This window comes from Triturus cristatus, chromosome 8 (genome assembly GCF_964204655.1).
Source record: "Triturus cristatus chromosome 8, aTriCri1.1, whole genome shotgun sequence".
Classification (NCBI taxonomy): Eukaryota; Metazoa; Chordata; class Amphibia; order Caudata; family Salamandridae; genus Triturus; species Triturus cristatus.
The window spans coordinates 96,778,284-96,850,372 of NC_140591.1; positions in this window are offsets into that span (position 1 = coordinate 96,778,284).

Genomic DNA, 72,089 nt, shown 5'->3' on the forward strand with positions numbered 1-72,089 from the left:
ATAGGATTGTGATATTTACATAATAATAATCCATTTAAAAAGAGTCGTAAATGTGTTACATGGGTAGATGATCTATTACTTTGCCTTCGAAAATGTAAATGTATATGGTTGTAGAATGTAAATTGAATTACTATATTGTTATAACCTACCCTGTTGGTACATTCCTCCGCACCCCTCCTCCTCTGTCCTCTTGGTTCCATCTCAGAACCCTCTGGTGAAGGCTGCCTTGGAATGTTGACAGGCAGTGCTTCTGACAGAGTGAGCTTCGTACAAGCTGAAGGTACAAAGATTTATACTTGCAAATAAAGAACATTTCTCCTACCTCCTGCGTTGGTAATGACTTCATTTTGGCGACGAGATAGGGATGCTGTGACAGGGACAGCGCTGTACCTTCCCCTGTTGATGTTTGTCTTGCCAGTCGGCTGGAAGAGCGTTTTCAGGGCTGGTTCCGGATTACTTTGGGTTCCTCTCAGGACCTTTCAGACTGTATTTCTTACTCCTCTGGGTGGTGAGTTTACCATTTAGCATTGTTGCGCTAGCGTCTATGAACTGGATTGAGCTGTCTCTCCGCCGGAGGTGACTTTGCATCTGGGGTTTCGCTGTGTTGTTCAGATTTAATAAAACATTGAGGCTTTTGGTCCTTTCATCGCAGCTTCAGGCAGCCGGGTTAGTATCATTTCCGATGCCGGTGTAGCTGTTAATGGCGATTCATTGGAAACCTGTAGGGGGGCCTCCTCATTGAACTTCCAGTAACCCCGGTCGATTTCCCATCCACATGGACGCTAGGGGTTTTTCAAAGCTGTGCATTTCTCAGCGGAATTCTATAAGGGAAGTTCGGAGCCACTACCTTAGTGTTGTATTCACGCAGGGGAGCTGCACACCTCTGTCACCTCAGCCCTGTTGTTGAAGGGCTCCGGCATTAAAGGCAGTCAGCGGCGCTGTGGGAATTCCTTCACGGCGGCATTTATCCTCACCAGGGGTGTACGCTCGCTAAGAGAGCAGTTAAATTTCACCAAAGCGGGCTCCTGGTTTTCCGTCAATCAGCGGTGCTGGTGGAATCTCCTCACGGCGGCTTTCATTCACAGCGTGGTGTGCACTCGTAGAGGGACCAGTTCAATTTCCTCCAAAAGCGGCAGGAACCAGCGGCATTTCACAGCGACTCTAAGCTCCAGGCGTTAGCGACAGCTTTCTGGCGATAGCGGCCGGTTTTCCTGTCGCCTTGCATGCCAGCGATAATTATCGCTAATGGTATGCAAGGTATGCGTTCCAACTAAAAGCGACTGAAAACAGTCGCTAACACAACTTCCCCCTATTAGCAACGCAGGCAAAGCGATAAAAAAAGGCGCGCTAAGCGCGAATATCGCTAGTATTTAACACCTGCTAAAAACATGACTTACCTGTTTCTTCAATGGGAGGTGGATTGTCAGGCTAAGTCCACCATGGCGTTAATGCGTGAATATCGCTGGATTTCCAGCGATATTCAGGCATTTCGCTGCTATCGCTGGATATTTTCTCACAGTGGAGATAAACGTTGCTAATAGCGTGTTATCTCCGCAAAAATATCCAGCGATATGCGGCGATAAAAACAAACGCGCTGAGCGCGTTTTGCGATAATTATCGCAAGTTGTTGCTAATATCCCCCAATGTGTTTTCAAGACGATATTTTAATTTATGGCTCAAGTGAAGTTGAACACAATTCTAATGTTTGTTTGGTGCTCAACAAATTTAGAGAAGTTGGGTTTACAACAAAAGAAAGCAAGTGTAAATTAGGTGTTACATCTGTTGACTATTTAGGGCACACAATCTCAGAGGAGGGCATTAAACATAAGATTGACTTGGAAGCTGTGAGAAGAGCTCCTACTCCCACAAGCAAAGAGGAAATGCTGTCATTTTTAGGTTTGGCAGAATATATGGTCAAATATATTAGGAATGTTTCCATATTGTCTCAACCTCTAAGTGATCTGCTAAAGAAGAATTCCACATTTGTTTGGGGCAAAGAACAAGATGAGGCGTTTGAGAGTGTAAAAGAAGCAATCATTTCAGCCCCATTTAAAGGCAATTTAAAAAAGGACACAATAATATCCACGGATGCAAGCAGTAGTGGTATAGGGGCCACTCTTTCCCAAAGGTTTGACAACAAGGTGAAGGTGGCGGCCTTTGCCTCCATAACTCTTAAAGCGGCTGAATCCAATTATTCTACAGTGGAAAAGGAGGCTTTGGCTGTTTTTTGGGCAATAAAACACTTCAGATTCTATGTTTGGGGTTTGCCATTCGAATAATGCACTGATCACAAACCTTTGTTGTCTTTGTTCACAAAAAAGGATATGGAGAACATGACCCCTCGTATTGCTAAATAGTTATTGGGCCTTCAAGGATTCAATTTCAAAATGATTTATTTACCTGGGCCAAAGAACAAGGTAGCTGACTTTCTATCAAGGGCTCCTGTTGAGTATGAAGAGGATACAACCATGTCCAAAGAAGCTGTTCTGGAGATTACTCTACCTGCTGTAGCACACATTCAATGGGACTCCCACATTGAGCAAGATGATATCATTAAGAAAGTCAAAATGTATGTAATCAAGGGGTGGCCCAGCAAATGCAATGTCCTACCTGGAGAGGTTCAGCCCTATTGGAATGTAAGAGATGATTTGTCAGTTGTGGGGAAGTTTCTTCTCAAGTCAGGCAAGATAGTTCTGCCAGGAGGGTTAAGGAACCACATAATCGAGCTTACACATGAAGGGCACTTGGGGAGAAGTCTCAGCAAGGCAAGGTTAAGATCAGAATCTTGGTTTCCCCATATGGATCAGTTGATGGAAGAGAAGGTGTGCAACTGAAATGCTTGCAGCCTGAGTGATAAATCCAATGTACTAGGCACATACCCCTTATACCAGTTGAAGTCCCCAAGGTTCCATGGGATAAGCTGCGTCTCAACATTGCAGGTCCCATGCATGCTAGGGGACCTCAGGTGTGGTACATTTTGGTTCTCATTTACTATTATTCAAATTGGATCACACACAAATTTGTGAATAGGATCAACACGAAATCTCTCATTGGTTTTTTAAGTGAAGTGTTTTCAATGGAGAGTATTCTCTCCACCATAGTTACAGATAATGGTGTACAGTTTGTGTCGGAGGAAATAAAGGAGTTTCTTAAAGACATGTCTATTTCGCACATACGCACACCTTTGTATTGTCCCAAGGCAAATGGGAAGGTAGAAAGCTAATCGAATGTTAAAAGAGTGCATTCAATTAGCAGTCAGTTCTGGTAAGTCTATGGAGGCAGCTATTAGAGACGTGCTATGGTCATACCATACCACACCCAATTTTACCACAGGTCACTCACCTTTTGAATTATTGAGGGGAAGGAAGGCGTGCTCTAAGTTGTCTCCCAGCTGGTTGTCCTAGAAAGAAGTTGTTGTTGTCAACCCGGAAAAGTTCAGTAAAAGGGTGGAATCCAAACAAAAGAAATACAAAGAGATGTATGACAAGAAATGGGGTACCAAGAACCGGTCACTCAAGCAAGGGCAAAGGGTTTATATCAGGAAACCCTATGGTGTTAGTAGCAAAGGCGACAAATGTTATGCTCCAAAGAAAATCAAAGAGATAAAAAAGAATGTTGTTATTTTTGAAAATGGTAAAATATGGAGCATGGATCGCGTTGCCATATGCCTGGACAGAGCATATCACAGTGAGGTTAAGGATTCCCCCACACATGGTACCCTGTCGGAAGAGGTTCAGGGGAGAAGAGAGGAAAGATCCAAGAGCTCTCCTTGCTGGCACAAAGATTATAGAATCGTGTGATGATTACTGCTCCAATTTTGGTATCTCATGTTATTTGGTCTTCTGCGCAAGACCACTGTTTAATGTTATGACATGTTGTCTTCACTCTTTCTTTCCTGGCTCCTCCTTCCCCGCACTGCTCCGTTTCCTTCCTCTCTCTTCTCATTTTTTCCCTCTCCTCTCCTCCCTTCGGCCATCCGCTCTCTCTCTCCTCCCGCCTCACCCTCTTCTTTCTCTTCACTCCTCCGCTCCTTTCTTCTCTCTATCCTCCTTCTCCCTTTTCTCCTGCTCCTCCTTCTTTTAGGGAGGGAGATGTATTATAACCCACCCTGTTGGTACATTCCTCTGCACCCCTCCTCCTCTGTCCTCATGGTTCCATCTCAGAACCCCCAGGTGAAGGCTGCCTTGGAATGTTGACAGGAGGTGCTTCTGACAGAGTGAGCCTCGTACAGGCAAGCTGAAGGTACAGAGATTTATACTTGCAAATAAAGAAAATTTCTCCTGCCTCCTGCGTTGGTAATTACTTCATATATTAATATATTATAGTGTAATTCCTATTGATATTTGTGTTAACAATTTTGAATGAATGTGCTGAGAAAATGAATTTAAATGTGTAATAGAAACGTGCACATAATGTAACCCATGCATATGTTAACTTAGATCGACTTGTGGACAGGAATTTCATTATGCTTGAAGTTCACATTTTCAGCTAACACTTGAATTTACGTTTCATTCTTTACTGTAGACATGTGACATGCATGTGTGTTCCCACTGCAGGTGGACAAGGCTTCCTAATTGAGAGAAAGGGTGTGAGATCCATGGCTGATGGGTCATCAAATATTACAGGAGGCACGTTGTAATAAGAGTGAAGTTTATTTCTTAGGAGGAGAATCTCATCCATCTCCCAACAGCATCCCTGAGCAACTGCTGATTCCCTTTGAACAACAACATTCCAGTCACTGTGATGACATCTATGCAATGCCAGTGACTACATTCCATTGCCACTGAGAAAAGACCTCAGTATCCGCAGCCCAGACACCACAAAGGCTCATTGTTCTTAGTAGATAGTAAGGTATAGGAAGAAGTAGTTGGCAAGATGAATTGTGATAATGAGCTGGGAAGCAAGTTCTCATGGGAGAAGACGATGAGGCCAAGGACATGTGATGGCACCGGGTGCAACAACCTTAGTGCACACCCTCAAATCCCCCCATGACCTCTTTCAATGATTCACTGACCAAAGGATTTAGGTGATAAAAACAGTAATGCACTGACCTAGCTATATAAAATACATATCTGTAATTTGCATTTTTGCAGCAGACACATTGACCCTCTGTGCTATTTTATTTACAGCAGAATTCAGATGGTCATGAAGCATCGTCAATTGTATCGTTTGATTTCCAGAGTGGCAACTCCTACTTAAAGTGCTCTTTGCTGAAAGAGTCACTTGAGCTCCGTTGTGATTTTGAGGGACACGTTTCATAAATACCAGTTTGCTGTGCATGTATCTCCCAAGAAAGGCATACTTGTACTGGTGCCCTTATATGGGAAATATTTTGATACATTTGTGGCATTCGTTAACTGGGGCATTCTGTTGCTGACTGTATGCTGTAGAGGTCTCTACTTTACAAGATTTTGTTGCAATGGCCAAGGTTGCCTTGGCATACCATGAGCCTCATAAATCCCACAAGCCGCTAGAGCATCAACTGTATATTTGTTGATTCAATGTGCTCTCTTTATGTCCTTCCATATTTAATTCATAATTTGTGATTTAAATTAGCTGTCCTCATTGTGATTTCCACATAATTCCACTGCACACCATGCCACATAATTCCACTACATATAACTGCACTCGGATACCATGCAATTCCACAACAAACAATTCCACTGCAACAAACATAATTCCACTCCAGACCCACATAAGTGCAATCCACACAATATAATTCAGCATCATGCCACCCCTTTCCACTCCACTATATGCCACTCCATGCTACACAATGCCATTCCATGTAAATCCACATGATTCCACTATACGCCACAAAATTACACACTAATAAAACAACCACACATAATTCAACTTCACTCCATGCCACAAAATTCCAATTCATATAATACCACTCTGGTACATAATCCCACTCCACTCCAAAACATATACTCCACACAACACAATTCAACTCCACATAATTTCACTACACATAATTATATTCCAACCTACATTTCATGCAACATATTTACACTGCACATATATCCACTCAATTGCAAACCACATACACTCCATTGAGAAAATTAAACCACCCATCATGCCACATAATTCCACACATTTAATATTACTCCACACTATGCCACATAATGCCACTACAAACCATACTACTTAATTCCACACAACACCAGACAATCCAATGCCACACAATTCTGCATCACACAACATTATTACACTCCACATAATACCACTCAGCGCCACATAATTACAATCTACTCAATACAACATAAATACACCCTACATAAATGCTCTCTATGCCCCATACCATCAATTCACATAACTGCACTCCATACCATGACACTGTTGGAGGGTGGTTTTTACCACATAATTCAGCGCAGAAATGTGCTATCTAAAATAACAAGACACACGTGTGAGATGCAGGAACTGAGTCAAGAGTGGCACCTTTTATTCAAACAATTTAACCAACAAATGTCAAAGACACATCATTAATCAAAAGTAACACTATGCAGTCTAGCAAATAACAAGTGTCAAAGACACATTGCAGATCATGAGCAAAATCATGCATTCTAATAAGTTTAAAATCACGGTAATGCAAAGAAAAAGAGAGAGAGAGAGAATGAACATCAAATTACAATGAAGCATTACAACCTCAGTGCAAAATGCTATATAAAAACGGTTAACCGGGAGCATCATCGCGTCGTGACACAAAGGTTCACTGTACAAGGAGGTCAACGAACTGGAGAGTAAGCAGTCCTTTTTATACATTTGAAATGAGGAACCGTTGACAACAAGATCTAATTTTGGCAGGTGCTTGACTGCAGAACATAACAAAAGTTTTAACTTTTTATCAAAAACACTTTGCGTCGGGGCTCTACGTGGCGCGCTTGCAAGATGTACGCAAGCGAGTGAAGCTCCCGCCGCCCGGTGCTGTTCTCCTGCCTTTCTCCGTCTGGCTGGGCTTCTTTCAGGCACTGGACGCCGCCGGTAGCGGGGCCCGGGTTTCCTGCTGCCACACAGCGAGAGCTAGCCGGCGCAGCCACTAACTACACCGGCCTCGCAGTAAGAAAGTTGGTGCCGGCGAGCGCAGTGCATGGGCGGTGAGCCGCAGCCGGCTGCAGTGAGAAATTTAGCCCACGGCTCACCACGAGGAGCCCAGGCCGTGCTGACTGGAGCGCTGGCGGTGGCGGTTGTGTTGCGCCGTCGGACCTTTACTGATGTGGTGCCCTGAACCAGCGGCAACTGTGGGAGGCGAACCTGCCACACTGTGAACTGCAGGGGATGCCCTGACCTCACGCGACGCCCTGGATACAGCGGTGAGGGCGAAGAAGGTGTGGAGGCAGTTGCGATCTGCTGGTGGCGCCACGGAGCGCACACATTGAAGGCGTAGCGGAGCGGCGGGCCCCCTGCAGACACTCTGGGGTGCTGCTGCAATCTTGGCATGACACTAGAGGTGCCCAGGTGAGAGGTTTGCCTGAGCACTTGGCGGAGATCCCCCGGAGGGGTTCCGCAGGCCTGACAGCTGCGGTGAGGTGACCGGGGAGGTGAGGCGGACCTCCCTACATGCCATGGTAGAGTGGTGGGCCTGACACTGGACAACGAGGTGGTCCTCACAGGGGTGGATTCCCCTGAGATCTACTGCGAAGGCGCGGGGGCCTGCAGTCTGGGAGGCGATCAGTGGACGGCCTGGCACCGGACTATGAGGTGAGCGGCGATGGCGGAGGGGGAGGCCACCCGGCGCTGGCGTGAGGGGAGCACCTGGGCTCCTTACATATGCCGGAGGTGCTGACGCACGGTGGTGGCACCTGGAACCCTTTACATGCAACGTGGCACCGAGGGAGCAGGAGAGACACGGACTGACCTACGGGGGCTGGCGGTGGCGCATGCCGCATGAAGTGCCCTGGCATAACTGGAGTTGGGGTGCCGTCTGGGACGTGTCGCCGCCTGTGCCGCGCCTGTAGCACCGGGGTGGTGCCCAGCAGTCGGTGATTGCGCAGGAACAGCTGCCGGAGGTAGAGGCGGCGGATATCCATCAGCCCTACTTAACGAGGGACGTCGGCGTCCAGATGAAAGAGGGGTGTCCAACGGGGGACCCTGGTACATCGGGGGAGTGACGTGTGACGGCCCTGGGTGTCCTCGAAACCCGTGAGTAACAGGAAGCTGGTACCTCCTGGTCGGTGGCTGCAGTCCCTGCGGGAGGACCTTGGCCTTCCCTCTCCTTCCTTCATCCTTGCCGCATTGGCGGAGGGTCTGTGGTGTCAACTCTCTCCTGCTGTGGTGGACTGGGGGTCCGGGCCCGGGCCGCCTGCCTGGTGCCGGGGCTACCAGCGGATGCCTACGGCACAGCAACTGGTCATGGGCCGGCTACAAAACGTGTCAAAGGAGGGCCGGGCACCGGCGGAGGGCCCGGGCCCCATGCCGGGATGCCGCGGCAATAGCGTGGAGCCTCAGGTGGCGGCGCTTGCGACAAAGCTGGACACAGTGCTAGCTGCGGTGGAGCTAATTGGCTCTACCCTGGAGCGGACAAAGGCTTCCCTAGAGTCCCGGATTGATAAAGTCACGGTGGACTTCACCCTTCTTCATGCGGACCACCGCAAGTTGGCGGACACGTTGGCACAACAACGCCAAACACTCCAGGACGTCCAACCAGTGGTGAACAATCACACTGCAGCCTTGCAGGACCTGATAGACCGCGTCCACACCCAGGAAGATCGTGTCGAGGATGCTGAAGGGCGCTCCCGGCGCAGCAATATCAGAGTGGTGGGATTACCAGAGGGCGAGGAGGGACGAAATCCAGAACAGTATGTTGAGAGGTGGCTTCGAGACCTGCTCACTCCAGGGGTACTCTCTCTGCAGTTCGTGGTGGAGCGGGCCAACAGGGTCCCGGCGCAAAAGCCCAAGCCGGGGTTCTCGGCCCCGTCCCTTTCTGTTCAAACTTCTCAATTACCGGGACAGGGATGTGGTGCTTCGCGAGACAAGGAAGTTGGGCGCAATCACAGTGGGAAGTTGGCAGGTGATGCTCTTCCCGGATTACACAGCGGTGGTGCAGAAGCGGAGGAGCAGCTACCTGGCGGTGAAGTGCCAATTGCGTGACCTGGAGATCCCCTACTCTCTGCCGTACCCGTCACGCCTCAGAGTGGTCACAAAGGAGGGGACTCGCTTCTTCGATGCCCCGTCGGATGTCTGGGACTGGCTAGTGGAGAAGGGGCAGTGTAGGGGACAGAAGCCTCTGGATCCGGGACTTGGCAGCCAGCGGGGGAGGAGGTCAAGGCTGCGGCGGCAGAGGGGGTCCCGTAGAGATGCAGTGTTGGGCCTGGGGGTGGCACCTAGCCCGGAGAGGATGCGCCTTGAACGCCAAGGAGCACTGGAAGCGGTGGCAACCCTTGGGTCTACGAGCAGTGTGGTACTGTAAATTTCGTAACCATGTTGGTAGCATGGTCCTACCCTGCCAATTCTGGTATCAGCGAACCGCAAATGACTAATGCAGTATGTATGAGTGTTTTCGTCATGTTTCACAGATGAATTCACCGTGTATACGATACTACATGTCGAACCCTCGGGTTCCATTTTAAAAGGGTAACCATTTTGTGGTTGCCCTCACATAGGCTGCGCATTGAGGCCATGCCCAGGCCTAAAGGACACGCAATCTTTCTTTTGTTTCTGTGTGACCTATGCAAACTGACTCCGCTGCCCGAGGTCAGTCCTGCCCGGCCGGTTCCTTTTACTGCGGCCTTATGGGATTAGCATCAGGGCCCAACACATCATAAAGTCGTGTATCCCACGCGACTCCTGACTAATCCCTTTCACACCTGACTCTGTTTCCTACTTTATGGCTTGTTTTACGAGTAGGAGGTGTCCGTTTTATTGGGGTCTGCTGATATCTGATGAGGGTTCTGAGCCTCGCTGGGTAAATAATTATGTGCTGACCGAGCTGAAATGTGGGATTATCATCATGACTGTGCTCTTTCTTTGAAGCGAAAATATGTGAACGACCACTTGTAAAATAGGGGCGGTGTTGTCCAGAGCGTAATATTCTGTATACAAGAAAAGACTGGTTTTTGGTTGGGAGCAGTCTCCTGAGAACATACACCGTGTTGTACTTCTCGGATACCTGTGATTGGTCTGCAGCCAATAAATACGATCTTTGACTTCACCTAGAAGACTCTGTGTTTCTGTGGTCCGAAACAGGAAGAACTCGAAGTCTTCGGGTGTGTCCCCTGGCACCGCTGGGTTGGTTCTGAAAAACCCAGTACTTCAGTTGGCGCCCAATGTGGGGCGATTTCAGCGGTACTGGTCCAAGCCAGAGGTTTGTGAGGAGCTTCGTGTGAAAATTCTGGAGGAAGGCCGCCACTTCATCGACCCCTGCATGTCGACGTGGTCCGAAAGTCTTTGCTGCGAGGTTCTCCGCGTCCCAACGGCTACAAAGGACTGCTGCCCTGACTATCGCCCTGTTTTGGACCCTTGATTTGGTAGAGCGAAACGATTTAACGAGTCTTCCGGTGACGTCATCAATACCTCAGTTAAGTATAAGTGGAGCGTCTCCCAATCCTTAGTTTGGTTTGGTATCCCTTTGGGATCGCTTTGATTTGGAACTTGCAAGTGCCAAAGCCGAAGGACTCGTGTATTCACGAGACTATCGTATTCGATAATCCTTTGAAGTTTGAAACTAGACTAGTGAGCGACGATGCCTGGTTCTAGTATATTTGGAAATTTGTTTTGTTTGGGTTGTAATAGGGACTCCCGATTAGAGGATTCGTGTCCGGTTCCACCAATTGGAACTCCAACGTATGAGCTTTATGTGAAACATGGCGTGGGCCCCATTGCGTATAATGAAGTATGGATCCGATACACCAGGAAGGATGGTGTTTTAAAATGGCCCCAAAATGGTAGTTTCGACACAGAAATCCTAGATAACTTAGAAGTTAAATTATTTAAAAAGAAAGCCCGGCCGGCGATGTTTGATTCTTTCCGCCTATGGCAAAAGGAAGCCAAGCAGAAAGAAATCAAATTAGCCAAGAAAAATAAAAGAGAGAAAGTTATGTCGATAATGCAAGCAGCCTTGCAGTTTAAAGATAATGAAGAAGAGCAAATGAATGAGCAGCTGCACAGGCAACGTAAATTAGTGATTGATAAATGCTACCCAGTTTTGCCGCCCCTTCAGCAAGATGCGTCAGAAGAAAAAGAGAAAGATCCCCTAATGTCACATTTGCTGAGTTCGCCACCCCCGTATGCGCAGAGTGCTACAGCGCCTCCGCAGCCATTAAATGTACGGCCTCTAGTTAATTTGCCGCAAGCTTTCCCGCAGCCGCCAGCTCCTCCTCATCCGGCTCCTATGCCTACGGCGCAGCCCTCTCAAAGGCCGCCGGTTTCGCTGCCTATCTCTTCTGCGCTTCCTGCGACTTTACCTACTACATCAGCTGCCTCCCTCGGCGCTCTTCCTGATACGACCCCTGTACCTGTATCTGCACCCGTTTTTCTTCCCTCTGTCTTTCCCCCTGTTCTTGCCTCAACTTCTCCTTCTACACGACAACGAATAGCTAGTGCGGTCACTAGTTTTATATCGCCTCTCTTTGGGTCATCTAGTACGACCCCTGGTTCACAACGTACGCAGTTGCGTAGTCAGCTGCCAGGTTCTGAAGAGAAAGAAGTATTAGACCGCATGGCATATAAGTGGATTGTTTTTCCTTCAAGATATGATGTAGAGTCTGTTGTAAATGTTTTTCATCAATGGGAAGCACCAAAACAGAGATACGTTTTCGAGAAAATGTGTGTATTCCTCTGTGAGGAATTGGAAGATCATGGTTTGGACTTAAGCCCGCAGGAATTGTGTCATGTATGGTTTGAATTTGGAAAAGGTACGATTGTGGGTCCCGATGTTGAGAAAGCAGTTGCGACATTATTGTCTTTTAGGATCGAGGGTCCTTCTCAGTCACTGTTTGAACGTGACTCTTCTGATAGGAAGGTTAGACAATACCCTATGAGAGAAGTCCCTCCGGTATGGAAGGACGCGGTTGCGGCTAATGCCGCTAACGGTATTGCTGCTATGCCAGCTCATTTCCAACGTGTTTGGGTACATGTTCCTTGGAAGCGATCAGAAGTTTTAGCCCTTAAGCAGACATTGCCTGACCCCCGTAAAAACCCCGCAGGATATTATAAGGAGTTATCACAGACTGCAGAATCGTGTGTCATGAAATTAGCTGACATAGATATGTGGTTCGGGAATGTCGTTCCGCAGCCTTTATGGGGGTTGATTCGTAATGCAGATCATGCTGCAGAACTAGGTGGCACATGGGCTAATATCACTGCTACAGACACTAGACAAGTTGGTGGTGCGAAACCTGAGCCCTTAGTAGCAGAACTCCCTGGTAGAATTATTACCTACATGAAGACTTTAATGCCAGCGATGCGTGTGAATTGGGATAAATTATCCGCATGCAAACAAAAGAAAGACGAAACAGTGTCTGATTTCTTCACCGGGTTTGAAGAAACATTTATCGACCACAGTGGTCAAGACATGAGTACGGAAGGTGGTCAACGGTTATTTGTTGATAAATTTGTGCATAATTTGCTTCCCGAGTTGTGTAAGAAATTAAAAGATTCAGAGAGTTCTTGGGCTGTTTCCTCATCAGCGCAAATACTGGCTACTGCACAGTATTACGAAAATAGGGATAAAGATGAGAAGGATAGAGCAGACAAGAAAACAAAAGAATTAAAGACGAAGGTTCTTTTACAGCAGGCTTACCCGCCACGTGGAGATCAGAATAACTATAAACAAGGTCAGAGTAACTATCAACAACCCCAACAGTTTCAGAGTAACTCGCAAAGGTTCGGGTATTCCCAACCGCGTGTTCCTGTGGGTCCCAATCAGTGTTCGTATTGCAAACAAGAAGGTCATTTTAAGTATAGTTGTCCTATATTGTTGCAGCGCACGAATAATGCTTATGGCGCGAGAGGTAGAGGTGGTCAGCAAGCTCCTAGAGGTAGAGGGCGTGGGAATGTTCCCCAGAACGTGCGTCCTCTTCCGCCTCAAAATACGATGAACAGTTTTGATCAGCAGGCCAATGTAACTGGTGGGACAGCTCAGTACTATAATAACGACTATTATGCAGAAGATGGAGATGCGGAAGGTGATGATTACTAGGACAGCCATAGACAGAGAGAGGGAGTTGTTTCAGTACCAGTGGACCAGAGTGGACCGTATGTCAAGGTGACCACAGCGGGTGTATCAGAGCCTTTTCTATTGGATACTGGTGCTGCAAAGAGTTCAATTATGCACTCAAAACTCCCTGGCGCGCCTTTGTCTGGCGAAATGAATGTTTCAGTAGGTTTTTCTGGCGCCCCGGTTAGGAACCTGATCTCTAGTCCTATGCCCCTTTCTGTTGGACCTTGTGAGCTGAAAGCACCCCTTATCCTAACGACAGGTTTTGGTGAAAATCTGTTAGGATTGGATTTGTTAAAGAGATTACATGCGATATTATATTGTTCCCCCTCGGGAGTACAACTTACACTGGGTAGGGAGGTGATTTCTCCAATGTATTTGTAGAAGAATAAACTGCCAGCTGAATTGTCGTCTCTTCCAGATGTCCTTTGGGCTACTGGTCCTAACGATGTGGGTCACTTGGAAATACCGCCATATGTGGTCACTTTGAAAGCCAATGTTGAATTGCCACGCATTCCCCAGTACAAGATCTCTAATGAAGGTGAAAAAGCGTTGTCAGCGATCATCTATGACTTGATTGAAAAGGATGTAATCGAAGAGACAAGAGGCAACGTTTGCAATAGTCCTGTTTTGCCTGTTTTAAAACGTACTGACCCTTCTCAGCCACCTGTTTACAGATTTGTGATCGATCTTAGAGAGGTAAATAAGATAGTTGTGCCACAGTTTCCAGTTGTCCCTGATATAACTACCTTGTTAACTATGATCCCAGCTTCCGCTGCTTGGTTCTCAGTGATTGATTTAAAGAATGCTTTCTTTAGCATTCCGATTGCAGAGGAAAGCAGGGATATTTTTGGTTTTAGTTAAGGAGGTCGCAGCTTCCGCTTTAAACATGCTCCGCAGGGCTACTGTGAAAGTCCATCAATATACAGTCAGGCTTTAAAAGCGCAGCTTGATACAATTGTCTTACCTAGTGGTGCTACCCTTATTCAGTATGTTGACGATTTACTAATCGCCGCGGATACTGAGGAGATTTGTAAAGAAGCTACATTGTCATTGTTGCGTCATTTGTCTGCCTTTCATCACAAAGTGTCTCTCTCAAAACTGCAATATTGTCGACAAGAAGTGACCTACTTAGGTCATCTCTTGTCGAAGGAGGGAAGGAAACTGACCCCAGAAAGAATTCAGGCCATTGCACAATTGAGCGTGCCAAGAACACAAAGAGAAGTGCGTGCTTTCTTGGGTATTACTTCATACTGTAGGCAGTGGATCCCGAGTTTTTCTTTGCTGGCAAAACCTTTGATAGCATTAACATGCAAAGATACACCGAATCCCGTCCCATGGTCTGAAGAGTGTCAGAAAAGTTTTTCGGAATTACGTAAGGCATTATGTTCGGCTCCTGTATTGGGTACCCCCGACTACAGTAAACCTTTTACATTGTATGTTCACGAGAAAGAAGGTTGTGCGTTGTCAGTGCTGACACAGTCTTTTGGAGACAGACAGCGTCCATGCGCGTATTTTTCGTCGACTTTGGATCCGGTAGCCAAGGCATTGCCAAGTTGTTTGAGAGCCACAGCGGCAGCAGCTGTTTCTATTCGACAGTCTGCTGGGTTAGTAATGAACAACACGTTGATTGTGATGGTGCCACACGCAGTGGACACGTTATTAAACAGGACCAAGACACAGCACTTAACTAGTGCTCGATTGTCAGGTTATGAGTTGACACTGCTAGCGAGTCATGTGCACATAAAGAGGTGCAACACGTTGAATCCAGCTACTTTACTGCCGATTTCAGCAGACACAGATGAGATTGAACAGCATGATTGTCTGTTCAGAACAGAAGACGAAACAAAAGGGAGAGTTGATCTTAAAGATACTCCCCTGGTTGAGTGTGATGGTACCTTATGGGTGGATGGCTCGTGTTTCAAGCTTCCGAATGGTGATACGACTGCTGCATATGCTGTCACGACTTTGCACACGATTGTTGAAACTGCACGTATACCACATAATTCGGCTCAAGCAGCGGAATTAATTGCACTTACAAGAGCATGCGTGTTGTCGAAAGGAATGAAAGTGAACATATATACTGACAGCCAGTATGCCTTTGGCGTGGCCCATAGTTTTGGGCGCTTGTGGAAAGAACGTGGGTTCCTGACTTCGCATGGAACTAAGATTCAGAATGGTCAGTTGGTGAATGATCTCCTTGAGTCGTTGACCTTGCCATTACAAGTTGCGATTGTGAAATGCAGTGCACACAAGAAGGTTATTGATGATGTTGGTCGTGGTAATGCATTTGCTGACGAAATCGCGAAAGAAACAGCAAAAGATGTGACGAATCGAATGTATGTTGCAGGCCCTGCAAGATGGGTGGGTGATGTTGGAATGTGTGAAGACACGATAGAGAGTGTGAAGTCCCTTCAAGCTGAAGCCACAGAGAAAGAATTGAGCATGTGGAAAGAAAGTAAGGGTAAATTGGATGAAAATGGTTGTTGGATTGATCTGTCAGAACACCGGCGATGGTTGTTACCTGATGCATATGTGCTTCCAGTGGTCACGATGGCACATGGAATGGCGCATATCAGTGTGAAAGGGATTTGTAAGTTGTTGGCTCCAGTATAGCAGAATGCTGGAATTCCCAAGTGTGCAGAGAATGTGGTCAAAAATTGCATGGTATGTTTGAAATACAATCCTGGTTGGGGAATCCCAACTCCAGCTGGTCATTTTGTGCCTCCAACGTATCTGTTTGAGGTTGTGCAGCTAGATTTCATCCACATGGAAAGGTGCAACAATTTGAAATATGTACTTGTTGTTGTCTGCGCTTTTTCAAGGTGGATAGAAGCATATCCCCTAAAAGACAATACTGCCTTATCCACAGCTAAAGCCCTTGTCAAAGAATTCTACCCTAGGTTTGGAATGCCAAGAATGGTATGGAGTGATAATGGGAGTGAATTCGTGGGACGAGTGATGAAGAATGTATGTGAGGGACTAGGTATAAAGCAGAAATTCCACGCTGCAAATCACCCCCAATCAGCTGGACTAGTAGAGTGTTACAACGGCACATTGAAGCTCAAATTAGCCAAGATCCAAGCGAGTTCTGGTCTTAAGTGGCCTGACGCTCTGCCCTTAGCACTCCTATCAACAAGAATGACTGTGCATTCACGGGTGGGACTTAGTCCCTACGAAATCGAGTTTGGCCGCCCGGCCAATATATGGGGAGTGCCAAGGCCTACAAAATTCAGCGAGATCGAACACCCAATACTGCTTGATTATTTGTATGAATTGACAGGTGCATGATACTCTGCCCCAGGTCTCTGAAGCTCCAGGACATCCTATCAATCCTGGATCATGGGTGCTGGTCAAAAACTTCAAAAGGACAAAGAATGATGAGCCCCGTTGGACCGGCCCCCATCTCGTCCTTCTTTCCACGAGATCGGCTGTTCGAGTAAAAGGGAAAAAGAACTGGATACACGGCGTTCACTGCAAAAGGGTCCCTTTGCCTTACAACCAGTGGGTCCAGAAAGGGATCGCTGACTCAGAGACTGAGACTGTGCCTCGTTTCCTGCCGTTTAGCGATGCACGAGTAAAAGGAACGCTTTCTGAGAAGGAAAGCGATGACATCTTGCAAGAAACTGTGCCACCGTCAATTCAATTGGACACTACAGAGCCTGAACTCTTGTTTCAAGACCAAACAGTACCTACAAGAAGTCGCTACAATCTGAGGCCGAGAACTAGGGACAAATAAAAATTCTTTTTCTTTGATATATTTTTTTTTTTTGAGAAGTGCAGCTCTCTCTTCCATCTGAAAAACTTTCTTATTTTTGCTTTTTCGAACTGCCATCCGGGTTCAGCTGCAGGGTCGTGGTGCCAAGACTTTGGGGTACAAGCCGGAGACGTTAGGTCAACGGTCTGGTTGGTCTAGGGCGTTCCCTGGACTGACAGGTGTACTCCTTAACAGAAGACACTCATCCGCCGCGAACAGCACGATTAGAGGATGGAGTTTTTCGAGATGAAGAGACCCGCTGAGGAAATAAATTTTAAGAGCAGAATATGTAAAGTAATGAATAGCAAACGTTTTGTAATATTATGTCTGTTTGTCCTATTTAGCATGAGGATGTTTTCTGTAGGTTATGCATTATTGTCTTTTCAAGTGCCGTCTGCACCCACTATACAGCCCATACCTCTTCCTACTGTTTCCTCATACTCTTTCCACCCTCTGCCTGAACACAAACAAGCTAGACATTCTGAGTTCGTAAACAATTCGTTTATTCAACTTCTGCACCAGCACCAACTAGTTATGAATACAACAAATTGCTGTCTGTGTGGTTTGATGCCGCATACCATTAATAAGGGTATCCCATATCTAGTGCTGCTGTTTATCTATAATGGGTCATCATGGGCATTCCAGACTATGTTTCTTTTTGCACTTGAGACCTATTCCCCACGACCACCGCGTTCCATTAGACCTAGCACGAATAATAAAGCCTTGATGAGAGGAGTTGCTGATATGAGCAGAGATATCGATGCATATTCATCTATTCCCAAGGATGAGTTGCGAGCTTATGTGGGTTTGAACGCGACGGGGTATAGCATTAGTCTGGGCGAGAAACAGCGTTAAAGTTCATCCCCGATTTGGGTCGTACCCCACATAGGTCGGTTCTGTTTACAAGGTAATGGTCAGAATCCAAGAGCTCAGTTAGGGAAGAGTGACTGTGCTGAAACGTACATTTTACCATCACAGTTTTCCCCTGCGTTGTTGGCTGCCAAGGGTACATACTTTGTTTGTAATGATCGAGCATATACATGGTTGCCCCCTGATTTCTCGGGCACGTGTTATGTTGCAAATTTGCTACCGCCGACATTTACTGCCGCCTCTGATTATCACAAGACCAGAGTTGTGAGAGGCGTTGTTAGTAAGGAGGATACTGCCGGTCAGGAAGCGGGAGACTTTTTCCTGGGTTTCCTGCCGTTTTGGGGACCAATGGTCAATAGTAGGAACCTGAGACAACTGACTCGTGTAGTTGAAACCACTGTTAATGTAACGGCTGGTGCCCTTGGTAACTTGACAGCTGAGCTCCAAGCGGATCGCCCCATGACGTTGCAGAACCGTATGGTTCTAGATGTCATACTTGCAGACCGTGGTGGGGTATGCAAGGTTATCCAATCAAGCTGTTGTATTTTCATACCAGATAGCGCTCCGACAGTCTATCAAGCCATCTCCAAACTGCATAAGATTTCCGAATCCATTCATGTGGATAAAGGAGACTGGTCGATGACGGGGTGGTTCTGGGGACTGATTATCAGCTTGGGGATGGAGGATTCTAATAGTCATTGGGACGATCTTAGCCATTCTTTTCCTGTTCTGTCTATGTGTACAGTGTGCTCCTGTAGTGTGTAGCCTCTGTGTTACATCATGTGTAAGGAGACCTGTATCAAGGGACGAACTAAGCAATAGGATGATGCTACAGCAACATCTTCATGACGTTATGAATATAGACCTGGACTCAGATTAGTATGAGTATAGTTATTGCCTATGTAAGGGCAAAAGGAGGGTCTGTGGTACTGTAAATTTCGGAACCATGTTGGTAGCATGGTCCTACCCTGCCGATTCTGGGATCAGCGAACCACAAATGACTAATGCGGTATGTATGAGTGTTTTCGTCATGTTTCACCGATGAATTCACCGTGTATACGATACTACATGTCGAACCCTCGGGTTCCATTTTAAAAGGGTAACCATTTTGTAGTTGCCCTCACATAGGCTGCGCATTGAGGCCATGCCCAGGCCTAAAGGACACGCAATCTTTCTTTTGTTTCTGTGTGACCTATGCAAACTGACTCTGCTGCCCGAGGTCAGTCCTGCCCGGCCGGTTCCTTTTACTGCGGCCGTATGGGATTAGCATCAGGTCCCAACACATCATAAAGTCGTGTATCCCACGCGACTCCTGACTAATCCCTTTCACACCTGACTCTGTTTCCTACTTTATGGCTTGTTTTACGAGTAGGAGGTGTCCGTTTTATTGGGGTCTGCTGATATCTGATGAGGGTTCTGAGCCTCGCTGGGTAAATAATTATGTGCTGACCGAGCTGAAATGTGGGATTATCATCATGACTGTGCTCTTTCTTTGAAGCGAAAATATGTGAACGACCACTTGTAAAATAGGGGCGATGTTGCCCAGAGCATAATATTCTGTATATACGAAAAGACTGGTTTTTGGTTGGGAGCAGTCTCCTGAGAACATACACCGTGTTGTACTTCTCGGATACCTGTGATTGGTCTGCAGCCAATAAATACGATCTTTGACTTCACCTAGAAGACTCTGTGTTTCTGTGGTCCGAAACAGGAAGAACTCGAAGTCTTCGGGTGTGTCCCCTGGCACCGCTGGGTTGGTTCTGAAAAACCCAGTACTTCAGCAGTCAGGGAGATGCGGACACTCACGGACATAGTGAGCCCGAGACCAGCAGATCATCTTCTCCGTCCACCATGCTTTCGAGGACCAATTAATGCCACTAGTGACACCCCAGACTTCTGACCAGATCGTATGAGCCAGGAGCGGCGTGACGACAGCGCGCACTGGCAAGGCAGTAAGGGATGGACAATGAGTCATGGTGGCTGACTGCTTACAGACTCTGCTCTATGTTATGTTATAGTGCTGTGTGATGGGGCCGTTAAGTCTATTAGGTCGCTGCGTGTGTGCGGAGGGACGGGGGGTCCTGCCCTGGGGGGGGGACTGCGCGCCAAATGGAATTTGTGGCAGGTGGCATAGATAGCCGCAGTTAGGTTATCCGCCCATGTTTGGCCAAGCCCATGCTATAGAAGGCACCTACAGCGCATACAGGGGCACCGCGGTAGGGGAGCTGCTCATGGTAGTTACAGCCACACTAAGCACCCGTTAGCCACTACCTGGCTTAGTTTCACTCCATAAGCGTTTAGCTTGCAGTTTGGACGAATGCCTGTACGGGGTTTACCCTGGTAGTTACACTGTTTTTGATTCCCAGTTCGCGTGCTTGGCAGCACGTATATGTTTACTTGTTCTATTTATCGTTGCAGCGCACCAGCAAGACATATAGAGCCCATGTTCCTCCCACTGGTCGACCGGATCCCGGTCCCGTTGCCTATGCAGTCTTTAATTGCTTTAGATGGCCAACACCAACGTAATCACATGGAATATTCGGGGCATGCACACGCCAGCGCGTAGATATTCCACTTTCGCTTATTTGCAGAGACACAAGGCGGCCATAGCCCTCCTTCAGGAGACTCACATGACACAGTCAGAAATAGCCCGGTTGCGCGCCCGCTGGAGGGGTCAACTATTTGGAACTACATATTCTGCACACGCCAGGGGCACGTTGATCTGGGTGAGGGCGGGCACTCCGTTCACATGCATGGAGGTAGTAGTCGACCCGGCTGGGCGATACACATTAGTGCGCGGGCGACTTAATGCACAACACATATTACTGCAATTGAGCAATCATCATTTCTTGCCCATCTGTCCACGGTGTTAGCACCGTACGTGGGCCTCCCCTGGCTACTGGGCGGGGATTTTAACTCAGTCCTCGACGTGCGTCTTGACCGGTCCTTTCCGCCCCTCCGTAACACACAGGTGGTTTCAAACGCACGGACGCTGAATGACTGGATGTCGCATTAGGCATTGGTCGATGTGTGGCGCAGTTTACACCCCGATGATCGCATCTACTCGTACTATTCGGCGGTGCACGACCTCCATGTGCGTCTTGACAGGGTGGTGGGCTCCTATTCTTTACTTCCTCTGTTAGACCAGGCATAATATTTAGGTCGGACACACTCCGACCATAATCCTCTTAGATTGTGCCTCCGATGGAACCCAGGCCGTCCTGTAGACTAGGCCTACCAGTGCAAGGGGTTCGCCCTTCTGTGCACAGAGTCCTCAGACCAATAGGAAGAAGTTGGCACAGAAACTGGAATAGAAAATACATAGTTTAATAAACCTCATGAGGTGGAACTACATTCACACAGCACCCTTCGGTATTGAATGAAGTAGCACACCAAACAGAAGGAGCATGGTCCTTTTATACCCACACAGGGGCTTGAAAGAGGGTGGTAGAAGAACAGCAGAATATTTTATGTACATATAAGGTCATATAGAAATGCACAGTCGACAGGTAGGAGGAGTTAACAGTTTGCCAATGCTAGTAAACACATCCTGACAGTTACATACTACTAACAGCTGCAAGGACAGTTGAAAACTCACTGGGCATGTGCAAAGGTGGAAGATGCTAAATATAGTTTGTTTCTAGGCAGATTACAAGAGCAGTCAACACTGAGGGAGGACAAAGCACATGGCAAACAAAATGGCTGTCAGAAATACAAAATGGATTCCGCAAAATGGACAAGATAGCCTCTAAATACAAGATGGATTCCGCTAATGCTAAGCCAATCGCTGCCAATTTACAACAGACGACCCTTTTAGCATTAGCTTAAGACATCTGTTCCTCTGGGGTAATCTAAATATGCATCCCGTACATCTATTAGCCACCTCTTTATTCAACATTTGTTGGGCTTCTGTTTCTGCAACATTCCTTTTGACAGGTATACAGGCAGAGATTCAAATGGAGCAAAGCATTGGACCACATTGGATACATACACAGCATGTAAAAAGTATCGTAATCATTACACACAGGATAGTCAGTAGTTTCCAGCCCCAAGCAGAAACAAGTGTCCAAAACCATCCAGTAAAAGTCCAAGTACCAGTCTCTGGATGAATTTCTGCAGCAATCTTATGCAGTTTTGATATTGCGTCGTATACTGAAGGTGAGTGATCCGGTATGAATACGCAACAGCTGCTACCGATGATGCGACATGCACTACCTCGATCAGCCAGAACCACATCTAGAACCATTCGGTTCTGGAGAGCTACAATCCGTGCAATTTGCGGCTCCTCCTTAATATTCCCAAGTGCCATAGCTGTCTGATTGGTAACAGCTTCCACAACTCTAGTTAATCGTCTTACTTTCCTACTGTTTAATGCAGCACCCACAAAGAAGAACAAACCTAAATTAAAATCGACATATTGTTGCAGAGTGGTATCAGTTTGGTCTACTTCGTCAGTACTTATTGTCCTCTTGTATCTATTTCTAGAGATATCGTTAAATAATTTAACGTCCCGGTGATATGATGCAGGTGCCAGAAACACAGGGGGCAATAGAAAGGACATATAGCACACACCTGACCACCCAGCAGGTAGTTGATAATATCCGTGGCTACCACAGACAAAATAGGTATTATGTGAGGCTATAAAACTGCTATTATTTATACCTTCAATAGTCAGAATTACAGTACATTCGCTTTTCCCCACTGGAATTCTCCCAATACTGCTTACACATAGATCTGCTTTAGCTCTAGTAACAGAAATCACAAATTGTTCATTACTGGTAAAAGTTCTCATATTTGTGAAGACATATGGTGTTGAAATATTGTCCGGTTGATACTCTTCCCATTCCCATTTGGTCCCTTTGGCTTGAGAATAACCATCTTTATCTTGGTAGCATACTTTATTAAGGCGAAAAAGAAGCCCACCTACTGTGCGTCTTCCAGATGCAAACAAAAGCGCATACCAAGCTTGACAAGAACCATTATGAGAAAAGGGAAGAGGAATAAAAGGTGTTCCTCCTTTCTTTTGATGTGCAAGTATCATCCCACACACCCAACAGTTGGTAATATTTGTGGCATTATGAGTATGATGCAACATCTGGATAAAGGTATTATTTAAATAAGATTGTTGATGCTTCTGCTCATGGTAGGGAAGCGTAAAGTAGTGGTGTTCAACTGATACTGGAGTAGTGGCGATCAGGAGCCACTTTCTCAACGAACCAGGTTATTACTGCTACAGCCACCATAGCAACAACAAACCCTATAGCACAAATTATCTTTCTCTTAGCAACAGTTGATTTCATTGTGGACATGATCAGCTTGTCGTTGAAAACAATTGTTGGAGCTCTTATCGCTGGGCAGCCGTTAGTTTCTTCACCGAGGGTCAAGACGGGTGTCGCTACACTATACAAGACTGATCCTCCCCCCTTGCCACATCGGCATTCCGTTTCACTAACCCAGGGAGGTTGCTCAACCAGTCTATTTCGACGATGCAGGCTCTTTCCGTTGTCTCAGTTGGTATCGGGATACTCCAGGAATCCTGTGGTCTGGGAAGACTCCCTCAAGTTCGTCAGGTGATATGGCTTGGCCTTTCTCTGTATCCAGGATGTCCCGATGGTCGATTAAGGCAGCAGGATCCACCAAGGTAGACGGCACTTTCTTGCAATGGGTGGAATGCACCCAGTTCCTCCTGTTCTTCACTCGGACCGCAGTTCTCATTGAAAGGAGCACCTGCTCTGGGCCACGCCACCTCGGTTCCAAGCTGCTCGACCTCTGGAATGATCGGATCATCACCTGGTCTCCAGGTCGAAGTCCATGGCCTTCACCTGCAGACCTATCAGGAAGAGCTTCTCGAACCTGTTGATGAATAGAAACCAAACTGTCAGTCAATTGTGATAGGTAGTCACTCATCAACACACATGGTACATCATGTATGGGGCGTGGTTTAGGAATTCCCCAAATGTTCATAGGCCTTCCAAACACCACCTCATATGGTGTAAGACCAGATCGCGAATGTGGCACTGATCTAATGGACAACAGTGCCAAAGGTAATGCGTCTGGCCAATTCAAGGATGTGGAAGCCAGTATTTTCGCCAGTTTCAATTTAAGTGTGGCGTTATACCTTTCCACTAGCCCTGCTGATTGTGGATGGAAAGCAGCGTGGTACTTGTGCTTGATTCCTAATCCCTTCAGGACATATTCGACAACTTGGCCAACAAAATGGGGTCCGTTATCACGCCATAAAAGCTTACAGACACCAAATCTAGGGAAGAATTCCTTCAAAAGTACCTTTGCTGTAGTGAGAGCTGTATTGTCCTTCGTAGGGTATGCCTCTATCCATTTACTGAAGGCACATACCACTACCAAAACATACTTTAAGTTATTACAGCGCTCAAGCTGGATGTAATCCATTTGCAAAACTGCAAAAGGTGCGGTTGGCGTAGCAAACCCTCCTGTAGGCGTTCGTATCCCTTTACCAGGATTATGCTGAAGACAAATCAGACAAGACTGCACCATCTTTTTAGCTGTGCCGGCAATTTCTGGATGCTCCCAAACTTGCGTGAGCAATTTTGTGATCGAGGAGGCTCCAACATGTGCCGGCCCATGTGCCATATGAATCATAGGTTGTAAATAGGCTGTAGGCAGTCTCCACTTGCTCATCTCTTTATTCCTCCAACAGCCCTCATCGTCCAATCTTCCCTCCTTAGACCATTGCTCAATTTCTTCTGCAGAAGCAGATCTCTGCATATCTAGCACTTCCTGTCTGGTATCATGCCAACGTTCAGCCTGTGACTTCACTACGTACATAGACGTGGTGCTTCGCTGCATGGCAGTTTCACGGGCTGTTTGGTCTGCAAAAGCATTGCCCTGTCCTATCTTATCAATTATTTTCTTATGTGCGCTACATTTAACAATTGCTATTCTCTTCGGGTATGTTAAAGCAGTCAAGAGATTATGTACTAATTCTCCATGCATTATTTGCATCCCGTGGGATGTAAAAAAGCCCCTCTCCTTCCAGAATAGCCCAAAATCATGAGCCACTCCGAAAGCATAGCGGCTATCTGTATAAATGTTCACAGATAAGTCAGTACTAAGTTCACATGCTCGTGTTAAAGCTATTAGCTCAGCTGCCTGAGCTGACTTCTGTGGAATACGAACTGGAATACGAACTGTCTCAGCTACCGTCTGAAGTGTTGTAATTGCATATGCAGCTGACGTTGTACCATCTGGTAACTTCAAACAGGACCCATCAACCCATAGTTCCCCATCAACAATTGCAAATCGACACGACCCTTTGTCTGTTCCTCAGTAAGGAATATACAATCATGAGACTCCTGTTACTGAGACTGAGTCACCGGGTATGGCAACAAAGTGGCTGGGTTTAGTATCGCACATCTCTTTAGTGTAATGTGAGGGGCCAACAATGTCAATTCGTATCCTGTCAGACGAGCACTAGTTAAATGCTGCGTCTTCGTCTGATTTAAAAGGGCATCAACCGCATGGGGTACTAGCACCAACAGCTTATGTGACAAAACTATCCCTTCACTCTGACGTATTGACACAGCTGTTGCTGCAACTGAACGGAAGCATCCAGGTATCTCACGAGCAACAGGATCAAGTACTGCTGAAAAATATGCACAGAGACGCTGTTTGTCACCGTGTGTCTGCACTAAAACTGACAATGCGCATCCATCTTTCTCATGTACATAGAGTGTAAAAGGCTTCGTATAATCTGGAGTACCTAACACTGGTGTTGAACAAAGAGCTTGTCGTAACTGTCGGAAAGCAGTCTCACATTCATCTGTCCATGAGAGGGGCATTGGAGTATCTTTAGTCAAAAGTGCTAGCAAGGGTTTAACAATGTGTGAAAACCCTAATATTTATTGCATACAAAAAGAAGTAAGACCAATGAATGCACGGACATCTTTCTGAGTAAGGGGCACTGGTGTGTCTAAAATAGCTTGAATGCGATCTGGTGTGAGTGCACGGCCCTCCTTAGACAGAAGGTGACCCAAGTAGGTTACCTTCGGTCTACAATATTGCAATTTCTTTCGTGACACTTTGTGATGATGGGAAGCAAGAAAAGATAGCAAGGACAAAGTACATTTTTCACACTGTTCAGGGGTATCGGCTGCCAACAAGATGTCATCGACATATTGTATGAGAGCCACACCTTCAGGCAAAACAAAAGAATCAAGTTGTCTTTTTAATGCTTGACTGTAAATACTAGGACTCTCAGTATAGCCTTGAGGAACTCTACAAAATCTATACGATCGATTATTCAAAGTGAAACCGAACAAATGTCGGCTATCAGGATGAATAGGGATCGAAAAGAAAGCATTCTTCAAGTCTATCACAGAGAATGTAGTTGCTGTCGGAGGAACCAAAGTAAGAAGTGTCGTTATGTCAGAAACCACAGGGTATTGTCAGGGGTGTGGAATTTAGTAAAATATCTACTTGTCCATGGGACAGGTAGCTTCATAAATCTACATGTCCTGTACAAAATCCACTTGTCCCTTTGGTGCATTGATGTGCACCGTCAAATAATGGCAGCACTCATTATAGAAGAGCTCGGATAATAGCCTCTCTGGTTATGTCAGGCTCATAGTATAGAAGGATTTGAAAACTAGTGATTTCCGTATTTTGCCTCTTTTCTGCAGACCTACACATTTATCCTTTCATTCACCCACTGATATCTAACATTTCACCTTTACATTAGCTTCCATTCATTCTTTAATCAGCCTTTCAACATTCTGCTTGTCAATCCATCCATCCACCCATCCATATCCAAATCTACCCATACATCCCCAAACATAGCCATCCATCCGTCCATCTTTTCGCTCACCCATTCTTCCTCTCATCCATCAATTTACCCTTTCACTCATCCATCCTTCCACTCATCCATCATTTTATCCTTTCACTCATCCATCTTTTTGCTTACTGATCCATCCACCCTGCAACCATCTATCTTTTCACCCTTTCCTTCATCAACACATCCATCGTCCATCCAACATCCCTGTCACTCATCCACCCTTTCACTCACATCCATCCTTTCACTCACTCATCCTAACACGTTAATTATGGGATTTTGTCTGCCGAGCTGCAGACAGAAGAGGCTCATCAAGAGCTCCACCCCGCTGTAGCTGCTAAAGCAAGTGGTTCACAACACCCTTGGCCAAACCTTTCCTTCCAGCTCCAAATCTATCATTCAAACTCATCCATCCCTCCTTCCAATCATCCATCCATCCACTCATCCATTCATCCACTTTCACCCCCTCCATCCACCTTTTCACTCGTATCCATCCACTCTTTCACTCATCCCTACATCCAGCCATCCTTGTGCTCTTCCATCTTTCACTCCTCCATCCCACTCAAATCCATCCACCCTTTTACTCATCCCTCCATTCATCCATCATTTTGCTCTTCCATCTTCCACTCAAATCCATTCACCCTTTCACTCAAATCCATCCAGCCACCCTTTGACTCATCCTTCCACCCACCCATCAATCTTCACATCCTTCTTTCCACCCACCCATCTTCACATCCTTCCACCCACCCATCAATCTTCACATCCTTCCACCAACACATCAATCAATCTTCACATCCACCCAGCCATCCATCCTTCCATCCATCCATCCATCCACTTTCACCCCATCCATTCACCCTTTCACTCACTCTCTCATCCATTAATCCACCCTTTCAACCATCCATCCACTCACTCTCTCATCCATTAATCCATCCTTTCATTCAACCATCCATCCTTTCACTCATCCATCCACTTTCACCCCATCCATTCACCCTTTCACTCATCCATCCACACACATCTATCCACTTTCAACACATCCATCCATTCACCCTTGCACTCATCCATCCTTTCACTCACCCATCCATCTTTCACTTATCCATCCGCTCATCCATCCATCCTTTCACTCACTTATCCATCCTTTCACTCATCCATCCTTTCACTCATTCATCCATCCTTTCACTCATCCATCCATCCTTTCACTCATCCATCCATCCATGTATATATCCATCAACCCTTTCAAGTAAATTATGAACCTTTGTCTGGAACTGCAGAAAGAAGAGGCCCATCAAGAACTCCACAGCTGCTGTTAGCTATAGTGGCATGTTCAGATGCCCCTGGTGCAAGCACAAAGTGAGAGGAGAGGCCCAGTGCAAGGAGAGAAATTAGGGTGCGCCTGAGGATTGCATGAATTCCCCATGGGTAAACTAATGAGCTTTAATGTAAGCCCTGGATGAGGTAAGATATGAGAGGCCAATGGGAGCGGGAATAGCAAGTACAGGCACTGGGTGAAACATAAGGTGCACAGGAAAGGCAAAGTGCAAAGGGGGGTTGTGCAGGGGCTGCAAGAGAAGAGAAAGCATGGGCTTTACTGTAGCCTCCCACCCCCCTCCCCCCCCCATCCCCGAGGCGAGGGCAGGAGGGATCTTGGGGCCGATTTGAGGCCGAAGGGTGAAGCACAGAATAAAAGGCAGGGGGTCACAAGGTTAAAGTCAGAGCATGAGCCAAGAGGCCCAGCCTCTTACATTCCAGTGATGTGAGTGTTCTGGAGCTGCATCTAATGCTCGAAGAAAAGGAAATGCCCAGAGGAGGGCCTGGAAGCCTCGGGGAGAAAGCAAAATGACTCTTGCCTGACAGTGCTGTCGATGTTTTAAATGGAGCTGCAACTTTGAGCTCAGCTCAATCATGTTGTTGTTCTGCTCTGGTGAAATTAAAGTGCAGGCCCCAGCTTTTGAATTGACCCTTTCACTGACAATGAATTGCTCAGAGCTCCTTATTAACTGGCTGTGACAAAAAGGGTTAAACTGCTGTGTATCAGATTACCGTAAGCCTGTCTACTTGTCCTTTGGACAAGTTAGAAATTAAAACCTCTTGCCCTTGTAAGAAATCTAGATGTCTCTGGCGTCGTGAGATAGGAATTCCCCACCCCTGTATTGTGGTACTACAATCTTGTTAACTTCTCGCAAATCAATAATGAATCGGTAAATCCTAGTGTCAGTATCTTTTTTCAGAATAGGAAGAATCGGACTGTTACAAACATTGTAAGGAACTTCCTCAACAACCCCCACTTCAATGAGATCATGGACAATACGTATGAGTGCTTCTTCACCTTCCTGTGAAATTTTGTATTGAGGCAAACGTGGCAGCACAGCGCCCTCCTTGACACTAATATGTACTGGTGGAATAACCATTTGCCCTAAATCAGTGTCTGAAGTAGCCCACAAATTACTAGGGAGTGAAGCTAACGCAATATCCTCTTTAACAAGACAAGCTCTCTCCTTCACAGGATGGTTGTCATTCAAGATAACACGTACACCTTCTGGAGAAAATCGTATCGTAGCCCTGAAATACTTGCGCATATCAAGACCCACAATATTGTCTGGTGTATTCGGGGAAAGCAAAAATGGACACGGAGCAGTCAATTTATCCACATGGAATGCAAGTGGTTGTGACAATGGGCTAAGGGATGGGGTTCCATCGAAACCTATCGATGTAATGGTTAAGCCAGACAGGGGAGCCCTTGGAAACAATTGTTTAGACAAGGCGCTACGAGTAGCTCCTGTATCAACCAGAAACTGATCAGTGGAACCCAAAACATTTGCTGTAACATAGGGACCCCTCTGATCTACTGGAACTTCAACTGATTCCTTACCCCATCCTAGGCAATCCTATGCATAAGCAGAATCTTGAGAATCAGACGGCACATAGTCGGACATTTGATATTGGTTCCTTCTATCAAAAGTGTTAAACCCATTCTGCCCACGTATATTAGCATCAAACCTAGCACAATCACCTGTGCTTCCTCTAGGCCCTGAATATCCTGAACGATTTCTCATTTGTCCCCGACCACGTGGACACTGCTGAGCACACAGTGCTGGACAATCGGATGCCCAATGCCCAAATTTCCTACAGTACGCGCACTGGTCAGCAGACAAATTCGAACGAGTATAAGAAGGAAAAGACGAACCATAAGATCCACGTCCACCTCTATCACTACCTCTAAAAGGCGGACCATAGGCCTGAGCCAACATAACCTTCGTTTTTAATTCTTTAGTCCTCTTATCCTCATTACCCTTTGCTTCTAATACCTGGCGTTCATAATACTGAGCCATAGTCAAGAGAGAAACCGGAGAAGAGGTAGTCCATGAACTCTCACTGGCTTTTAAGCGACTAGCTATTCCTGGCAACAGGTTTGCGACATATTTATCGACAAACAGATGTCTGCCCGTGTCATCTGTCAATGACTGTCCACTAAAATCGTGTAATGCTTCTTCAAAGCGTGTAAAGAAATCAGAGTCCGATTCATCTGCCTTTTGAAATAAAATGAAATGAAAAATTATATTTATATAGCGCATAGACTACCCGGAGGCCTCGCAGCGCTTTAATTGATCACTGTGACGCTAAAACAGTCCAATCTATCTTTTTAGGGGGAATAATCGTTTTTAACTTCACTAATATATCTGCGGGAAGATCTAAAATTAACTGACATGGCTTCTGTGCGGGTTCCCTTTCTACATCCATTTGTTCTAACTCTTTCCATAACGCCCCAAAAGCTGCACGATCATCAATTTTACGAACAGTTCTCCACATATCAGGCGGTAATATCAATCTGAAAAATAAATCAATATCAGGCAAAGTCATAGTACAAGAGCTAATAGCACCCTCAACTTCTTCATAAAAAGTGGCTGGATTTTTCCGCGGATCAGGCAATGCAGTTTTAAGTGCCATGACATCCGTCCTATTCCAAGGAGTGTAAACCCAATTATAAATAAAATAACCCTTTGCATCGATAGAGGCCTTATCATCACTTGTACCCTGTCCTTTAGGAGGAACATACAAAGGCGCGGGCTCCCGCATAGGTTTCGCATGAACTATCATAGTCTTATCTGTTACGGAGATAGAAGCTTGTGCCATGCCGGTCTGAGATGTCCGTGCAGCTACGTCTGCAGCCTTTTTCTCCTCTCGCAAACGGACTGCATCAACACGCAGTTTAACCAAACGCCTGATTGTATCATTCACCCGGGGAAAACAAAAAGACCATCACGCATTTGCTTACAATTAACTGTTACATCGTCGGGCTCCAACTCCTCAGAATATTTCCTAAACAGCTCAAGGACCTCTGCGGCAAACACCTCAGTAAAATACAGCTGCTCCCTTTCCTGCCACCCTTTCATACTATCTAGAAGTTCAGAGGCGGGGGCAATGCTACGAACTGCTTTACGAGCAGCATATCTAAGCTGGCTCGAACGCGCAGCGGTCAACATAGAACGAGTTTCTCGTGCCTTGTGTTCCTCCGAACTAGAGTCCTCATCTGACTCATGAGGGGCAGAAGGACCAGTATGCGGAGGTGGAGGACGATCTAATAATAAGGAATCATCTTGTGGTTTATTAACTATATGATAAAGGGGCCGCCGAACAGCGTATTGGCCAGTTACCTGTAAATTGAGCTCCCTATCTTCTCTCTCTTTTAACTCTTTTATTTCTTAGATTTTCAGCTCTAATGCTTTCACATAAATGTTCTTTCGCTGTTCTTTTTTAATCAAGGCTTGCTCACGCTTCATTCGTTCACGCACTTCTTTCTCCCACATTCGTACACAATCAAACATATCTTGCCTAGTCTTTCGCTTACACAGACATTGTTCCACATACTCAATCTTTCGTAAATCAAATGACCCATACATAGGCCAACGCAACTCAGGATCCTTACGAGTGTATTTATTCCATCATGTGCTGTACATTATAGAAGAAAGACCATGCTTAATATACATATCCCTATTAGGCGTCCCCTCCGGGGGGGCCGGTTGTGCTTCATCGAGTCTCAAATTGGTACCACTACAAAAGCAACACATCCTACGAAGTGTGCTAAAAACAGGCATGCCAAAAATAGTGCAGAATATGCAGTATTATAATCAAAGTAGCACTTAAGGTACCTTTAGTACGATGTGCCGTTCAAATCAATTCAGATAGAGAAAATTCTCCTCATTACCTGCCTATATAAATTGAAATTTATATATGAATCACATAGAAATCTAAGTTGGCCAACACAAATCCAAAATACAAAAGCCGCAGTGTGTTACTAAACTACCTTACCAATCCCAGGCATAAAAACCAACAGCAAGCGCCGCAGAATGACACTTACCAATCACTTGGTGTCCAGGTTCCAACTGCCAAGTTCTAAAATTGACCAAATGGTCACTGCACGGCGAATCAACAGAAGAGATCTCAGTCGAGGACCGGCACCACCTGGATGGTCAGATCAGAAAGAAAGGAAAAACGCCGTGGCTGCCAAGACTCGGGTCTCATCGGGCAGCGATCGCGTCCAGAGCGAGATTCCAATCCTTCGTCACGACCAATCCTTTGGGCATCCGAGTCCCCGATGAGCCCCACTGGTTGGGCGCCAATTTGTAGAAGTGGACCTCAGCTAGGCCTACCAGTGCAAGGGGTTCGCCCTTCTCTGCACAGAGTCCTCAGACCAATAGGAAGAAGTTGGCACAGAAACTGGAATAGAAACTACAAAGTTTAATAAACCTCATGAGGTGGAACTACATTCACACAGCACCCTTCGGTATTGAATGAAGTAGCACACCAAACAGAAGGAGCTTGGTCCTTTTATACCCACACAGGGGCTTGAAAGAGGGCGGTACAAGTACAGCAGAAGATTTTATGTACATATAAGGTCATATAGAAATGCACAGTCAACAATTAGGAGAGAGTTAACAGTTTGCCAATGCTTGTAAACACATCCTGACAGTTACATACTACTAACAGCTGCAAGGACAGTTGAAAACTCACTGGGCATGTGCAAAGGTGGAAGATGCTAAATATAGTTCGTTTCTAGGCAGATTACAAGAGCAGTCAACACTGAGGGAGGACAAAGCACATGGTGAGCACATGGCAAACAAAATGGCTGTCAGAAATACAAAATGGATTCCGCAAAATGGACAAGATAGCCTCTAAATACAAGATGGATTCCGCTAATGCTAAGCCAATCGCTGCCAATTTACGAACAGTCCCCCAATCCCCACATGAGTGGGATGCCCATAAGTCCACCATCAGACATGGAATATTCGCAAGCAGCTTGCATTGTCGCTTGCCGCCTTGGAATCTCGCCTACTCTCATGCGAGCGAGGAGGGGAGGGCAGGGGTCGTGACTCGGCCTGGCTGATGCGGCTTCGGGCGCGCCATGCCGAGCTGCTGGAGCACCTGCGTTGCCACAATTATGCGGCTCACTCGGCTCGTGTTCATGCCACGTCGGACAGGGCGGGGAGGTTGCTGGCCTGGCTGCTCAGGCAGGAGACTGTTCACGCTACGATAGGCGCTATACGCGGGCTCGACGGGTCACTTGTATACACGCAGTGGGAGATTCATCAGGTAATGACGACACACTACGCGTCTCTATACTGATCGACGGGACGTCGGCAGGCGCAGGACCTGGACCAGTTCTTGGAGGCTGCCTGTCTGCCCACGGTCCCAGATGAATATCAGGAGTCGCTTGAGAGCCCTCTCACTGCGCATGAGATCGGGGACGCGGTCGCCTCTCTGGCTTCGGGGAAGGCGCTGGGCCCTGATGGGCTTCCGGCGGAATATTATAAGACCTATCGGGAATCACTGGTACCCAAATTGCACACCCTCTATCCGGCCGCCCTCGAGGAGCGTACCTTGCCCGGCTCAATGCGAGAGGCCTTTCTGGTATCTCTGCTGAAGCCCGGGCGGTCCTACCGCCCCCTTGCTCTGCTTAATGCGGATTATACAATTTTGGCTATGGTGCTGGCGGAGCGCCTGGCGCCAGTGATGCCATCACTGGTACATGTCGACCAGAATGGCTTTGTGCCTAAACGAAGCACCTCCCTTAACCTGCGGCGGTTCTTTCGAGTGGCGTCCGATAGTGTCCAACAATGGCCTAGGGCGGGCTGCCTGGTTCTAGACCTTGAAAAGGCCTTCGACTGCCTGGAATGGGGATATCTGGTGACGGCATTGTCGCACTACGGGTTGGGCCTCGGCTTCCTTCAACTGGCGGCCCTTCTGTACAAGGACCCTTCGGTGAGAGTGAGAACCGGGCCGTACATCTCTGATGCTATCCCTATTGGCCGCGGCACTAGACAGGGGTGCCCGCTCTCACCCCTCCTGTTCACGCTCGCAATAGAGCCTCTGGCGGCCACACTCCGCAGGGAGCTGGCTGGCGGCATCCCTCTGGGCGATGCGACACATCGGGTATCACTTTATGTGGATGACCTGTTGGTCTTTGTCAGGGATGTGTCTCACATCCCAGTTGACCTGGAGCGTATTCTATCTAAATTTGAGGCCCTCTCAGGTCTCCGGGTGAACGCTGCTAAGTCCTGCCTGTACGCGTTCCGAGCTGACACTCAAGACCCGAGTTATCATCTTAGGGGTGTGCAGGTACAATGGCGACCGGATACCTTTCGTTATCTGGGTATCCAGATATATCGTCAGCCAGCGGATCTTGTGGAAGGCAACTTGGGCAGAGCTGTGTCCACAGTCAAGACTCAGATGCGGTTCTGGGGTACACTTCCCCTCTCGGTCACGGGCCGAATAGTCTTAGTCAAAATGGTGATTTTACCCCATCTCCTGTGCTATTTCTCCAACCTGCCCATTTATATCCCGGCATCATTCTTTGCGGTTTTGGCGCGGTCCCTCCGAGACTTTCTGTGGGGTACTACGCGTCACAGAGTCGCGTTGCCCAAGTTGTACCTTCCCACTGACCAGGGGGGACTTGCAATGCCGTGTTTTGAACATTACTACCGGGCTGCGCAGCTACAATGGATAGCCCGATGGCTGGCAGACAGAGGCCATGAGGATACCGCGACCGCGGCACCCCCCCTCTCACTGGCTGACATCATTAAGCTTTTCCACCCGGCCGAGAAGGTATCGAGGCCTGTGCCTCTTCTGTTAGTGGTAGCCCACAAGTGCTACCGTCGGTGCCTCTACCTTACCCGGACCCGGACCTCTTATGCCCCGGCCATACCGCTCGAGGGCTCCCCTAGTGGGCAGGGGGAGCTCAGTGCTTCGGAACTCGAGGACTGGAGCGCGGCAGACATACAAACACTGGGGGATCTTTAGCGGGACGGGACCCTTCTTTCGTTTGCCGCCCTGGCGGAGGAGACGGGGTTGGCTACCGGTCACTTTCTTCGTCATCGGTCTTTGGTGGCGATGCTCACAGGCTTTTGGGGAGACCTCAGGGAGGAGCCGGAACAACATCTCACGGTGCAATATCTCCATTTCATGGGGCGGGGGAGACATCTGATTAGGTGGTTCGCGGCGTCCTTGCGCACACATGTGGCGATCAGTTTGGTGCCGCTACTTTGTAAGTGGAAGGCAGACCTGGCCCGGCCCGTGACTGACAGAGAGTGGGACAGGGTGCTGCAGGGCCCGACGAGAATTCCCAGGAACATGCGCTTCCGCCAAATACAATTCTTCATCTTACACAGAGCATATCTCACGCCCGCCTCTATTAATAGATACTTCCACCGCGTGGACGCTTGCTGCCCCCGCTTTGCAGAGCAGGACGTTGGCCTAATTCATATGCTGTGGAGCTGTCCCGTTGTCAGATCCAGGTTCCTCGGGAGCACTACCCTCAAGTAGCCCACCCTCCGGCAGCCTCGACTCTGTACAAAAGTAACAGAGGATCAAGATGGCCAGACGGGGGGAAGGGAAATTAGGGAGGGTACTGCTAGGAAGGAGATCTGTAAAGGAAAGCAGGTTAAATTGCACAACACTATATTCAATATACGTAAAACAATCCAATATTAATCACCTTGATTTGTACAGTTCTCTAATAAGTAGTGAACTTCACTCAATAAATGATTCTGGTTCAAATATTAATCCTGCGACCACTTCTGTAAAGTTCTAAAATGAAAAGTAGCAACTGAAACCAGAATGTTAGAAAAGAGAGTATCTCTATTTAGCCATTTCTTCACATAAATGAAAGGAGTTTCAATACATGATTAATTATGCGATGCAAATCATTAATCGGTAACCAAAATCTCTGAACATGATTCCCCAATCTTTAAATCAAGACTTGGAACTTTCCACAAGGTCAAATAAACTAAATGAGTAGCGTGCGTTTAAATAAACACTAGCTATGAAGTTAAAATGAGAAGCTGCTGGAACATGAGTCTCTAAAATAAACATGACTCGAATCGAAGATCTAAAATTAGATCTAGTACTTCCTACCGTGATGCTGGAGAAAAGGAAATGGCTCGAAATACCCAGGAACTGACACTAAGGAATGTTTTCAGAACTCGGCAAGGGAAAGCACGATCTCAGAAGAAAAACGTTCCGAAAATCGGAAGGCTCCAGAAGCGAGCAAGGAAACTCTCAATTACCCGCAAGTACGTAAGGGTGGGGCTGCTATTTAAGCATCGTGCGTCTCTACGGCAAAAGACTCAGGTCAAAAGAATACATACAAATGCCCAAATAAATAGTGCGCTTAGCTTGCAATTGTTGAATCTTAATAAACAAAATATCGAGCAACAAACCAAATCATTATTTCGTCTGAAACAAAACATCAGGCATCATGACCAATGTTAACATGTCATTTTGAATTGTGAAAATAAAGGCATTTTGAATTGTGAAAATAAAGGAAACCTTTGCACCATGACATTTAGCATAAATAAAAAGGGCACGAACAAGCGCTATAAAGGACTCAAGCGTTACGATCTTTTTGCACAATAAATAAAACATAATGCCGGACATGCAAATCAGGTTTAAAAGTCTAACACACACATGAATACTTTTAAACGGCAAAGAGAGTCATGACAGTCCTCCCCATTAAAATCAGAGCCACCCTTCCTCCCACATTTATGCTGGAGACTGAGGATGAGAGGCATGAAATTGTCGCAGTAAGCGTGGTGCATGAATAGCATGTTTAGGTTCCCAAGAATCCTCTTCAGAACCATAGCCTTTCCAGGACACTAAATACCACACTTGTCCATTAAATTTGCTGTCCTTGATGAATTGGACTTCGTATTCCAAGTGGTCCCCCACTACTATAGGAGGTTTTTTTGCAGATTTCGTAGAGTATTTTGATACTCTTGCAGGTTTAAGTAATGATGTATGAAACACCGGGTGCACTTTGAGAGAAGACGGCAATTGAAGTTTAAAAGCTACTGGATTTTCACATTCAACGATAGTATACGGCCCAATGAACCGTGGGTGAAAAGGACTTCGCTTTTTAAACTGTAAATTTCTTGTGGAAAGCCACACCTTGTCTCCAGGTTGAGACATTGGTCCTGGGGTTCTTTTCTTGCCCGCAAAGTTTTTATAAGCCACTTTGGATTTGGCTACGTTTTGTTGTAAAGCTTTCAATATAGTTTCCATCTTTTTTAGTTTTGTGGCCACATGAGGAATTTGAACGTCCATCAAAGGTGTCAGTGGTAAGGACCGAGGGTGCCAACCTTGTGTGGCAAAAAATGGTGACATTTTGGTGGAGGTATGCAGCGCATTATTGTATGCGAATTCAGCTTCCCATAACATATCAACCCAAGAGGCATAGGTTTGGTGCAGATAGCATCGGAGGTATTGTTTTAGAACCTGATTTACACGTTCAGTTTGTCCATCCGACTCGGGATGAAAGCTGGTGGATAAGTTACTTTGAATTTGTAGGGCTGAACACCATGTTTTCCACAGTCTGGAAGTGAATTGAGTCCCCCTATCTGTGGTTATGGATCGTGGTAAACCATGTAATCGAACCACGTGAATAAACAGCATATCCACTAAAGAGGCAGTGGTTGGTAATCCGTCACAGGCAATAAAATGAGCCATTTTTGGTAAGCGATCTACTACTACCAGAATGGCTGTCTTGTCTTTATCCTTTGGGAGATTAGTGATAAAATCTAAGGAAATGTCTTCCCAAACATGTGTAGGAGTTGGTAAAGGGAGTAATTTTGCTCTCTTAGCTACATGTTCAGATTTGGCTCGTACGCAAATGTCACAACCTTGCACATAGTTTATGGCATCTTTTCTCCAAGTTGGCCACCAGAAATTTCTTCGTACCAAATCTAGAGTTTTGGCACTACCTGGATGTCCCGCCATAGGATGAGTATGACACCATGACAGTACTTTGTGTTGTAATCTTTTCTGTGGAACATAAAGAAGACGTCCTTGAAATGGAAGACCATCAATCATTTGTCTTCCTTGATCTAGAGTTTTCCAGTTTAGTACCTTTGCCATTGGCATAATTTTTCTGATATCATCCAAAAATTCCCCAGACATTGTTATTCCAATTATGTGTTCTTGTGGGACTATGGATCTTACTTCTTGTTTGTCACATGAATTTTGCGTATCCTCGTAGCGTGAAAGAGAGTCAGCTTTTGTATTCGCACTACCAGGACGATAGGTTATGTGGAAATTAAATTCTGCAAAGAACAATGTCCATCGCAATTGCCTTGGGGTTAAAGCTTTAGCACAACAAAGGAATTGCAAGTTGCGGTGATCAGTGTAAACCGTAATTGGATGGCACGCACCCAGCAAATAATGTCGCCATTCTTTAAATGCTAATCGAATTGCCAAAAGTTCTTTTTCTGCAATAGTATAGTTCTTTTCTGCAGGCAAATATTTTTTGGACAAAAAGGCTACTGGGTGCAAATGATTATTCTCATCTCGCTGTGACAAAATAGCTCCGACCGCTGTGTTAGAGGCATCCGCCTCGACTATGAAAGGTTTAGAAAGATCAGGATGTTTTAACACAGGAGCTGTTGTGAAGGCCTTTTTTAGATCTTGAAAAGACTTCTCAGCCTCTGGAGACCATAAGAATTTTTGTCCTTTTTGAAGGAGTCTAGTTAAAGGTGTAGCTCGGGCCGAGAATTCCTGAATGAATCGCCGATAAAAGTTGGCGAAACCTAGAAACCTTTGTATGTCTTTTACTGATTGTGGCTGAGGCCAAGACTGTATTGCTTGTATCTTTCGTCTGCCATGGTTATTCCTTGTGGTGAAAGGATAAATCCCAAAAATTCTACTTGACTTACATGGAACTCACATTTTGACAATTTGCAATATAGACCATGTTTTCTTAAGGTAGTTAAAATTGTTTTGACATGTTGTTCGTGGTGTTCTTCTGAATTGGAATAAATGAGAATGTCGTCTATATAGACGATAACAAATCGGTCCAAAAATTCTTGTAAAACATCATTTAGAAAAAACTGAAATGCCGCCGGGGCATTACAAAGCCCAAATGGCATTACACAGTACTCGAAGAGACCATAACGAGTTCGAAAGGCTATTTTTAAGATATTTATCAAGATAAGCACGTAGATGATCACTTTCTGCCTCTGTGAGTGCATATATTCGGCCACAAGGAATCTTTGCTCCTGGTATTAACTCGATTTCACAATCGTAAGGACGATGTGGAGGAAGAGTTTCAGCTCTAACTTCACTAAAGACATCCAGAAAGGTGGCATATTGAGATGGTAAAGACGTATCTTGCTCAGCGGCTGTGGCAATAAGATGGGCTCCTGATACTGGTGATGGAACAACTGAATTTTTCTCATCTTGTGCTCCTTGTGGAGCGAGGCACTCTTGGTGACACCAAGTAGAAGTAAAAGATAAACATCTCTTGGCCCAATCAATAGTGGGGTTGTGCTCAGTGAGCCAAGGCATACCCAAAATAACCCCAAATTGAGGTGCATCAATTATATCGAATTGTATTTTCTCAGAATGTCTCATTTTTTCGGCTTGACAAACCATAGTAAACACAATAGTAGAATGAGTGATAGGTCCAGATGACAGTACTGACCCATCTACAGCATAGACTGATTCGCACCTAGTCTTTTTCACTGTCGGAATCTGTAGTTTGGTACAATATTTAGAGTCTATAAAATTTCCGGTAGCACCTGAGTCTACCATGACAACTACTTCATGTTTGAAGAAGCCTTCTTTAATAAGGTTAAATGTGAAACAGAAACTTGGAGCGTATTAGCTAAATATTGGTCAGAGGAATCTAAAAGATCACTCGGGGAATTCCCCTGTTTGTTCCTCGAGTAAATTAGTTTTCCTGCTTGGGTGGAATTCGTTCTAAACTTTTCTGAGCTTTAAATCCCTTTGGTCGAGTGGGACACTCTCGAACAAAATGTCCTTTTTTCCCACAATATAAACACATTCCTAATCTTCGACGGGTGTCTTTTTCCTCTTGAGAAAGAGGTTTCCGAATACCACCGATTTCCATGGGTTCACTAGTATCATTTTGAGTGGGATAAGATCTTTCTCGAACTCGGACAGTAGATCTGAATTCTATCTTCTTTTTATCTCCTTTCCATTCGTTAAGGCGATGGTCTAGCCGAAGTGTTAGTGCTATTAGCTCAGAACAATCTCGGGGTTGTGGATCTATGGAAGCTAGTAAGTCTTTTAAGTCATCTTTCAGGCCTTGGTAAAAGAGTGCTGACCTTTTTTCTTCGGGCCAATTTGTCTCAGAAATCAGTCTATTGAATTGCGTCAAATAATGGATAAGGTCTTTATTTCCTTGTTTTAGTTCCAAAAGTTCTCTGTCTGCTGAACCCGTGATTGATCTTCTATCTAAAACCTTTTCAAATTCGTCCTTAAAATTACGCCAGTTATATAAAATGGGATCATCTGCATTCACAAGAGGGACTGCCCACATTGCAGCATCGCCACTTAGATGAGATATTAAGAATGCAATTCTTCATTGAGCGTTAGGAAAGGAAGCTGGATTAACCATGAAATGCAATTGAATCTGAGTTAAGAATGTTTGAAACTTGGATGAATCTCCAGAAAACCGCTCTGGGGAAGCCAACGGTACTGTAGAAGGAACAGTAACTGAAATACTAGGTGTGGCCGACTCTGACGAGGCTCATCCATGGTTTACAGAAGGACTTGGAGCGATCTGTAGTTGAGTTTAAATGTGAGCAACCTTATTTGCCAAGGTTGCTGTTTCCAACCGAGCTGCTGATAAATCTTTCTGCATGGAACCCAGCATTTTGCAAATATCATCCAAGGAAGCCATCTTGGCGGTACTGCTCAGGAGGAACGAAAATCCGTGGGCGGGTAATTCTGTCAGATCCAGGTTCCTCTGGAGCAGTACCCTCAAGTAGGCCACCTTCCGGCAGCCTCGACTCTGTACAAAAGTAACAGAGGATCAAGATGGCCAGACGAGGGAAAGGGAAATTAGGGAGGGTACTGCTAGGAAGGAGATCTGTAAAGGAAAGCAGGTTAAATTGCACAACACTATATTCAATATACGTAAAACAATCCAATACTATTCACCTTGATTTGTACAGTTCTCTAATAAGTAGTGAACTTCACTCAATAAATGATTCTGGTTCAAATATTAATCCTGCGACCACTTCTGTAAAGTTCTAAAATGAAAAGTAGCAACTGAAACTAGAATGTTAGAAAAGAGAGTATCTCTATTTAGCCATTTCTTCACATAAATGAAAGGAGTTTCAATACATGATTAATTATGCGATGCAAATCATTAATCGGTAACCAAAATCTCTGAACATGATTCCCCAATCTTTAAATCAAGACTTGGAACTTTCCACATGGTCAAATAAACTAAATTAGTAGCGTGCGTTTAAATAAACACTAGCTATGAAGTTAAAATGAGAAGCTGCTGGAACACGAGTCTCTAAAATAAACATGACTCGAATCGAAGATCTAAAATTAGATCTAGTACTTCCTACCGTGATGCTGGAGAAAAGGAAATGGCTCGAAATACCCAGGAACTGACACCAAGGAATGTTTTCAGAACTCGGCAAGGGAAAGCACGATCTCAGAAGAAAAACGTTCCGAAAATCGGAAGGCTCCAGAAGCGAGCAAGGAAACTCTCAATTTTATGGCAAGACCGGAGGCTCCTATTATGCTTTCTTATCTTGCTTTTTATTCAATAGCAGCCAAGATAAGTAACAGAAACTACAGTTCCCAGGGGCTCAGGGAGAAACGCTGACCAATGGGGACGTAGCAAACAGAAACACCTAAGACCAATCATGGTAACCATTACAATAAACGTCATAACTGACTGCGCAGCTTCCTCTTTTCTTGCTGCTCGCAGTCAGATAAGTGCCCTTTTCTTTGCTCGCTTAAGTATTTACTGTGAAATCGTGGGTTATTTGCATATTGTGTTTATAGCGTGTTTGTATTTTGCCTCAAGGTATTTCCTCACGCTCGCTTTCGCTCTCGTGCCGCTTTGGCTTCATACGCGCCTTCGCGCTCACTTTCCCCCCCCCCCTCCGGGGTCTCCGGTGGTGCTGCCCATCACGCGCTCACCTGTTTCCAACGCGCGCTCTCCCCATACTATCTTTTCGCCTCACAGAGCGTTTCCTGGCTCACCGCTTCAGCGTCCAACTCTACGGAGGTCCTTTTCTGCTCCTTTCTTCTTGCTCTTTCCAACGCGAGTGCTCCGGGCTCTCCTCGCTTCCTGTACACGCCCCTAGGAGGTTGCTTCTGCTTGTCTCCTCCCCCTTGGCTCCACGTTAACCCTTCAATACCTTTTGCTGGCAAATATGAGCTCTGACAGCTCTCCTGCAAGAGACCAGGCTTCTCAGGAAGGCGAAGCCTTTAAGCATGATTTATAAATTCCTCGGTAGAAAATGCTGTGGAGTCCTCAATGAAACGCGTGTCCAAGGGCATGCAAAATACGATGCTAAGTCTGTTGTCCAAAGCCCTGGCCCAGTCTGCGGGGGATAGCAGACATAAAAAGGTGGTCGCCTCTGTTTCAAATACTGCGTCATCACTGAATAGCGAGGTCCCCTCGCATCTGATTGAGGACAAAGTGCCTCCCAGGCCTCCTTGCAAGGAGGGGTTTATAGGTACCCAGGGTAAACGTCAGCATAAGTCCAAACATTCAGAGGCTCCTAAAAAACTAGTCATATCCACCATTTTGGACACTGATACAGACTTGGATGACGCAGATGATTTATTTGATGTGTTTGACGTCTCTGATTCCCCCCCTTCCAAAAAGTTCAAAGCGGATTCCTTTGCTTCTGAGCCAGTTTTCGACTCTGACGGAGTCCCTATGTTTGACCCTTCCTCTATTAGGCATCCCAATTCTACCGAATGGACTCCTGCCTTTCATGTGGGGGAGTATATTTCTGCCCGATTGCGCCTCCCCCTGGAATCTACTGTCAGATCCCGTCTAAAGTCGGAATGCCCTAAACCTTCCTTGCTAGAGAAGGTTACTATGGTTCCTGCTATCGATCAGCCCCTGCTAACGTTCTTCTCAAAATTCGGCAAAGATCCCCGAAAAGGAGTGGACAAAGCTTGGTCCACATGCCAGGACAAACTCCTTGACGTAGTGGGTCCCCTGGCACGCATCTTTGACCTGGCGGAATCCTCCCGCTTAGACGGCTCTGAATTATCTGCCGAAGATATCTCCCTCTGGGTTCAACGCGCCTTTTGTCTCCTGGGCAATGCTAATGCCGCCATCACACATGAGCGGCGCAAAGGCCTGCTAATAAAATTGGACCCCAAATTGGCCAATCTTGCCCCTCAGGATCCAGGTTCCAAGGCGACCGGCCTTCTCTACGGGGACACTCTGGTTAAAGATCTCAGTAGATTCGTGTCCACTTTCGCGTCTCTGGACAAGGCGCAACAATCCATAAAAAAGGTTTTTTCCCCCCGGGTTTTTGGACGGGCCGGCAGAGGCAGGGGTCGCTCTTCCGGCCGATCCTTCCACAACCAAGGCTCCAGAGGTGCTTCCTCCTCACAAGAATTCAAACCACATTTCTACCCGCAACGCGGCAGAGGCTTCAAGGGTCGCGGACAAAAGAACTTCCGCAACAACAGTAACTTCAATCAACAGGGTAAGTCCTCCCCCTGTGGGAGGTCGTCTAAAACTGTTTCTTTCCAAGTGGCAAACAATCAGTGCAGATCCTTGGGTTCTAGATACGGTTCAAGGTTATCTTATAGAGCTTTACTCGCCGCCTTTTCAACCCTTTCTACCGCGTCCCTTAGTTTTCTCCCTCACCACACAAGCTCTCATAGATTCGGAAATTCTTTCTCTTCTTCAAAAACAAGCCATCGCCATCGCCCCCTTCGATCCTTCGGGTTTTCTCAGCTCCATCTTTCTGGTTCAGAAGAAGAACAAAAAGTTACGTCCAGTGATCAATCTCAGATTGTTCAACCAGTTTGTGGTTTATCGTCATTTCAAAATGGAGACCATTCTTCATCTACGAGACACTCTTCGACCAAACGACTGGATGGTCCGACTGGACCTTCAAGACGCCTACCTCACTGTGCCCATTCATCCTTCACACACCAAGTTTCTTCAGTTTCAGTGGTCAAACGTCACTTACCGCTTCACCTCTCTGCCTTTCGGTCTCTCTTCAGCCCCCTGGTGCTTCACAAAACTCTTAAAACCGGTGGTGGCTTTTCTGAGATCCCTCGGGATCAGACTTATCATCTACTTGGACGACATCCTTCTCATGAGCTCGGACAAACAGCACCTTCTCTCACATCTTCGCACTACACAGTCCCTCCTTTTGGATCTGGGTTTTCTTCTCAACTTCGAGAAATCTATGCTCATTCCTTCCCAGTCCATAGAATTCCTGGGTTTTCAAGTGGACTCCTCCACAGCATGTCTCCTTCTCCCTCAGTCAAAGGTCTCCATGATCAAGTCGGAGATTCGGTCTGTTCTTCGGTCCTCCGTCCTCTCCCTTCGATCTCTGGCACGGATAGTTGGTCTACTATCCGCGTCCATTCAGGCCATCTTCCCGGGGCCTCTTCATTACCGCGCTCTTCAGCGTTTAAAAATCAAACATCTTCGTCAGGGCTTGGCTTACTCCGATCTCATCTCTCTAGACCACGAAGCTCGAGACGAACTCCGTTGGTGGATAGACCATTTAGATGCGTGGAACGGCCGCGCTATCTTCACTACGGCCCCAGATCTTGTATTAGAATCAGATGCAAGCCTGTCGGGTTGGGGCGCCCGTTGTGGACAAATCTCGACTGGAGGTACATGGTCTCGAGAGGAGTCCAGATTGCATATCAATTGTTTAGAGATGCTTGCAGGCTCCTTTGCAATCCAAAGCCTTACCAAAAACAAAGTTCGATGTTCCATCCATCTTCGCATGGACAATGTTTCCGCGGTCCGCTACATAAACCACCTCGGGGGGACAAAGTCCAGGCCTCTGGCAGAACTGGCAAAAAGTTTATGGGAATACTGTCTGATGCATCAACTTTCCCTGACGGCGGAATATCTGCCGGGGGACCTCAACGCGGTGGCAGACTGGCACTCTCGCCATCTTCGCGACTCCAGCGACTGGAAGCTCTTGCCATCCGTTTTTCTATCCCTTTCTCACAAATGGGGCCCTTTCTCGATAGACCTTTTCGCTTCACGCCTCAATTCTCAGTTACCCCGTTTTTTCAGCTGGCGCCCAGACCCTTCTGCTCTAGCGACGGACGCTTTTCTTCAAGACTGGTCCCTTCATCTCAATTATGCTTTTCCTCCTTTTCACATGATCAGTCGTGTGCTTTCTCAGGTACGTCGGCAGTCGACGTCCTTAATCCTGGTAGTCCCGTTTTGGCAGTCTCAGATTTGGTTCCCGTCTCTGTTGGAAATGGCGGTGGACTTTCCGGTCTTCCTTCCGGAACGAGAGGACCTTCTACTCAATCTCTTGGGCTGCCCCCACAACCTCATCCTGAACAACTCTCTGGTCCTGTCTGCTTGGAAGGTGTCCGGTCTTCCACTGTTGACGTCCTCCTTTCGCAGGAAGCTTCTCTCTTCATCAGCAAAGCCTGGGCCCCCGGAACCTCAAAAGCGTACAAATCCGCTTGGTCTCTTTGGGCAAGCTGGTGTCTGGAACGGCATATCGATCCCCTTTCAGCCCCTTTGAACTTTGTGGTTAATTTCCTGGCCTCGGAAGCCAGCGCGGGCAAGTCCTATAGGACCGTGAATCTGTATCGATCAGCCATTTCTCTTAACCATTCCCCTCTTGATGGCAAGCCTATTGGCTCTCATCCTCTCGTCTGCCGTCTACTGAAAGGAGTCCGCTGTTCCAAACCTCCGTTGGCTAAGTATTCTAGCTTATGGGATGTTTCAGTTGTCCTTAAGTTGTTTTCTGATTGGCCGGATAATGCTTCCCTTTCCCTAAAAATGTTGTCTGCAAAACTTACTATGCTGTTATGTCTTGTTTCCATCAAACGTGTTTCTGATGTTAAGGCCTTGGATATTTCCGGCCGTCAATTTTCTCCCACGGGGGTTACGTTCCAGATTCACAGACGAACCAAAACTAATTTGAATTCTGTTTTTTACCCTTATTTTCCCTCCCATCCTAAACTTTGTGTCGGTCAATGTTTAAAGGCCTATGAACAATCTACGGCTAATCTCAGAACGCCCTCTAATTCCCAGCTTCTCATTTCCTTCCGCAAGCCCCATCTCCCTGTTTCCTCTGCTACCCTTGCCCGTTGGGTGCGCTGGGTTATGTCCCTGGCAGGCATTGACGTCTCCGTTTTCGGAGCTCATTCCACCCGGGGAGCCATGGCCTCTAAGGCCTTTTGGGCAGGCTCCCGCCTCGAGGACATTCTGAGATCAGCTGATTGGTCTAATGATAATGTTTTCCGAATGTTTTATTGTAAACCTATTGATACTGTGGCTTCTTTGGTGGTTAATATGCTTTGAACAAGCATAATAGGAGCCTCCGGTCTTGCCATAAAATGTAGATTTTCCTAGTTTTTATGACGGAAAGTCTTAATTTTATTAAAGACACGGAGGCGAGTATTATCCCGCCACTACACTACTAACGTGTGTTTCTCCCTCCCTTCAGCGAATCCAGCTCTGCCCCCGGCATCTTCGTGATTATCCAGTCAAGCATCGGCAGTGGTCTTCTCCCTCTCAGAGTTTCTCTGCCTCCACGCCTGTGGCATCGTCGCCGACGTCTACATCTATCCACTCCTGGTCTGCGTGGGCTCAAGAAATTTGTTCATGGACCTTGGCTTTTTCCTTGGTGTTGGCTATTGTTCCGCTATTTTCTGACATTATCTGACCCGCTCGTCAGCGAAAAGAGGAAGCTGTGCAGTCAGTTATGACGTTTATTGTAATGGTTACCATGATTGGTCTTAGGTGTTTCTGTTTGCTACGTCCCCATTGGTCAGCGTTTCTCCCTGAGCCCCTGGGAACTGTAGTTTCTGTTACTTATCTTGGCTGCTATTGAATAAAAAGCAAGATAAGAAAGCATAATACTCGCCTCCGTGTCTTTAATAAAATTAAGACTTTCCGTCATAAAAACTAGGAAAATCTACATTACCCGCAAGTACGTAAGGGTGGGGCTGCTATTTAAGCATCGTGCGTCTCTACGGCAAAAGGCTCAGGTCAAAAGAATACATACAAATGCCCAAATAAATAGTGCGCTTAGCTTGCAATTGTTGAATCTTAATAAACAAAATATCGAGCAACAAACCAAATCATTATTTCGTCTGAAACAAAACATCAGGCATCATGACCAATGTTAACATGTCATTTTGAATTGTGAAAATAAAGGCATTTTGAATTGTGAAAATAAAGGAAACCTTTGCACCATGACATTTAGCATAAATAAAAAGGGCACGAACAAGCGCTATAAAGGACTCAAGCGCTACGATCTTTTTGCACAATAAACAAAACATAATGCCGGACATGCAAATCAGGTTTAAAAGTCTAACACACACATGAATACTTTTAAACGGCAAAGAGAGTCATGACACCCGTACTGAGTTCATACTGGCAGGCAGTGCAGGAGGCGCTCTGCGAGTGTACAGGTCGCGATATCCCATTTGAGTGGCCAGCCTACCTATTACACCTCTTCCACAGAACTCCTTCCACAAAGGTTACTTCTCGGTTCATTGACTTGGGGCTGGTGGTGGCGAAGCGGCTACTCACCAAGCGCTGGAAGGCAACTGCTCCACCACACACGCAGGCATGGCGCGGTTCATTCTTGGTGTGGGCTAAGGCGGAGGGCACGGCCCTCTGGAGGGAGGAAACGCTAGGCCTCAGGAAGACGCCCATAGCAGCCCAGTGGGAGGCGCTTTTGCAGACCATAATGCGCTCAAGGGGGATCCCGCAGAGGCCTGTCGGGTACGTGATGAGGACGCTATCCCGGGGGGTATGGAGTTACTTCGCCCTGACAAGTGTCATGGCGTACAGTAGCGAGGTCATAGCCAGGTTGACGGGACACAAGAGCGAGCGCGACACTGTCTATGCAGTGGCCCGGGTGGGAGGCATGGGGCTGGGGGGGACGACCTATGGGACATGGGCAAGCAATACTTGACCAATGGCCGGACTTTGCTGCTGTTGCTGTACTGGTTGGGCGTTAGCTGTTTGGCCCCTGTTAGTTTATGATTTGCTATCTGTTTATGGAGAAATCCTAGGAGAGAATGGGTGAAGTATTAGTGCTCTGTCTCCGGGGTCGCCCCCTCCTGTGGTAGGAATCCAAAAGCGGCTTTATAGTTGTCGCCACAGTTGAGAGGACTTTTATGGTGACAGGAGACCAGGAGGTATACCCATTCTCCGCAGACAAATGTATGCTCGTCCGGGTGCGTAACCATGGTATAAATGTTGCTGTACATTATTCTGTCTACATAATGTGATGTACACCTTTTCAAAGACAAAAAAACCTCAATAAACAGATTTATAAATGAAAAACACTTTGCGTCACCTCTCGGAAGCTTTACGGTGGAAGTTCCTTATAAGGCTATTGTTTATTTTAATCCCCCACTTCTACAGTGTGAACAATGTTATCGCAACCCTGTCTATGGGCTGGCAAGGACAATTATGACTCTCATGCTTCAGATGTGGACAGAATGGGCCTGGGTCGCTATGTGGTAGAGCTAGACCCTGCTTCATTCCCTCCTCTTGTTCATTCTTGAACAAAACTCTTCCAGCATACTTTGCACTTTGCAGGTCCTCCTCCTAGTTGGGGTATCCAAGGGGTGTCATTCACATTGGAACATTGGCTCTCCTGTGGCTTCCTTAACTCTATATACTCTCCTTCATGTATGTCAATGAGGGATGTATATGATATTTGTGAATGTGATGGTGGATCTATATTTAAATCCTATCTCAGTTGGTAACCACTAGTGGCGAGTTGGGGGCTATTGACCTGGCACTGGGTAATCGTCGTGGGCTGCAGTATGTGTTGTCGTCCTGTTGCTAGTTCTACTACTTCTAAGAGTGCTAAGGTATCCCCATTCCCTGTTCCATCCTTCTTGTGTATAGGCTTTCTGAATTTTCCCTATTCCTACATAATTCATACCTACTAATTCATTACCAGTATTTTATACACAATGACAGAACAACTATCCGGCACAACAGAGGAGCAACAGCACACCAAAAACTGGTAAAATAAATGTTTGAATGGCAGACAGCCACGAAGGCATACAGTCAAAGTTCAACCAATCAGTGGCTGTGTCTGCTATGGCATCTCCTTCAGGAATCATTTTCTTTTCTATGTTGTTTAAGTCCTCGATGACCTTGGTGATGAAGCCATTGTCTTCATCATTGGCAATGTGCAGCACTAACTCCCTATCCGAAGGCATACCGTCCTCTTGGTGTTTCGAAGCCAGCGTGCATTCGTCTTGATCTGGAACATCAAAATGATGGTGTTGAAAAAAAAGAGCTGGACCTTGTTCAATAGGCGAACTTCCTGGGGTATGTCTTTGAATGCTGTCCACCGAAAGTACTCAGCATACCACTGATGTTGGTGGAGCAATGTAACAGACCAGAGATGGGCATGGATGTGGGAGATATTGGCTGTAGGAACGACCAGGGAGACTTTGTGCATTATTCTATTGAGCACAGGCTGCTCCATCGAGGAGGCAGTTGAGATAGAGACGTTCTCCGCAAGTCCAATAGAAATCCATTAGGCTGGAGGTGCCATATTGCATGTCCAAATTATAGATGGTGCTGTTGCATCCACAGTTGAGCCCAACAGGTACCGTGCCATTTCCTAGAAAACAGAGAAGAGGTGAATTTAGTTTGAAAGCTTTTTTTTAAAGTTTGAACATTTTCTTCCCACCCCAAGTAGACTGCCAGTCTATCCCATCTAAATTTGTGCAAATAGACGTAGAGCAGTCCTGTTTTGGCATGGGCAACGTAAGGTGTGGTGTACAGAGCCATTACAGTCTGAGGGTGATCTTGTTATCATAAACCCATTCTTCCTACCAAAAGATGCACTAAGGTCGATATTAGGGACTCCTATCTTGAGTATCTTTGTTACCTTCCCTTCTATTCTGGAATTATCAGTGATACCCTTGTGTATTATTTGGGTGTGGTCCCATACTGTGTTATTTACGAACACTTCAGAGATGTTGGCATCAATAATTTAACCTTGCCCCTGTATTCTGTAGAGGAACAGGTGTAACAGACATTTTACAGTGTGTGGTGGTACTCCCCTAGGGAAAATCTGAAAATCAGTGCCTACTGTATGGGGAATGTATGAGCCACAAAACTATTTTCATTAGTCTTCTGCCTACCTACGATTGTCATCTGGCTTTACCACATATTATCATGAAAAGAATCATGGACACTATGCTGTCAGGCCAATGGGGCATCCCTATGATGACGGAACAACTTAGGGGTACACATTGTAACATTAGTAGTGCCATCACAGGCAATGGAGGTGTTGGAACGCGTTGCGTTATTAAAGGTGTCACTACTACTGCTATAGGTGTCTGCATGTGAAGGGGAAAAAGATATGGGATGCACAGTAGTGTGGACAACTTCAACCTTTTGAGGAATACAAGTCTTCTGAGCCAAGCAATAAGAAAGAAAAGTAAACCAATTAAACATTGTTGGTGCCACTCCGACAATAAGATAAAGACATAAAATAAATCAACATATCTTGTTGTAAGGATCTTTTGCGCTGCTGGTGTTGCAGCTGTATCCTTAGACTACAAAATCGATCACATTCTTCTTCTTAGATAGTCAATGGAAATAATTTGTTCTCCTTACGTTCATTGTTACTGCTGAGGTGGTGCAGAGCTGGCCCTGATGTTGCTCTGATGTATCCATGTTCTTCAGCTGTTGGTGAGGAGTCTGTGACTTTAAATGATCCCTCAAATTGTAGGTTGTTTTTTTTTTTGCCGATGGAGACCTTCCAGACAAAGATCTGTGTTCCGGCAGGGATGAGTAGGAGCTCAGGATCGATGGGCCCTTCTCCTTCTGCTTGGATATCTGAGTAGAAATGACACTTTGCAGTGCTTTTTAACTCATACAGATACTGATACATTTACACTTTCATAATGTCAAAAGAACTTTCAATATGAATTTTAAATCTAGTTGCTGGCCTTTTTTTCTCAATTGTGGCCCTTATCTTACTTATTTTATTTTTAAGCATACATTCAGGCATTGCTGAAATTGGCTGCTGCTTTAGCATCACAGTGGACACATGGTCCAGCTCTAATCCAAACGTGTGGGAACATGTAGTGAGGCATGTGGCATGACATGTTTTCCTGCTGCAGTCTGCCTATAGATAAAATCTAAGGGATCTAGTTGTACTCCCCTCTTTTTTTTTAATATATGTTCACCCTAACCCAACCGTCACACCAAATATGTTGTCTACTCCTCAACAAACATTCTCTGTCAGTGACATTTGTACAGGCATAATATTTAAAAAAATAAGTAAATAAAAGCACTTGTCGAACTCATAAGCAGACATGAGGTGGTGGAAACATTGAGCATATGTATGCAAATATCTCGAAAACAGGAAACCTAGTACACTGCTTAGGGATGAAGGGAAGAACCCAAAAATAATAATGTCTGCAGTGTGCAAAACCTCAAAACATAAATTAACTCCGAAAGCAAAAGAAGAACCAAAACATTGTACTATAAATGTTCCCAAGAGGTAGGAGCATCTTAATAATCTACGTCCCAGGGACACAATTAGGAAACAAAAACTTACAGTGGTCGAACTACAAAATATTTGCAACCACCCCTAAAGTCTGCACCTGTAGTCTAAAAGAGATTTTTAAATCTACACACATTGTATTCAGATTTTTTTTTAATGTTGAGCATCGCTACTTAATGCATATTGTCCCTCTACATTGGAATACACTTCATATTAGCATGTATTATTCATTCTTTGTATTTCCTAGCACTGGGGCTTGTGTGGAGGATGTCGGTGTGGTGGCTACTTGTGGTAATCTATTCCTACGGATCTCTGGTCATTGTCCCATGTTTCGTATGCTGCACATAACCCACAACTATTCCTTTCCTCCTGCCACAGAGCTGCACTCAATGTGCCCCTGTGTTAGGAAGGACTCTAATGTGTCACAATTTAGAACAACAGTGAATTAATAAACAGATGTCCCCATCATGTCCACTGGACAAGATCCTGACCTGCCATATTTTGCCACCTTTCGTGGTCATAGTCTGCAAAATGTGTCATTGTAGGACATGCGTATATTTATATATCCATGTACACTTAACTGACTTTATTTCAAGCAGTGGTGATGCCGGTGGTATTTCACGTTGTGACATAATCTTTTATTTCACTTTCCTGCTGCTGCCAAAAAACCCACAAGTTTCTTCACTACCACGTTTCTCATGTACTGCAACCTGTCACTTATTCTGGCACTTGTCAAAAGATCTCAAAGTGGACCCTATAACCGAATGTTAGAGAGGTACCAGGATGCTTGTTTCCGGTCCAGGGAGGACCTGGCTTCCCAGTTCGGGATGAAGTGTTCCTATAAGGAACAGGGTCAAGACTGATTTACATATGGCTGGATCCAAACTGGGGTGGTGTGGTGAGCAAAAGAATGATGGATTAAACCCAGATCCTTGTGACTGGGGGTGAATGTTTGCATTGTCCTGCATTCCATCCATCAATTGTTTATTTTGCATATGTTGCCCTAAGTGGGAAGGGTATGCCCAGACGTGTGTCCCGTGCTCACTACACCACTGGATTCTAGCTAGCCTGGCTGATGGAGGGTGATGCCCTGAAACCGGTCCTAGAATGCTTGTTTCCGGTCCAAGGGAGGACCTGGATTGGCAGTTCGGCCTGGACTGTTTCCATAAGGAACAGGGTCATGACGGAGTTGTATATGGCTGTGTCCAAGCTAGGGTGATTTGATGAGCAAAAGAATGATGGATTAAACCCAGATCCTTGTGACTGGGGGTGAATGTTTGCCTTGTCCAGCATTCTGTCCATCAATTGTTTCTTTTGCATATGTCGCCCTAAGTGGGAAGGGTATGCCCAGAAGTGGGTACCGTGTTCACTACACCACTGGATTCAAGCTAGCCTGGCTGATGAAGGGTGATGCCCTGAAACCAGTCCCAGGATGCTTGTTTCCGGTCCAGGGAAGACCTGGCTTGGCAGATGGGGCTGGACTGTTCCCATAAGGAACTGTGTCAAGACTGATTTGCATATGTCTGGGTCCAAACTGGGGTGGTGTGGTGAGCAAAGGAATGATGGATTAAACCCAGATCCTTGTGACTGGGGGTGAATGTTTTCATTGTCCAGCATTCCATCCATCAATTGTTTCTTTTGCATCTAAAATAACAAGACACACATGTCAGATGCACAAACTGAGTCAAGAGCGGCACCATTTATTCAAACAATTTAACCAATAAATGTCAAAGACACATCATTAATCAAAAGTAACACTATGCAGTCTAGCAAATAACAAATGTCAAAGACACATCGAAGATCATGAGCAAAAACATGCAATCTAGTAAGTTTAAAATCACAGCAATGCAAAGAAAAAGAGAGAGAGAGAGAGAGAGAGAGAGAGAGAGAGAGAGAGAGAGAGAGAGAGAATGAACATCACAGTACAATGGAGAATTATATAGTAGCATGAGATGGTCACAATTTTTCCGCAGCAAGGAAGAAAGGATTACTCTTAAGTGTACTGGGGAACAAAGGGCAAAGGATTTTCAAGTACTTACCTGTAGCGATGGGGCCCAATGGTCAACCCATAACCAATGTGTATTACAAAGCCATTAAGCGATTGGAGAACAGGTTCGCTAAGGAGATCATTTTGAATATGGTGTGCTACAAGTTTATACCCAACCCCAGGTGGAGCATGAATTGATCGATGAATTTGTAGCAAGATTACGGGAAATGTCTCCTTGGTAACATGACTCATGAATTGATACTTGATCAGCTTATTGTGCAATGCAACGAGAAAAAAATCCAGGAGAGGTTGTGGGGAGCAAAGGATCCTTCTCCCAAGGAAGCGATAGACATGGCGAAAGTCATTGAAGAGTCTCAAAGGTGCATGAGGGAACTCAACAGGAAAGAGGGAGTGGGTGACATGTCTGTCGTTAAAGAGTGTTGTCAAGAAGATACTGAGGAAGTGGTTTGCATGGTAAAGAAGAGAGAAGGGAAAGGAGTACCAGCAGTTGTGCCTAAAAATAACAAGGGGAAGGAGTGTTTTAGGTGTGGCAGTGGCTATCATACTGCTGAATGCAAGAGGTGTTTTGCCTTCAACAAGTAATGCAGTAAGTGTGGGTGCAGAGGGCACTTTGCCCGGATGTGTAAAAATGGCATTGTATGGGGCAAGGATACCAAATCCGCCATGATGGTTGTGGAAGGTGTGAAGAGTAGTGTTTATGGTAAAAGGGTGTTCATAGTGGGTGATAGTGAAGATTCTACAAAGGATGATGTGAGAAGACGAGTGAGACCTGTAGCAAAATTCACTGTGTGCCGGAGGGAGGTAGAATTAATGGTGGATTCAGGATCTATGTACACCATCAACCCTAAGAAACTTTTCAACGCTGTTGGGGGTCATGTGAGTCTGTTTGAAAAGGACATTAATCCTGCAGGGTACCAAGAGGAGGCAATCGATATTGTGGGATACATGGAGGGAGACATCTAATTTTATGCGATGCACAAAAGGGAAGGTGTATGTAGCTGAGCAAGGGCCTCCAATTCTGGGATGGATGCATCAATTTGACCTCAACATAATGATTAATCCAAGAGCTGACAACCAGGTTATGATTGTGCATAAAGTGCAGTTGAATGATGTGCTGAAAGAAGCTGAAAAAGTGTTTGATAAATCTTTGGGGTGTCTCAAGGGATATGTGCAGAAGGTTGTGGTGAAGGAGAATGCTGTGCCTGTGCAGCATAAACTTCGGAGGGACCTTTGTCCGTGAGGGAAGGGGTTAAAGAGCTTCTTTCTGACATGTTCAAGGAGGGTGTGATCGAAACAGTCCAAACATCACCATAGGTTTTTCCAGCCAAAAATCGGATGTCCGTCTGAGATTTTGTGTCAATTTGAGGTCTCTTAAACAAGAGCTTGTATTGTACACTTTTCCCCTTCCTGATGCAGGAGACATTTTGGACATGCTGAAGGGTGGTAAGTACTAGCCGAAATTGGATTTGAGGAGTGCTTACCATCAAATTCGATTGCATGAAGAGTTAAGAAAACTCACCACCTTCATCACTGCTGAGGGCACGTTCCAGTTCACCCGTATGCCGTTTGGCTTAGCCTCGGCTGCGAGCGTGTTTCAGCGGGTGATGACGGAAGTGTTGAAGGGAGTTAAAGATGTAATTTACTATCAGGATGGCATTCTGATTGTGGGAGAAACCACACAACAGCACAATGTCACCCTGAGGAGGGTGTTGAAGAAGTTAAAGGCAGTTGGATTAACATTGAATAAAGGCAAGTGTAAATTCTTGACTGAGCAGGTGGATTATCTTAGATATTCTATATCCAAAGGAGGTGTCAGTCCTAAGCACTCATTATTGGATGCTATTGGGAAAGCACCTTTCCCCGTAGAAAAAGACCAATTAAGATCCTTCCTTGGACTTATTGAATATTATTCAAAGTTTGTGAAGCGGATGAGACTGAGGTTTTGAGGAGATTATTGAGAAGAGGAGAGAAGTTTAGTGTGGGGCAAAGAAGAAGGCAGTTGTTTTGACAACATCAAAACGGGAACTTGTAATGCAGGAGTTTTAGCACTTTTTGAAAACAAGTTGAATTCTGTCTTAACAGTGGATGCGAGTGGCACCGGGTTGGTAGTAATTTTCTCACAGGTGCATGGAAAGAAAGAGAGGACAATTGATTTTGCTTCGCACACTCATACACCGGCAGAAAGAAATTATTCTGTGATTGAGCGAGAGGCATTAACAGCCGCATGGGTTGCTGAATATTTTCGAGTCTACTTATGGGGAACATGCTTTGTGTTACGCACAGACCATAAACCTTTGATCAAAATCTTATCTTCAGGTTGAGCGGGCAAGGGGTCTGTCAGACTCGCTAGGTTAGCTGATAGGCTACAAGAATATTCTTATACTGTGGAATTTGTGCAGGGTTGGAGGAACATTCAGGCAGACTGCCTATTGTGATTGCTGTTGGATTGGGAGACTGTAGATGCCACGGTGGTGAAGAAGTTTGAACTGGAGGGTGCTGTGGCATCCATAAATGGCGTGGTTCAATGTAGTTTAGGGTCCTTCACTATTGAACAATGGGAAGAAGAGATGGAATGTGATTTGATGCTAAAGGATGTGTTTAAAATGATTCAGTGTGGGACGGCAAGAGAGAGTACATTGCAGCAGACTGTTCAGCCTTACTTTAAGGTTGTTGATGAGCTGTCCATCTGCGGGGTGAATCTTTTAATGAGGGGTCATCGTTTTGTGCCTCCGGAAAGGTTAAGACTTATGTTGTTTGAGCTTACACATGAGGGCCTTTTGGGTCAAGGTCTGACTAGCAGAAGACTCAAAGGAGAATTCTGGTGGCCAGGCTTGGATGATCAAGTGAAAAGGTGGGTGGAATGTTGCACCATTTGTAAAGAAAGTGAAAAAAGATTGAAGGTAGGGTGTAACGAGGATGGAGGACATATAGAAAATCCAGACAAGCCTTGGCATACTGTTTGGCTAGACTTTATTGGACCCATAATGGAGCTGCCAGTGTATTTAAGATTTGCTGTTGTCATGGTTGCTGTACATTCCAAATGGATTATTGTAACATTTATGAAAGATGTTACAACATGTTCCACCATTACTGTAATGAAAGGAGTGTTCAGGGATGAGGCAGTGCCAGTTGTGTTGATCACTGACAATGGCACTCAGTTGACTTCTCATCAAATGGTGTATTGTTTGCACAGGATTGGTATAAGACATGTGCGGACATCCCTGTATAATCCCAGGGAAGTGGCATTGCAGAGAGGGTCAGCCGTTTGGTGAAAGGTACTATTCAGTTAGACATGTGCAATCAGTGTGATTTTGAAGAGATAGTGGAGGATAAAGTGTGGGCTCATTGCACCAGTAGGCACAGCATTACACATGAGATTCCGTTTGTGGTCACACGTGGCTGTTTCCCAGGTTCTAAGTTGGTGCCTGCATGGTTGACGGAATGGGTTGAACACAAAGATAGCAGGAGAGGTAGGACGTGAGCTGTGGACAGCAGGCAGGTCAAACTTAACATTGGTGACTGGGTTAAGGTGAGGTCTGGAAGGATTGTCAGGGGACTATCTAAGTTTAAAGGTCAGTTTCGCATTGTTACAGTGGGAAAGTATGTGGTCACGGAAAATGGTGAGAAGTGGAACTTTAGGAACATTGCCCTGTATCAAAAGTTAGGAGAGTGTCCAAGGGAGGAGGATGAGGGTTGTTCAGCAGCAATGTACATCAAAGATGTGATGGTTAGAGATGAGGAGTTGTGTCACACCATGGACATCTCATCTGGTGGGAGGGATGGCACTGTGGAAAAGATTTGTTCTAGAGTTCGGAAAACACCTGCTTATCTGTATGATTTTGTCAGATGGGCGGGTTCATTTTATAGATGCGGGCTCTGTTTAACATTTGCTGTTGAATATACTTACTGAGGGTGAGCTCTTGTAACTTTTTCTTTTTAATTTTAGTTTTTTTAATGTTGGTTTTTTTGTTTAAAGAAAAGGGAAGAGGATATGTTATGATTCAACTTCATTCCTTTATTTGCATGGGTTCTGTTACTATGACTTCTTATTAGAACGTAAGGCAAAGTGAGTTCCTTTGGTGCCTGTTGATGCTGGGGCCTCGGGAAGGACTGACGCCAGGCTGCATCCTTATTAAAGCTTATTCATCTACTTCAATATCTACCGTGTGTGACCAGTGCTTTCATTCACCACAATCTGCTACCTAACCGACTTCAGATTCCTTGTTTTTGACTTTTGATTTGTCTGGACCTGGCAAGAAGGCATCTATAGTTACCATCAGTTGGTGGATCAAAGACTTATCGGGGTGATGCTCTCCCTGTTCCTGCCACTGTGCAATCTCACTCCACTAGGGGGGTTTCTGCTTCGTGGGCAGAGCTCAACGGTGTCCCTTTGGAGGAGATCTGCCAGGCTGGCATGTGGGCTTCAGAGCACACGTTCATCAGACATTATTGGTTGAATTGTGTTCAAGCAGCATGTAAGAACTTTGGTTCTGCTGTGCTACATTTTCTGGTTCTAGATATCACAGTTTAAACTATTTCTTTTGGTATTTCTGATAGAGCATTAAATCATTTCGGTATGCATTTCCTTGCTGTGTCAGCTTTTCTTTGTTTAGATGTGGGTTGTGACAAAATCCTTCATCTGGATTTATGCTTGCTCTACGTCAGTGGTGCCCAAACTTTTGACTCCTGAGGACCCCCATTGAGTCACTACTGGAAGCCGGGGACCCCCAAACAATTTGTACAGTTTAAATTTCAAACATTAAAACACTATTTCGCAAAAAATACACACACAAGTGCACAGCAAACAAATACTCGAATTGTTAAAGATGTTATATTGAAAAAAATTCCAAAAATCAAAAAGTTTTAATGGGAAGGTTGGTGCTGCAGCTCAGCGACTAACTTTTTTATATTTGGGTTTATTTAGCGGTACCAGGCCCCTGCTCCTGCCACGGCCAGACTGGAAACCCAAAGCAACCCTGGCAAATGTTGTCAGACCAGTCCCTGTACAGTGCTCACCCAGTGCATTGAGTGAGCCTGACCACTACAACAGGGGCTTTGGTGGGCCCTCTCCCCAAGAAAATGTGGCAAAACTTTTTACATTCTACGATACATATCTCATTATATATTGAATTGTATTTGCTTTTAAAGCGTTGTAAATAATGATCTTGCTGTGCACCAGGATACGACAATCTGTGCTGGGGCTCTTCAATGTTATTTTGTTATGTAATGTTACTTTAATTCATTACGTGCACGAATCACCCCCGGAGGGGTATCTCAGTGCGAGACCATGACAGAAGGTGAAAGGGTGCTACTTTTAGAATAGGTGGGTCTTCCTGAGAACTTTCCTGAAAAGGAGATTGTTCTCACTGATACGTATTTGCAGAGGCAGCTTATTCCAATAGCAAGTCAAGGAAGGAAAACAACCTGCCCCCTGGCCGGGACTTTCTGAACCTAAGGACCATAGTCCGAGCTTGGTCGCAAGATCCTAAGAGTATGGGGGATAGTGAGTAAGCTTTGATGATGGATAGGTGGTCCCTTTACCAAGTAGAGCTTTGTGTGTTAAACAGCAGATTTTAAATATAATTCTGTTTCCCACTGGTAACCAATGAAAAGCCTGTAAAAGAGGGCCGGATGTAATTCCAGAAGGGAGGTCGCAAGTGAGATGTGCAGCGGTGTTCTGTACCACCTGAAGTTTAGGTAGCAGCTTCTCATTGGCAGAGGCCAGGAGTGCATTGCCATAGTCAAGGCGGCTGATAACCAACACCTGGACTAACGTTTTCCTTGTGGTGAGTGGTAGTAGAGGAAAGGCTCGTCTCAGCAGACGCATCATGTGAAAGCATGAGCTTGTAGTGGCCGAAATTTGTTCTTTCATAGTAAGGGATTGATCCAGCCGGACTCCCAAATATTTTACTACTAGTTTGGGTGAGGGGCTCATGCCCAGTTCTGGGGGCTACCAGTCCGGTGACCAGACTTAGTGGGCCTTCCAAAACAGTATAATCTCTGTCTTTGCAGCGCTGAACTGGAGTCTATTTTCATCCCGGCAGAAAAAGATTTGTTCGTTTTAGTCAGATTTCTATGGAGGGGGATTAGTAGCTGGGTGTCGTCCGCGTATGATATTATATCAAAGCCAAAGGCTCTGACAATTTTGGCGAGTGGTGCAAGGTAAATATTAGAGAGCAAGGGGCTGAGGCAGGAGCCCTGTGGTACCCCTCTGTCCAGTGTCATGTTATGAAACTTATATAGACCCAAAATGACAGTTTGCGTCCTTTTTGAAAGGAAATCAGCCAGCCATTGTAGAGCTGTTCCATGGATACCAATAGCGTGCGGTCTTCAAAGTAGCTGTTACTAGGTGTCCCTAGAAATTCTTTTATAGGTGTCCCAGGGACACCTAGTAACATCCTGTGGTCCTGCGCCCTTACCTTCGTGAAAGGAATTTCTTTGTTTATTATGCGACTGCATCCATACTTTGAAACAAAACAAAAAATTGCATCTGCAACGCCAAAAGCTTGCATTTTGGCTAATGCAAGACCTATTGCACTGCAAATGCTTATTTACCTTCTTGCCCTGCTGCTGTTTAGGGAGTAACCTCCATTTTGCTTCATGCTTGCTGTATCCCTGGTTCCGTGTATGCTGTTAATTATGGTACATGTCCCATATATTGGATGGGCTGATTAAAAAAAAACATACCGGAACATGGAACCAGGCAAAAAAGGCAGGACTACAAATTTGTAGTGACTTCGAGGCATGGACTGACTTAGCTGATAACGTTGTCCAAAAAAGAAAAACGACAAAACGTGTAAAATTAAATGTAACTGCACATGATGACCCTTCTCCTTCTATGGTCAGACCAGCCTCCTTGATTACCAGGGCATGTAGAGTATTAAAGTACATTATCTAGCATATACCATCAAACACGGACTTCCCATCAAACCTGGGACATTTTGTCACCCTCCTCCATGTATGAAAGGAAATTTCTTGATATTGCACAATAACATTACGAACAATTCTTCTCCTTCCGTTACATAGATTGGAACTTTTGGGGGGCCCTAAAACCTTTCACAACCTCTCCCCTCTGCACACACCATGGGGCAGATTTACAATGAAAGTGACTCAGTGCATTCCGCAAGCCATTTGGCTGTGCCGCACTGAGTCACTTTCAAATCACAGGGATGCGGCATATTTACAACAATGTCGCATCTCTGTGCTTCCCCCTGTGCTGGCGCACAAACTGTAGCCATGCGCTGGCACAGGCACCCTTGCACCATGGGGAGATTGTTTTTGTGTGGAAGGAGCACCTTCCTGCACAAAAACAATCACTACAGGTATTTTCCTATTTCAATGCATACTGTAGAATGCAGCACGCATTGAAAGAGGAAAAGACTAAGAGAAATGAAAACATTGGGAGGCAGAGCATTAACACGCACTTCCAGATTCACGATTTATCATAAACCTGGAAATGTGTTTGGTTCCATGGGTGTTGCTTGGGAACACCCACAGCAGCACCCATAGAATGCCCCTGACACACAAAGTGCTGCGTGTAAAGGGGCCATATATACAAGGACAGGGAAAGCCACACAGGGTGGCTTTTCCTGTCCTTGTAAATATGGAGCAGTAAGATACGCCACCAGTACGTCACAAAAAGTGACGTACTGGTGGCGCAGGAGCCTTGTAAACCTGCCCCCTTATTTCTGCTTTGGGCTGTTTAGTGAAATACCTCTTGTTAATCCCTTGTGTTGTTTTAAAGACATGTCAGGACATACTGCAGCCGACAGATGGGACCACGGCCCATCTGTTCTACCTTCTAGACCTTTTTCCTGAATAAACAGAGCATTACACGCTTGGACACGTTACTGACTTTTCCTCGAGTGTCCACAGTCCTTGGCTGAGACACGTCCAGCCGGCCCAGGGCTGTCACTATTCCTCCTTGACACCTTGTCCTGATGAAGACCCGCCGTGACCACCTATTGGGGCACTTTCAGGGTTGAAACGTCGACACATACTCGAGGTCCAGACCAACCAAGACTCCACATTATGCAAGACAGGAGTTATTGGTGTGAAAGCATTATCTGGCCTATCCCCCACTTGTATATAGAAACCACTATCATCCTGTATATACTGCACGCTTGTACAGCACTGAGCACTTATGTCACAAAATCACCCCATTTCCATGTAAATATTTCTTGTTGACAGCGTCTGTTTACTGTGATTAACTACTGAATGAATTTTTCTGATAATTATAAAAGAAACAGTAACAAGCATTTACGTTCCGTTTCAAATTCCTTCAAAGTGAATGTTTTTTATCCACATGCGTGTTCCATAGGTTGCTATCATTGTTGTATTTGCACTATGAGCAAAACTAAGTAACGTACTTTCTACCTGACAGAACCACTTGTTCTTTAAACTGTCCTATGATTATAGCCCAGTTTTAGACCCCGTCCTTTCTTTGTGGTGGCTGGCATCCAACAGGAACAAGATCATATTATTACTGGTAGAGACTTCGACCTGAGAAGGCACATCTTGTACCCTTCCTCTATCCTTTTGGAGGGATGTCATATCTTTGTGTACAGCACGGTTGGTTATGCGTGTCACAGGTGACTCAAAGACTGTGCACTTGAACTAATAGTTTCCTGGTTTTGGATTCATTTCTGGTGAATGTTCATAATATGTAGTGGTTTTATGGCATTTAATTTGTGCACCACTGTTGTTTTGAAAATGACCAGACTCTGTTGGAAAGCTGAAACAGGATGTCTTGATTTGCCTACAGATGGGATTCTGCACAGAGGCATAGCTGTGCATACAGATATCTTTGTGCTACTAGCTATATTTTTGCCTAGAGCAGTGACTATACCTAACAGTATATTAGTGTTTTTTTAATTTCAGCTTCCTATAGGATTGCTATATAAGAGGGGAGTATCTAATCTGAAGAATTTCGTAAGAATATATTGTCTGGACTCTTGCGTTTGGATGCTTAGGTTCAGGAGAGCTTGCAAACTTTCATGAGGTTCAAAGGGGCATATCAGCAACAGACGTTAATAAATATCGCAAAGTGTGCTTAGCGCTTTTATATTTATCGCCAGAAATTATCACCCGGTTAACGCGTTATTAACAACACATTACTCCAGGACGATGATATTCCAGCGATATCCAGGGAAATGGGTCAACATCGCTGGAAAACCAGCAATGTTGCACTCAAAACGGTGATAACCTTGGTGATACGACCCTGTGGTCGTATCACCATAATCCCCCTCCCATGTTAGGTATGCCTTAGTCAGGAATTTAACAGACGTTAAATTCCTGCGTTAAGGCATAGTTAACGCGATGATTATTATCACTAAGCCTCTTTGCTGATATGGCGAAGCTGCCTTAGCGATAATTTCCCATGTAGTTTTCCCAGCCACGCCTACTTTGCATCTCATTAGCGATGTTTATCGCTGAGATGCCAGGCATTGGGAATTCGGCAGCTAACATGTGCTAATGCATGTTAGTGCCGCCTTGTTGATAGGGCATTAAAATTATCGCCGCTTTAGCGGCAAAAAGAGCCGCTAAAGCGGCGATAATGCCCTTGATGATATGCCCGAAGTCTGTCTGCGTTCACTTGGGAGGGTTGGAGGCTATGCTCTTGGATGCTCACTTGTTTTGTCCTCTTCCCCTGTGCCTTTAGCATCCACTTGGAGGTACAAGAAATCGATTTTCAGGGCCATAATATGCAAAGGATTCCCACTCTGCCTTCCAATTTCCTGATAGATCAGAACTGATGCAAATACTTCCTTTCCCAAGTTGTTAGAAGAGAAGGTTGGAATAAGGCATGTTGGCTGGTAAGTAGGTAAATCATGTTGACAGCAGCTGGTGAATGGTGCCAGCTGTATCTTGACGAGGGGTAACCTGCAGCAATGGCCCCTTGTTCCAAGGGGTGCACCACTGTCTGTTTGTAAATGTGAACCATCAAAATGCATATGTAAATTATGTAAGTGCTGAAGATTTACATTTCACATACCTTTCGAGGTAGTTTTGAGATTTACCTCTCTCTTTATGTGGTAGTCAATCTAATGATGTGATCCATTCTAGCAGTGTCCTGTACTCAAACCCTGGGGCAGATTTACAAGAAACTGACGCATCTGCATAGATGCATCAGTTTACATGTGGCAGCACCGAATGTACTTGCGCCACCATGGATGCACTGTATTTAATAAGTGACGCATTGCTGGAGTTGCTCATGATAGTGACGCAACTCCAGCAATGCGCCACAACAAATGGGTGAGTCCAATTAAAAAAACCCTGTGTCATTCCTTACACCTGGACTGAGCAGGCGTAAGGATTTTGACGCAGTGAAGGCATAGAGTGACACAGTGAAACTTGTAGATTTCACTGCGTCAGTTCTACATGGCTTTTTGCTTGGGAACTCCCACCCTGCATACATTATACCTAGTGCATGTATAATGTGACGCACAGCTTTTCAACGTGACGCATCTCCCTAGATACGTCACGTTGTAAATTGGCCGCCTTTTTTACGCTGCTGCTGCATCACAAAAGTGACGCAATGGTGGCGCAAAAGTGTCGCAAGGGGCTTGTAAATCTGCCCCCCTGTATGTAACGCACTTGTGCCCTTCCACAGATGAAAAGAATCAATGGTAGCATAAAATATTTTTGAAAATGTTATTTCATCGCAGAGATTATAATAATCGTGAAATAAATGGAACACTTGGAAGATTACCCTCCCCTTTTCATTGGTGTAAAGCCAAAGTCAGGCGAGCCTCATCGATGAAGGTAGTACGTGACTGCAGGCAGGCAATGAGGTTGCTGCTTTGCGTGCTGCACATGTGGTGTAGCTGCTTTCCCAGCATTGTGTCAGGTGCTGCAGACGGGTGCTGCGTCGCTGGTTTGTGGTTTTGACAGGCAGACGTTTCTACCCGAGCCAGTCAGCAGTGTTACAAAACAAATATGTCTTAGACCAGCACCACAACTGCAGCACGCACATTTGAAACACACACTACTTAGGCAAAACACAGGCATTCTTACACTAGCCATACACATATTTGTCCAGGCGTCCCTGACCCTCATTTATACCCCGACCAGTAGTCTTTCCTGAACCTGTTAAGTTAATTTGATGCCACAAAGCAACAACCCATATAAATACACTCGACAGCATGCCACATAATTCCAATCAGCATAATTGCACTCAAGGCCACACAGTTCCACACAACACAATTCCACTCCTCACCACATAATTTGGCAACACACCAGATAATTCAACTCAACAACACATTTACACAATACACCACATACATCCAAATCACACCACAGAATACCACATTAATCAATAAAACAAACAGCATTTGTAAAGCGCACACTGTCACCCCTAGGGTATCATGCCACAAAATTCAACAACACACCACATAAATAAACTCCACAACATACCACTACACAACACAAAATACCATTCCACATAATTATACTCCATGACACACGGTCTCACTCCAAATAATTCCAGTACATTCAAAACCCCATCATTACTATCCTCATAATTCCACTGCACACCATGCTACATAATTTCACTACACAGATCAACTCCACACAATCCCACAATAAACGCTCCAGTACAAGCCCCATAATTCCACCCCACACCACTGATAGCCACTCCACACACATGAGTAAAAGACATTGGGGTATGTTCTCAAGAACGTGTGATAACGATCGCAAAAGTAACTTAACGCAACCTCCAACATCGCAGTCCATCGCGGTAAATTTACTCCGTGTTAACCAAGTATTCACAACACGGCGGTACCATACGATAGCCACCAGATAACGCGTCAAATGGCCGCAATGAAATCAATGCCATGCCGCAAAAATGGGAAACATGAATGCCAAAAAAGCTGCGATGAGTCCCATCGCCATACAAAAAGCAGCGAAAACCAGCAGCAGGCCTGCAAATCCTACGTGTCTGGTGGAAAAAAGCACCATAAAAGCAACAAACACACCAGAAAGAATCCAAAGTGCATAGCAACATGGATGCACCCTGACCGAGCACAGAGGCCAACGCAAACCCCACAAGCCCCACAGACCAACAGCAAGGACCAACAGGGTCGGGGAACGCCAAGGAGAAGAGGGAGAGGAAAACGGGGTGCAGTCCGCAGGAAAACAAGACCAGCGTCCTGGAGGAGACAGAACACTACCAGCAACTGACCCACAATCATACCACCTTGAATGCAGCCGGAGTGTCGAGGAGGCCAATGGAGGAGGTTAAGAGGCGCTGGCATGACGTGAAAACCTAAACCAGGCCCAAAGCCGCTGCCAACAGGAAGGCAGCAACGACGACAGGAGGTGGGAGTCCTGCGCCACAGGAGGAGCTGGAGGAAATGGAGGCCAGTCATCAGTGTGGAGACGGTGCAAGGAGGCGGGAGTCAGGACACAGCCCGAGAGGACCTGACACAATAACAACAGGGTGAGGATCGAACAGGGACTGGAGGGACTGGGAGAGATGGGCACAATGACACACATGCACAACGATGTGTAGCGCACTGCACACCCACAATTACCCAGGATCATGTCCCACATCCCCATGGCACACTGCAGCACACACATATAGCAATCGCAGTACATCCCATGACAAAGTGCAACACCGACACTGCAGAACAGGGGACACAACTGGGTCTGCCCATGCGCAGAAACAGGCCAATCACATTTGACAGAGCAGAGAACTGTGAGATACATATGTACAGGTACAAAATCACATCAGTCATGTAGTCCAAATGTCTACTGTCCCAACTCAAATTGCCAGCACCGCCCACACAGTCACAATCTACACTGTCACACAGTCTGCATGTCTACAAGAACAATGCGCCAACATAAATGTCAACACAATGTCAACATGCATCTCCCCTTCACATTGCAGAGGGACAAACACCACCTCCAGCAGGTCAGACCAGACAACCCATCAGTGATCCCGGAGACGACCACCACACCTCCGACAACGACGCCCTACAACAGCCCATGGACATCCCATGCAACCCACCACCAGGACCAGGGCAGACAAGCTACTTAGAGGAGAAGCCAGCCCCTGCAACAGACCACACAGCATGAAGCACCCGCAAGCACGGCTGGCTCACAACACTTCAACGACCCACACATGGCACCACAATGCCAGATGTCAGAATGCCAAAAGGAGTTGGCCGAACAGGTGTGGGTGTGGTCCAAACCCATGGAAGGCGAACTAGAACACATACGTGGGTGTCCATTACCCTTCAGGGACCACCTACACCCCACAAAGGAGACCCACACTGCCATAGAGACACATGCAGATGCACATTCCCAGTACAGAACTACGCCCAGGGGCACGCACATATCAGTCACACACCCAGGTTGGCTCTGCATACGATACTCCCCTTACGAATTGAGTGGGTGACGACAAAGCTACATGTCCAAGCTCCAAGCCACTGCCTGCGGTGACATGTCTGCGTCCGCTGTACACAGCACAATGTAATGTTGCAGGGCCCTCATGCATACAACAAGACCACAGGGACACAAGCAGATATTATGTTGAATTGGCTATGGGCATGTGCGCCTGGCCCCTTTAATGGCAGGGCCACATGTACAGTGACGTCTGTGCTGGATGTGTGTAGGGTGAGTGCAAGCCGGCCCTCAGGGAGTTGTTGGTGCTGGCAACAAATACAACAGTGAACACTATGAATACGGAAACAGACAACACCAGCATTACAGGGACAACTGCGGAGCATCATGGAGGTATCTGGAGCAAGTCCAGAGGTCACTTAATGAGCAAACAGAAGTGTCCGTGAGTTGCAGTGTGCTGAGTTTGTGCACCAGAGTTGAGCGTACTCATGTGAAGAAAATGTCTAGAATTGTGTCCCTTTGGGACATTCCTGATGAAGCTGCAGTGGGGGGGTGTGGCACCTGCATCATCTTCCTCATCGTCGTCCCAGGTCTCCCACACTGCCTGAGGTGACACTGCTGCATGAACTCTCAACAGCACATAACCAAAACAGTAATGGACGATGATTCGTGGTGCACTGAGTTAGTGGCACCTGGAGTGCTGAGCAGGGGATCAGGCAGAAGATGGCATCCACGACAGGTGCAAGCAACTCCGTCAGTCTGCCAGTACGACCGTTTCGACACTGGTAGTTGGCGGTTGCAGTGGTGGCGTGTGCCTCCTGCGGTGATGCGACGTCCGGGCTGGTCAGGACTCGATTTGATGTGTGAGCCCTGGTGGGCCGCAGCTGAGGCCGGAGGCAGCGGACAGCGCAGTGCCACAGACACATGGCGTTGATGACCCCTAGTCCATTGCCTCAGAGGCCATCCAATATCTCAGAAGAAGGGGTCCCGGACCTAACCAGCACAGAGTTAGTGGCCCCAGATGCACCGTGACTGGCACAGGCACCCCGACACAGGACGGTGACTTGCGGTACAGTCAGATGGGCCACGTGAGCTCAGCAGGTCCTCATCAATGTTCGAGGTGTATGTGGCAGAGGGTTGCGGGGGACAGTGGAAGGTGTCCTCCAAGGCATGATGCAGAGGGTGGAAGCTGGCCGGAAGCAGCAAATGGAGGAGTGGAATGCCACGGCATCGTTTTTGCCACAAAGTCAGTGTCACCGACATGATGTCGACGACAATCCCAAGTCCATGGACTCAGTCGCCACCAAAGTCCAACCAGAAAGTGTCAATGGGTCTCGGGGAACAGACTTAGTGGCACCAGGGCTGAAAGGGGATGCAGTCTGTGTTGAGGCCTATACAATGACATCAAGTCAGCCATAAAAATATCAAGACTGAATTTGAATAGTGTGACCTACTCGACTGCAGTGTAGGCTTGAGGCAGCGGTCAGCGTGGGTCAGACACGGTTGAGCGAGCTCCTCCTGGAACTCTAACACACGACGTTGACATGACATGACATTTGGGGGTAACTTGTGGTTGACAGAGCCAAAAGCACCAGAACCGAGCGGGTGTTCAGTCAACGACAATGACGTGTCATGCCTGGTACGGACTGGATTGGATTGGCGTGAGGCCTGCTGGACCGCAGTGTAGGCCGACGGCGTAGTCATCAGGGGCCCACAGACACGTGTGGTTGGGAGGCCAGGCTCATACTTGGTGTCACCACATCGAAGGGAGTATAGTGATGTAAAGTCTTCATTAATGTGCATACTCGGACAATGTATGATCAGCACTCAGTCCCAAATGTGTGACCTACTCGCCCGCAGCGTAGGCTGGAGACAGCAGTCAGCAAGGGCCCACAGCCATGTGACGTTGTCTTGCGATGCACAGAGTTAGTGACACCAGGGCAGTGTTCGATCACCTCCGTAACGATGATCTTTTTACTCTCCGGACTGAAACGCGTCATCCTCTTACACCTCTCCTTGCATGCAATGATATGTTCTCTGGCATTGACAAATCAAGACTCAGTCCCACATGTGCGAACGACTCGAACACAGCGTGGCCCGAGAGCAGTAGTCCATGTGGGCCAACGGACACCTGTGGATGGAATGCTATGCACAGACTTGGTGTCACCACAACGAAAGAAGTATAGTGAGTTAAATCTGCCATACTTGATGTTCTCTGCCATAGTGAAATCAAGACTCAGTTCCAAATGTGTGACCTACTTTTCAGCTGTGCATGCAGGTGGAGTACGTCAACAAGAAGGGAGTACAGCGGGCCGGGGTGCAGCAGGCGCACAGGAACACAGGCAACACCGCTCATGGCGATGGCGTCGGCCTCATGGTGGGGTGAGGGGCGCCGCCCTGGCAGAGTCGTTGGGCATTCCGGAAGAGGACAACTCCCAGAACTACGTGCTTTTTATTCACACCCCTACGTTGCCCTGGCGTACGCCGGACCAGCCCACTCCCCTCACGCTTACAGGGGGGACGTAACAAGCTATGTTTCCGGGATCTTTCCCACTGGCTGGGGTGACATGGTTGCGTCCACTGTCCACTGCACTCCATACACCAGCGGTGTATGTCGACATGGATATGGGTGTGGTCTTCATACTGCAGTCTGGCCATTGCTCCGACGCCACGCTTGGCACTCTGTACATTGTTATTCACCGGTCACTTGCCGCCTTCACACATGCCTGGTCCCCACCTCTTCCCACAATCTGCTGTGGGGCTGAGGTGCCATGCAGTTGATGGCTTATGTGCATAGCTGGCCCAGGTTGCCAGAGTGAGTTGTGCTGTTGTCGCTTGGTGGGTGGGCATGTTGTTTTGCATGTTGTATGTGAGTTTGTGACGTGTGCATTGCCAAAGTTGTGAGTTGCATGGTTGTGGAGTTGAGGTGTGTGGTGTGTTCATTTGGTACTTGCCATTGAGCAGCGCATTTCCATAGGTGCCAGCAAGGAAGCGCCGGGTGATGATGGGCTGTCGGAAGATGTAGGACTCATGCACATTGAATGGGTGGTTGGCGTCGAGGTTGGTGGAGATTCCCAGGTGGTCCACTATTGCATGCACAGTGATGGTATACATGTGCTTTCAGTAGCGGATGTTGTGTGCAGTGTCACCAGGGGGCACAAGTAGGACATGTGTGCATTCAATTGCCCCCTGACATGTGAGGGAAGCCAGCTATGGCTTTGATGCCTTGCTTGGTCTCCAGCTGTTCCTGCGCAGTGTGGGGGGAGGATAGGTAGTGTGGTACCAAGCTGATGATGGCATCCAAGACAGTTAGGGGGGGGCTTGGATGTGGCTGGCTGTGAGACTGCTCTGACTCTGGCAGTTGTTGGTTAGCAGGTCCCAGAGGCCAACATGTGCGGCAGCTTTGTCTGCGGAGGGATGTTGGTTGTCCTCTGTGTTGATACCGTCAGACTGTAGGCAATGGTGGTCAGGATGCGTAGGATAGTTGTCCTTTTGAGCCGGTGGTGGGCAATGACATTCCCTGGTGTTGGGTCTGTGAGGTTTGTGCATTTTCAGCAGGTCGCTTTCTTTGTCTGCTCTGCCTCAGTGTTGGTCCGGGCAGGGCGCAGGGGGAGTCAGGGGGTCCTGGGGGTGGTGGTGGTGGGTGCTGTTGCCCTATTGGGGCTCCGGGCTGCATGTTCAGTTCCCCGGGTGCATTTGTTGTTCTTCATGTTTGGCTCTGGGCTGTGCTCACTTGTCTGTTGCCGGTTGTTGTCCGACTTTACACCAGGTCAGAGCAGGTGTTAATTTCCTGCTGCTAACGTGCCTTATCGCCTGTTTTGTGATCTTATCACCGATCTGGCTGGTCGTTGAGAATGTTGCGGAGTGGTGTTGTTGTGGCTTTTTGCTCGGGAACGCCTACTCAGCATCTCATTATCAACCCCACGTTGTTGCGGGGGTCATCTGTGGTGATGTTTTTTGCCGCTGCTACTGCAGGTAAACTGGTGCAGTGGGCTGTTAGCACCAGCTTGTGAATGGGGCGATAAGTTTATTGCGACTTTGCCTGCACTTAAGTGCCGTTAACTCAGCGATAGCTCCTAGAGAATATGCCCCATTGCCATTTACAGCGCCAATAGCTCCAACCTTCAGAAATGGAAGACCGACTGCATTGTAAATGGTTGTTTTATCGACCCACGGGCAAGAATGGCTGCTGCTTCAATGATTTACCAATTCCAAGGTAACTGCACGCAGGCATGTGCTTTGGTGGTTTCCATCTAGATTCTATCACAGGACTGGAGGCTTCAGATTATGCTTTCTCTTTCATTTACTGCAAACAAACAGCAGCCAATAAGATCATTTATAACACTTGTAAACACAACATTCTCAGACTGCTTAGCGTGAAAGAACAATAACCATAGAGACTAGCCCTATATAGCAGTCTTTAAACCGGGACACCTCCTCTTTCTTTGCTGCTCCTCTCAGAGATAAGTGCTCAAATTTGTCTCTTGCCCTTCTCTGGATATTAGTGATTTATTGTGCTTGTATTTGCCTGTTGTTCCAATTACTTCTTGTATTTGCAGCCTGTTGTGGTGTGTGCAGTGTTTACTTTGCTGCCTTGTTACCGATCCGGTGGTGCATTCGGCACGTGCAGCGCTGCACGGTCTTTCACGCTCTCGGAAGGTGAGCGATCTGCTCTACGAGCGCGCCTCACCTTCTGACTGCGATTTCCTCAGTGTTTGCTCTCCCGGCAATTTTGCCGCATATGCAGCGGCTGGCGGTGCATTCCCTCGTACGGGCCCACGCTTCCCGGAGCCTCAGGTCACGTAGCCCAATTGGGCTCGTTTTGGGCTTCTTTTGGGCTATGCGACGCCCAATCTGTGTTTCCTCCTCGCTCCGCACGCTTTTCTTTGCGTGCCGGAGCTGCTGGTTGTTCTTCTTGTGCCCTTGAGTGACACCTCACTTTGGCTGCATAAAAGTTTCTGGCCCAAGATGTGTGCAGGCTTATATATATATTTTTGCAGAGGCTCTTGATGCCTTCGGGCTGCTTATGACTACAGCTTTGCTGAGGAGCACTTTTTTGTTCTTATTGTAATTAATATTTGCACCAGGGTTTGCTCCCCCTTGATTCATCCCTTTGGGATTATGGATATTAAGTCTTTGGTTTCACCTAC